This window comes from Mytilus edulis, chromosome 4 (genome assembly GCF_963676685.1).
Source record: "Mytilus edulis chromosome 4, xbMytEdul2.2, whole genome shotgun sequence".
Classification (NCBI taxonomy): domain Eukaryota; kingdom Metazoa; phylum Mollusca; class Bivalvia; order Mytilida; family Mytilidae; genus Mytilus; species Mytilus edulis.
The window spans coordinates 38,111,231-38,183,319 of record NC_092347.1 but is presented as its reverse complement, the minus strand read 5'-3'; the positions used below and the strand labels follow the sequence as shown (position 1 = coordinate 38,183,319).

Here is a 72,089-nt window from a genome sequence, read left to right as displayed (position 1 = left end):
ATCATACTGCAATTCCCCCTCCCCCCTTTTTTTTATTAAAACTTGCAAACTTATGAAATTGCAAAACAAAACAAAAATGTCAGAGACAACAGATCAAAATTGCCATGCATGACATTCACTTTTAAAATTTCCACTTGTAACCTTCCTCAATTTTTCGAAGTTCATTCTGTAATACACTAGAATTGACCAAAAATGTTGATAACTCACCACTTCAGGGGCAGTTACTCGAAAAAAATGTAAAGATATTTTCAAAAATATCAAGAAGATAGTAACAGCATGTTTTGTCAGCCATTTTCAAAATTGTTCCATTTTTTTATTGATATATATTTCGATGTATTCATTTGAAATTGAAGTTTGAATCCAATGCCTTTTTTAGTCACATAGGCCATGTTTGTTGATCACCCTGGACAAAATAGCAAATTTTTAAGAAAACAACATTATAGCTAAAGTAACAAACTTTAGTTGGCTATCATCGAACAATTTTGAGACGAAGTTCCTAAATAAAAAATTGCGGACGACAAATGGACGGACACAAATGCATAAAGATAACTAGCTAAACATGTGTCCATATTTACATTATATTAGTATCTTGCCATATATAGCATGTAATATTTGCCACTGATATTTACTGATCCGCAATTTCTAAGCATTTTATCACCGGATAAATACAGTTGGGGGCCTCGATGGGCAAGTGGTCTTAATAGTTATTACTATAATCACTAGCCAGTAAATACTGAGGTTGTGAGTTCGAAGCCCGTGTGGGTGCACTCGAATCCAATCTGTTTTTACTAGGATTTTCAGTTTTTCTATCGAAGGTCGATGGTTTTCTTTGGGCACTCCGGTTTCCTCCACCAATAAAAACTGGCCGAGGTGGCGTTTAAAACACACACAAAAATCAAATCATTACTGTTGTCACTTGCGTAAGACCCGTGTTCACCTCCGTCTTCTTCTTGATGTTAAGTTCTGTGTGAATATTATATGAACTTTATATAAAAGGAAGATGTGGTATGATTACCAATTAGACAACTCTCCACAAGAGACCAAATGACACAGAAATTAACAACTTTAGATCACGGTACAGTGTATGTCTGTCTGCGCACACGTTAACCTGTTGGTCTTGGATTTGTATTGCATGGCCTTTTGTTCTCACTGATCTCCTTTTAATTGCGTCGGGGATATAAATTAAGCCATCAGATTGAAATAATTACGCACGTCGTACCTAAACATCAAAAATGAGAGCATAATGCCCATAGTTGTCATCGGGGATCTGCAAAAGTCAGTTTTTTGTAGAAAGTTTGACACTTATGAGTTATGCTTCATAGAAACGTAAAATGAACCTTCATCAATTAGTTTTATGCGCACAGATGTGTTTTTGACGACAAAATATAAAACTGCTGATTGATACCGAATAAAATCGTTTAGTAACTGTTACTGATCAAGAATTTATGCTTATTCGACAACGTTGCGTGCTAAAATGTTTCACTGCCTTATTTGTTCAGACATTTATACTTACTCATCATTGTTTGATATTTGAGATATGGACGCTTTCATTCAAGTCATTACAATATGACTCTTGTATTTGAGTTAAAAATAAATCATTGCGTTCTTTTTCAATAGAATCATGTTATATAACCACCTTAAGCTATTTTCACATTATTTAAAGAAAAAATAAAGATTATGTCATCAGTAGATTCAATACAGGGAAGAACAGGTTTGTTTTCCTCTATTGTTTTTTTTTAAAGATGTATATGATGTATATTATTATATACGTGTACGCAATTGTTTTGATGCAATAATTTTCTTTCACATTCATAAAGACAAAAAAGATCACAAACTACCATTTAAAATATAATTTATGAAAACGTTCTTCCGTGTTGTCAAAAAAAAGGTAAACAGCACTTAAAATAATTTCATGCATTCAAATCGCTTTTCTAAATTTGCCTTCAAAAGCAAAATTCAAAACGGAAAGTCCCTTATCAAATGGCAAAATCAAAAGCTTGAACACATCAAATGAATTTATGACAACGGTTATATTCCTGTAACAGACACTTGTTGTTCTAACTAAATGAATATGTTATCATACAATCTAAGAAATGAAATCATTGCAAATCCACTTTCTCAATTTTTCCCATGTAAAATCATGATCATTACAGTCTTCTGGCCATTGTATGAATAACACATAATTCCAAATATGAGTAAATAAAGGCAACAGTAGTATACCGCTGTTCAAAACTCATAAATCCTTCAGCCCTTCAGTTATACCTTTTAAAGTAGTGTCTTTAGATATGACTATAATGTTTTCAAGGTTCTGCATACTTATTTCATGTTTCACTCCATCAATTTCAAACAGACAGTCTTGCGAGACTTTAAATATTGGAGCAAGTAAAAATATAACATATCTACTGTTTTCTATGCTCTCTGCCTCTGCATCATAAAATGAGTGTCCGCCGTAAAAGTCGCGATCTTTTACGCATATTTTAAGCTTCCATTCGTCTTCTTGCCTTTGAATGAAGTAGTTTTTAATACAAGGTATGCTATCCCCTCCATATGAAACAAAAACATCAAAAGTGTAATTTTTACCGTATTTCTTTTCAACAATTTTTCGGAATATGCGGTAAAACAATATAGCTATGTTCCATCGTCTACTATATATTACAAGTAGCAGTTCTTCATTTTACGCCAGTCAGTGTCATTAAATTAGCCGGATTTTTATTGCTACGAGCGACCCTAATGAAGGGGAATCAAGACATATCTGTTATGCACAAGGTTTTTGCTTATTCTTTCATTTAAAAAAAAAAATAATGGGACAATTTAAGGATAAAATTAATTTCATTTTCGCTTATCAATGACAATCCTTTCGAAATTTTGTTAATGTTATGGTTAAATTCTTTCAAATGTTTATTTTGGTATTTTGAAGAGGTTTGTCATTTTATTGATATAACCGAGACATTTCCAAACATAAATCCATCCCTGTCTCTTGATAACAATAATCAAGACAGACTTTTATTCAAATGTCATAAGGACAATATACCACTTTCGTGTTTGTCCTTTACCGGAAAAAAACTCGTCAATTATGCGCGCCTTTGTGGCGTCATTAACCAGATAGAGGAGATTGCCTGTATCCCTAAAATAATAACGTTCATCAAGCGTCTAAATGATCGTCATTGTGCAGGATAAACTAGAAATAATGTTTTTTCTGTAGGTACTTAATCACAATTCCATAATGACAGCATTGCTGATTGTCAATTATCAGAATTCAATTTGCCGAATAATTCGTTAGCATCATAGTTTTCCAACCACTCGCTCATCAGGGAACTCGAAAGTTGTCTATTATTAAGATTTCAACTGAAATTTTTAAAGTCAGCACATTGAGAGAAATATTGGCAAATGTCATGTGACCACTGCCTAGCGATATCACTGTGATAGTTAGGGTTTCAACTCCCCCAGCCAAAATTTACCTCATATAGAGTCTGATATAATTTAAATGTTAAGAAGGCCCTTCACGTCTTTCGGCACCATTGGTCTTTTTTTTGTTGTTGCCTAAAGCGTTCCCGGTAAAGGTGAATCCAGAAAATCGTTTCGAACGCATATAATCTTTATAAATGTCTTTTTGTAGATAAACCTGTCGTTCGCACTGCATTAATTTGGTGTCATATATTCTAATACAGAAAATCACCAGAAATCCACTTTCTCAATTTTTGCCATGTTAAGTCATGATCATTACAGTCTTCTGGCCACTGAATGAATAATACATAGTTCCAAATATGAGTAAGTCCTTCAGGAATATCTTTTAAAGTAATGTCTTTGGATATAACTATAATATTTTCAATGTTCTGCATACTTATTTCATGTTTCACTCTATCAATTTCAAACAGACATTCTCGCGAGACTTTAAATATTGGAGTAAGTAAAAATATAACATGTCTACTGTTTTCTATGCTCTCTGCCTCTGCATCATAAAATGAGTGTCCGCCGTAAAAGTCGCGATCTTTTATGCATATTTTAAGCTTCCATTCGTCTTCTAGCTTTGGAATGAAGTAGTTTTTAATCCAAGGTATGCTATCCCCTCCATATGAAACAAAAACATCAAAAGTGTAATTTTTACCGTATTTCTTTTCAACAATTTTTCGGAATATGCGGTAAAACAATATAGCTATGTTCCATCTTCTACTATATATTACAAGTAGCAGAGTCATAATACAACCTGTTCCTATCAAAATGGAAGAAACCATCAGCCATATTGAATTTCTACAGCCGGAAAACAAATCATGCATCTGTTCATATGCTTCGAGTACGGTTATCACAGTACCGTTTAAAAGTGTACATTTGTATGCTCTGGTATCAAGTTTTACTTTGGTTTCTTGTATCCACTTGATGAAATCCAAACTATCACAATTACATTCAAATGCATTGCCATCAAGACGAAAATATAAACCATGCTGTTGATTCATTAAATCTGCCCAAACACGAGTTTTATGATCCACTGTTGATAGTAAGTTATTGTGCAGGTCTAGTGATTTCATATTATTAGATGTAATCTGACTTGGAATGGACTGAAACAAATTGTTAGACAGTGATAATTCGGCAAGATGTCCATTATTAAAAAATACATTCTCTGGTAAATTAAAGATACTATTTTTTGATATATCCAAACGTTCGAGATATCTAAGTTTTCGTAAAAGTGCTATGAATCGTTTAAGATTGTCATCTGGAGGATAACGCATCATAAACTCATCCAACCCAGCATTTCTCCACAATAACGTTTTTACATTTATGAAATTAACTAGCTCTATTTGGTGCAATGTCCAGTGGAAATGACCATCTAAGACTAAAGTTTCAACTTTGTTTGTTGCGTTTACTTCAAACAGGACAGCATTATTTGAATAACCGAACGATATATCAAGATACGTCAAATTGCTTCCTTGGCGTATATAAAATATTCTACCAATATCTTCACAGATTATATTACTCATAGATAATTTTTCTAAAGAACGTGGTAAATATACTAAATTGTTAGAAACATGGTAGTCTTGTCCTTGGTGATAAAAATCTTTTTCTTTCAGCTTAAACCGAACTGGAATATAAGAATAGTCAAATGTTTTCAATGCAACAGATTTGTTAAAAAATGATTTTAACTCGTCCATATGTCTTCCATAAGCAAACGCAAACCTGTTTCCTTTGAAATATAAATGTTTTAAACACTCTGTTCGATCAAATAACAATAGCGAGTTTTTATCAAAATCAACTATCCCGTTGTCTGATAAATCTAAAACTTCTACACAAATTGTTTTCAAATGTTTCATCATGTCACTAGTGATAGTTAACGCAAACGGATATTCTTTACTATTGAAGATAGGACAGTTAAGACCTCGAAAATTCAATATTTCAATTGTTTTGCCATTATATGGCGACAGCATGTTAAGAGCCCCTATCAGATGCATGCAGGATTCTTCAAAATGTATTTTGGTAATATTAGGAAAAGGGACAAGAGCATTGTTTTCAACTTCCGAAAAATTTAAATGACATCTAGTCAGTTTCAATTCGTCTAGATTCGATGAAAAGTTTTCGAATGTATATCCGCGAAGATATTTTAAAAAACAAAATTCAAACGTTAACGATTTCAGATTTTTCAGCCCTTGAAATCCTATTCCGAAAATCGGATTTGGAGCCATATCTAATGCTAAGAATTCTAGCTTTTTTAAAACTGCAAAAGCTTGATCAGGATAATGGTATAAATCCACTGTTGGTTGATTCGGAATATTCCGTCGTATGTCCAGATCAATCAAATTTTGCAACGGCAAAAGCATTTGTGGTGTATAGACATATCTTAGGTTCAAAATATTTTCGCTCATATTCAAAACCTTCAATCGGCTTAATCCATAAAATGCATGATCCTCAATAATGAGAAGTTTGTTTTTAGCCAACGATAAATTGTGCAATAAACTGTAATTTTCAAAAGAGTAATTACTGATATGACGAAGTTTGTTTCCACTAAGATCCAGAACGGTGATATCACGTGGGAGTGCATGTGGAACTTCGCTAAAACCTCTTTTACTGCAGTCAGCTATTTTCACTTGTTCTGATAAATGATCATAAACTGTAATGTTACAGTCTTGAGTATATACTAAATTAAGTAACATGAAAAGGCCCGGCACTATCTGACAAATACAGTTATACATCCTAATAAATGTGTTTAAACCCAGACATATTTAACTTATATCTTTATAATTCCATATAAAAAGACGCACACATGAAAAAAGACCACGAACAGATCACAGAATCATTTGTGTTGTGGCTTAAATTGATTCAATTGTCAGAATTGTATCTGTCCACAGTCACGGTAAATAATTATCGTACACTATTTCAATTTAAATATCTTGGCAAACCTACTCTTTGATATGTGGATTGACAAAACCTATTGAAGGGATCTACCATACGCTTTAACTAATAGCATTTAATACTTTTCTTCCGGTTAACTCTTTTTATGTTAAAAAAAAATTATGTAACCACGCAGGTATAGAAATATAAGTATCATTAGTAAAGCGCTTGACCGAGTTCAAGTTCTTGAATATGATTTTCAGATATATTGGTATTCCCTGTCAATGGATTATCTACATTTTTGTGAGTGCATGTATCTATTATATCATAATGAACTTTTGTCATTTTGTTTGTTAAGTTTCTTTTAATTTGTTACCTTTTCTGACATCGTACTCAGACTTCTTTTAAACTGGGTTTACTATGCACCTAATATATCCTAATGAACTTTAAATTTATTAGGATACTTACGAATCATCATGAGATGACGATGAAATCTTGTATACCAAAAGAAGAAGAAATAAAAGAAGAACCAGAGACCAAGCTTCAAATCAGATTGACATTGATTGGGATCTACCATACGCTTTAACTAATAGCATTTAATACTTTTCTTCCGGGTAACTCTCTTTATGTTAAAAAAAATTATGTAACCACGCAGGTATAGAAATATAAGTATCATTCGTAAAGCGCTTGACCGAGTTCAAGTTCTTGAATATGATTTTCAGATATATTGGTATTCCCTATCAATAGATTATCTACATTTTTGTGAGTGCATGTATCTATTATATCATAATGAACTTTTGTCATTTTGTTTGTTAAGTTTCTTTTAATTTGTTACCTTTTCTGACATCGTACTCAGACTTCTTTTAAACTGGGTTTACTATGCACCTAATATATCCTAATGAACTTTAAATGTATTAGGATACTTACGAATCATCATGAGATGACGATGAAATATTGTATACCAAAAGAAGAAGAAGAAAAAAAAGAAGAACCAGAGACCAAGCTTCAAATCAGATTGACATTGATTGTTGTCCTCAAACCATAACCAATTCAAACGTGATTATTCCAATATTTCATTGTTGCATTCCCATCGCAAAGTGGATCATATCCTTTGTCCTGTCGTTTGGCGTTTAAATATTGCCATTGATAAGTAACGCTCGTGTATATTCATTTTATCAATTTAGGAAAATGGCAGTTGTTATCTTATAATTCGTTTCTATGTATGTTGCATTGACGTTTGTTTTTGTTGCACTTCAATATTTATTTTACCGTTGGTTTTTTTATATAGCTGATGTGTTTCCCTCGGTATTAGTTTGTAACCCGGATTTGTTTTCTCTCAAACCGATCGTGCAAGGGCTGTATAGCCAGTCAATGTCGTTAAAAACTTCCATTTGTTGTTTTCTCTCAATCGATTGATGATTTTTGAACAGCGGTATACTACTGTTGCCTTTTTTTACCGAAGTCGCTAACATAAATGTGTCTTGACATAAACAAAACCACTCTAATATCAAAGAGATTTTAAATAACTGAGAAGTCTCTATGGCCGAGTGGTCTTAGTAGTAAAACTGTTGTAAAACTAGCCTGTAAACACTAAGGCTAGTTTGAATCACACTCATGACAAGTGTGTCCGACTCAAACCTTAATTAAGTAGAATTGTCAGGCTCGTATCGAAAGTCAGTGATTATGGCTGAGCACTCCGTCTTCCTCAATCTATAAAAATTGATCGGCAAGAAATACCGTATTTTTTCGCGTGTGTTTATATTTCGCTCTGTTCTGGTCTGTTAAAGAAAAGCGAAAATATCGGGGATATAATATATTAAGTAATCAGATTGAAATAATCATGCATGTTTAACCTATACAGTAGTATTGAGAATGGAAGGCGTATAGCTGTCATCTGCATGGGATCTGCAAATGACAGATTATCGTAAAGACTTCAACACTTTTTCAGTAATGCTCCAGATGTTGTTTTTAAATACTAAGATATAAACATAAGATGATTTGGTATGATTCCCAATAAGATAAAAAAAAATCCACCAAAATTATATATTTGCAATTCAAAATGTAGGTTTAAAATATCTAAAAAAGGAGCAACTATTTATTAAATTTTTTCTGCATACGAATCTTCGTTTGAATGATAAAAACGTAAGTAAAATTAATATGTAAAATATCAGTGAGAGGCATCTTTAGTTTTTGAGTTATGCCGCTTTGTACAAACATTAATTTTGAATGAGGATTTTTTTTTTAAATCATAATACTTGCTTTAACTATATTTGCAACAAAGTGACTTAAATTCACGTTACAAACAAATTATATAAATATTATTTAGAATTGACAGTTTATGCAACTTATGAAATTTGCAAACAAAAAATGTCTTTCAGCCAATAAAAGATCTTAAGATTCTTCTGGAAATTTTCAAACAGATAGGAATTGCTATGAAATTTACTTTTAAAATGTCCACTTGTACCTAGCTTTCAGGGGCAGTAACTCGAAAAATATGTCAAAACATTTTTCAAAAATATCAGGGAGATAGCAAGAGCATGTTTTGTCGGCCATTTTCAAGTTGTTGTATTTCCTTTTATTGCTGTATTTTTCGATTTATTCGTTTAAAATTGCAGTTTTAATCCTATGCTCTATGTTAGCCACACAGGCCATGTTTGTTGATCAACCTGGACAAAATAGCAAATTTCAAAGAAAAAAATATTGTAGATGAAGCAAAGAAACTTTGGTTTCAATTCATCGAGCTATTTTTGGGACGAATGTAAAAAAAACAGACGACAAACGGTTGGACTCACAGTGACGATTAGCTAAAAATGTGTCCATATTTACCATGTTAAACTGACTGTTAATACGTGTGTAGTACCTGGGTTCACACCTGTATCTTCTTTTTGTTTGGTGATCCAGTTACTCGATGTTTATGTCTGTGAGAATATTCTATGAATTTATGTTTTTTTCCAAATACTTTTGTATACGGTTGCTACGCGTTTGTCTTCGATTTTTGTTTTGCCTTTTGCTGTCTCCTTTACCTTTTAAACAAAAAATAAGGGCAAACAAGTCGTAAGTTGTTTAGTTTCAAATTTAATCCTGGCGTCTAAAACTTCAATATTTCAGGGTCAGTAACTCGAAAAAAAGGTCAAAACATTTTTCAAAAATATCAGGAAGATAGTAAGAGCATGTTTTGTCGGCCATTATTAAGTTGTTGCTTTTCCTTTTTTGCTGAATTTTTCGATTTATTCGTATAAAATTGCAGTTTAAATATTATGCTCTTTGTTAGCCACACAGGCCATGTTTGTTGATCAACCTGGACAAAACAGCAAATTTCAAAGAAAAAATTATTGTATGAAGTATGAAAGAAACTTTGGTTTCAATTCATCGAGCAATTTTTGGGAAGAATGTAAAAAAAAAAAACAGACGACAAACGGACAGACTCAAAGTGGCGACTAGCTAAAAATGTGTCCATATTTACATTATATTATTATCTCATCATATTAATGCATGTAATATTATCCACTGATAATTGAATAATATTCACTGATCGGCTATTGGTTGGTGTTTTATCACCTGATAGTTGACTGATATCACTTGTGTAGTACCAGGGTTCACCTGTGTCTTCTATTTTTTGGGGATCCAATTACTCGATGTTAAGTTCTGTGAGAATATTCTATGAGTTTATGTCTTTTCTTCAAATACTTTTGTATATGGTTGCTACCCGTTTGTCTTCGTTTTATTATTTTTTTTGCCTTTTGCTATCTCCCTTACCTTTTTTACAAAAAATAAGGGCAAAAAAGTCGTTAGTTGTTAAGTTTCAAATTTAATCATGACGTCTTAGATAATAATACGTATTAATAACGAAAACCTATCTAATATCACTGTAAAACGAACTTTACTTTCTATGCCAACTAATAGTATTTTGGGGCTCTTTACTACTTTTTTTACGCATCTTTAAGTATAAGCAAACACGTATATCAACGTCCGCACTTTTGACCAAAGTATATATTTTTTTTTTATTTAAAAAACAAGATTTTCAGGTTTAAGCGCTATCGATGATGTTGGAACCATAAAATTTGGGTTTGCGGCAACTCAAAAAATCACGTGGAAAAAGAAGTATGACCGAAGGAGAACTGCTCGCAGTGAATAGATAGAATAATGTGGATTCATTTATTTTCCTTGCACCAATTGTTGTGGTTTGGGAAATAATTCTAGTATTGTGAATATTGGATGTCGTGGTTTTGCCAAAGTCTTCAGAACATTTATGCTTCTATTAACATTAAAATTCGTGTTTTACCTTTATCAACAAAATCCATGAAAACCGGTAAGTAACAAATAATAAAAACAAAATATATAGTGGAGTATGTACATCAAAACAATATCTTAATATGCCTAGCTCTACTTCAAAGTTGTTATCTCCGTTATATCCAATGGGGAAACAAAAGCATTTTTGTAACTTATATTAAAATTATGAAAATTTTATTGAATTCTATGGACTAGATTTCATACAAGAACACAATTGATCACAATTCATTTAAAGAAATCTGTTTGGTAAAGAGGTTTTATATCCGGTTCGTCTGCTGATTCCACGTGCATATTTGCAATGTCGTCCCTTGATTCAGGTGGTTTATCAATTATGTCTAAATCTAATAAGTGTTCAAAATCATCCTCACGTAGACTATGCAACCAATTAAATACTTTCAAATTTCTATGTGCTCGGTTTAATGATTGGCCTCGATTCCACCATTCTAAGTCTCTGACTTTGATTTCGTGATATCTGGGTCGACCCATTCTTACCTTTATGTCTGTTCGAATAACATTACTAAGGTATGGGGATATCCTCATTTTCTGGATGATTTTTGGTTTAAATCCGTAATCATCATCAACAAGATGCGGGAAATCCTCGCATCGTCCAACGGTTTTTTGCAATGCATTATTTTCACCGTAACCGGTAACACGTTCCAAAGCAGACGTAGTTGTTTTAATTCTTTTTTGAACACGTGTAGTTAGGCCACGCCTTAAATCCATCTCCAGGATTTCCTTATCCCCTTTCCACATAGTTTCAGGTTTTTCGTATGTAGTTGCAGGTGATATTGAGCGTATTGACGGCGTTGCACATGACACATTTGAACTGATTTCTGAACGCGCGGATGCTAACCGTGAATGAGTAGATCTTCTTCTAGGTCTTCCACTTCTACTTTCTTGTCTTTGACGCGCCATGGCTAACTGACGTTCTCTTGCTAGTTGTTGTCTAGCCTCCTCCAAATTTAGACCCTTACTGAGAGGTTTATGTCCGGCAGATAATGTACGTAACTTTTTCTGTTGTCGTTGTAACGGAATATTTATGTTTAAAGTAGTTGTACTTCCACTTTTTTTAAGTTCTTTGTTGTATCTAATTCCACGTTGTTTTCCACAATTAAATATCATTTTTCGCTCATTGGGGTCCATCAACTCAAAGGCTTCTGATTCAAACTGACCCTTATTTGTACCAAACGTGTCAATCTGAAGTACATTTTGAGCTCTCATAAATTTTTCAAATGCGCCTAAACTTCTCTTATTTGCAAGTTCTACCCATTTACTTGGCACTGGTTCTGGCGATTGTCGTTCTTTTATTTCATTTTTATGTCTCCCCCTTTTCTTTGATTTTAAACTTTGAAAAGTAACAACATCAGATTTTTCTTCAAGAGACGAAAGTTCAAATAGAGATGAATAGTGTGTTGAAATAGAATCGTCACTAGGAGTACGTTTTAGACGTCCAGTTTCATTTTTATGTTTTTGATCTTTACAGGGACGCTTCCCTTTCATTTCACTCACCGATCGTCGAAGTTTAAAAGAATCGTTTTGACGTCGTTTAAATTTTGGGTCTTTTTCCATGTAGGTTCCCTTTCTTTCACTTTTAGACCGTTTAATAACACTTGGAACACGCTTGGTTCTATCTAAAATAATTTTCTCTCTATCTTTTCCTAATTTTCCAGAGAATATTGGTTGCAAAGCAGGTTTGTTCATTGGCTCGATACTTTTTATCACATAGTCCGACATCCATGACTGTAAAGCGCGCGAAAGTCTGCCTTCGTCTGTTTCCTCGATACCCATCTCAGAGAATGCCGATGGGAGTCTGGTTTCGTCGAAATCATCAGAACAGTACCAGGAAATGCGGGAACTAGTCTGCCATGTCTCATTACCGTATCCTTCTTCGCTGCACACGTCCATTGGGTATTCATATGAATTCAATGGACCCATAATTCCATATAAACATAGAATGAGTTAAGTATTTGTTTATTGTTTTCTAATGACAGTTTCTTTGTAAGCATAAATGAAATAGATCCAAATATATCTATTTATACGGAAATACTATTGATTGTATGATGTTACCAAACATCTATTTTATATGGTAATTGGAGAATAATTTTCTCACATCAACTCTATTGAATTACCAGGCGGTTTTAACTTTCAACCTTTTTTCAATATTGATCACAAATTAAAAATCATTTGGTTTCATAAATCTTTATACGAAGTGTATTTAAATAGCCCCACAAATTTAATCTTTCTATTCTAAGTAGGTTCAACACCGAAACACGGTAACGACAAGTGGCGCGTGTAAAAGTTTACCAAAGTTCACTGTCATTCAAATCAGGTGGCTCAAACAATTTTGATTATATCTGTATTGACTAACTTCTCTGTATACATATTAACAAATTCCATTTCTAAGCTGATAATCAATGTTTGTATTGTAATTCCCTATTGAGATTTTATTTAAATACGACGATTGTTTGTTGTTAACGTATGTCTAACGATTACTTGTTATAACAATCACATCCAATGCGTCGATAACGGTCTTTACTTTGTAGATTTCCTCAATTAGTTCAAAGTCTTTCTTTCTTCCTGTGAAGTAAGAAAATAAACATGTTATCTTTCAAAAATAAATAAATAGTAAATTCATAAAATAATAAAATTTAAAGGAAATAATCGGTTATAAATTAAACCAATCTTGCTGTATGGAAGGCCCTATGGTTACCTACTTTATAGAAAGAAGGCGATGTGGTATGATTGCCAATAAGACACTGGGGAACAATTGTAAAAAATAGTTGGAAATTACTTGAAACACAATAAAACAACTTACATAAACACAAAAGATACCAGCTTGAAAGTAGTCTTTATACAGCTGCAGGAAAACTAGTTCAAAGCCAAGTACAACAGTCCAAGTCCTGTTGGAATCGGGACGTTTGCAAATGACGTGTATTGTTGGCGTGTCACGTCTAGTTACAAATGGTTAATGCATGTTAAGGAAGAGAAACACATAACAGTAAATTTGTTCTAGCAACAGGCCACCTCTGGACTCCTCAAAAAATTGTTGCAAGTATCTTTCACCTGCAGATAACGTGGTACCCCTTTTATATGGCGCATCAAGTTTAACGTCCCCATTACGACCGACGTTGCTGCGTATTTATACATCCCTAATAGACGCCAACTTTATTTAGGGATTTAGCGCCAAACGGGAGAATTCCAGAAATTACCATATGTTGTATTTCTATACCCGGCCAACCCTTTGGATAAAAGATCTTTGACAATAACAACAACCAAATGTGGGAAGATTGATGCAATGATATATTTTACTTTTCTTATAAATTTCCTTTTTTTCTCTCATTTTGTATTGCGTTTTCGTTATTTTTTATTTGTTTCATATATCTTGCTTATTTTCTTTTAATTGTTTATTAAAATGAAGGTGTGAATGCATATCAGTGGAACCGCATGTTGACGTCACGTATGTTGAATTTATACATTGTTTTTTGTAGTGCTTGGTCAAGTTGATGGTCAATCCCCTTGGCATTTTTTATGTAATACTTAACTTAATATCGGATCAACGCGATGTATTGTTTGTCCTTGGACAATAACAACCTGCTTAATTGAAAAACTTTATTTCAATAATCAGATTTAAGTTATAATCTTTTAATATGATGCATATCATTAAACCCATTTGAACCCCCCTGGTTGACGGGATAACCAAAATTCAGAGGCAAGGAGGGTTCAAACCGAATTATTGCCAACAATCTACTTAGAAATCTTTAACGCAACCTAAATATTATTTTAATCCTTTAGGACGGTGATTGACATTTCCCTACAAAAATATTGTCGACGTGCATAACAATTATATCAGATTATTAAATTTCTAATTTTTATTTTACCTTTAATGATTTTCATACTGATAACCATGTCATGTTTAATCTTCCAAATTGAAAGAAGTAGTTTAAACAAATTTTCAGTTTCAGTTATTTGATTTTAAACCTTTTTGTCTACAAGTACTTCAATGCCAGTTTTCCAAACGCTTATAGGAATATGGTAAATTATCGACCTGAACTTGCATGAAGTATTTGCCACTGGACGTTAATGAACCAACACTCAATCAATTAATGAGAAACTCCATACACACATACAGAACATAGTTAAGTATGCAAGAACACTTTCAAGATAGAATATCCTAAAAATATGAAATATGTACTATTATAGATTGAAATAATTTGGCTCATATATACATGACCCTGATATTTGTTAAACCAATTCTCAAATATGAAGGGGGTTTCTGATATCCTATAACAGTTTCATTTGGAAGCAGGGTGCATAGTTACTGGGTTCCAAGTGTATGGCTTATAAATATCTTCTTTTTGTTCATAACGGGACTGCTCATGATAACCTTTGTTTGAATTAATAGTCACACTAGTTGGTCAGATACATGGATGCACGACATATACAGGAGACCAGAGCTCTGTCAGCAGACCTTACATTTTAGCAAAATATGGATTTCTGTTTATTATGTACAATCATTTACTAGAAGAACACAAAGATTCAGAACATGAATTATCATTTACTCCATATATTTCATATTATAATGTACGCTTTTCTTTGTATATAATAATAATTGTTATTTTTAAGTACTTACAGGTCTACCAAGGCCGTAACTACCCTTGAGGCAAGTGAGGCAATTGCCTCACTAAAATTTCGACACTGATTATTTTTTTTATACATATATATAAATATAATAGTCATTTGTTTTTCTGTCACAACCTCAATTGCTATAACTTGTCATCATTCCTTTTAAACTATTCTTTCTGGATATAACTCAGCATCTCAACGGGTGATGTTTCTCGATTACACTTTAACCTAGTAACGATAATCATCATGGATCTTTAGTTAAAAACAGGCTCTTGCAGAAAAAGGAAAAGCGACACTGAAGGTAAAGAAGGAATAATTCTAGTAAACTAGTTTTTTTTTGGTGAACAGAGTCTGAGTATTGCATATAACTTCATTAGAACACTCCAAAAACGATAAGAAGACTGACAAATCAAGTACTGGTCTTCGGAAGGGGGCAGTCCTGTCTGCGTATTCGTTTCTCCGTTTCACCAACTTTTGACAAATCAAGTACTGGGCATCGCAAGGGGGCAGTCCTATCTGCGTATTCATTTCACGAACTATAATCTTTCTCTTTACAGATAAATAAAATATAAATAATATGAAACACGAATGCATGGATTAGTTTTTACCCATGTTTCTTTAACCTAAAAAATTGAAAAAAATATCCCATATTCCAATTTGATATTATTGAGGAATGGTAGAACCTTTAACACAGGATTTTGTCTTTACATATTCGGGACTACGGAATTTCGTTTCTTTATATTCGGGGTTTCGGAATCGGACACATCCAACCCCTAACCCCTAAATTTATAGATTCTGGAACTAAAATACCACCAACTATTTCCAGAAATAATTTGAAATTACGGAACTACATGTAAACGTCAAAAACTCCATTCCCCTGTACCCATATCATATATACTTACTCTATAAATAGAATCATATACATGTATGTTATCTCATTCTATCCCTAGTTTGTCTACTCTTTGTCAGCATAAAAGCGAGTTTAATATTTTGTAACTGCGACTGTATGATTGTGCTTACAGAGAAGCTTAATTCCCTTTTGCAAACAAAAGCTGCTACCGAATTGTTGATGGAGAAGGAATTGGAAGAAGACATTGATCATTGTATTGATGATAATTTGCTACCTTTAGAAACATAGACTGCCCTGAAACAATTGTAAACTTGGAAAAGAGCATACATGAGTGGCGAGAGATTGTGCAGTCTTGCCATGCTCCATGTTCATCGCGATAAGGATATCAGCAGACCAAATCATGATTCTGAAACGATTTGACTGAACCGGCCATAGAAAAATGTGGCAAACTCTACTGAATCGATGTTTGTTTTATGTTCTGGCAGCAGACTCAAATCAGTGATATTTGGATGATTATCTTACATATAAATTTAAATAAAGTTGTTAAAAATTTGGTGTTAGTAAAAGTCTTAAAATATGAAAAACTTATATAAAAAGTGTACAAATTCAAAACATTATCAAACTCTCTAAAAATGCCTAGAATGCAGGATTTTGCACCATTCATTTCATACCCTCCAAAAAAAATTTTCGCCTCGCTTTGCTCGGCTCAATTATTTTGCCTCACTAAAATAAGATGCCTAGTTACGGCCTTGTCTACCATGTTTTCGTCACTATTTGTTTTTGTCTTTATATTTTTATTGGAAGAGGGCGTCTCTAATGTTTCTATAATTTGTGTGTAATCTCTTTTGTTTTGTTTTTTCGAAAATATAATATGTTTAAACTAAGCCATGTTTTACACTAGGAATGAGAAATAGTTGTTAGAATTATCAAGGTGTCTATTGTAACACAGGCTAAGCGTTCGATAATAAGACACCATGCTCAAACCAGGACTACCCCTCAATCATTAAAGAATGATGACCTTCATCCAAGACCTTGATATCAAATGTTTCATTCAATATTCGAGGGAAATATTTTACTAATAAGTATAAAAATGTCAAGTACATGGGGGCTAGATGAGATTTAAACAAATCAGAATAATGGGACAAATCTACAGAAAAATTGACTAAAATAAGTCATAATAAGACAGACGAACAGACAGACGGAAGGACAGACGAACATACTGACAGAAGGGCGAATCGAGAGACGGAAGGTCAACGGTATACACCATAATACGTCCCGTAAACGGGATTAGAGAAAAGTAGAGAAAAATGACATTAACAATTAAAGAATACAGAAATAAAGAACCCCCATCGGGACCCTCATACATGAAAAATATGTTTCTATGTTCTTTTCAACTTTTGTCAAGAGAGGTTTACAAATCAATCGAAGAATCTTTTTTAAGTAGAAAAAAATAGAATATACATAGAAAGTCTACTTCACTAACATGAATCAAATAAAACATTGAAATGAAATATTGAAATCATAAAATCAATTTCACATTAACAATTGAATTTAAAGTACTGTAAATGAAAATTTCAAAAATGTTTACATTTAACTGTGAGAACAAGCAATGCTATTATGCCTAAATGAAAAGAAAACATATAATTCTTATTTTCTAAAATGCTTCACTTACGTAACTGCATTGGAAGTATTAATTTTCCTACAATTGAAGCTTATTTTTTTCTGAGTACGTATAACCTCCACGTTTTGTTCAACGTTTTTTTAGAGTGCAGAAGCCATTTTATACATATACAAAACTGCCGATATTTTTTAGTTTGTTACAAAATATTCCTTATATTTTAGTTGGCTTTTAAACATTAGGTAATTATAGAATCCTGTGTTTTATAGTATAAGTTAACCTTCGTTGTACAATATGATATTTTGATTAATTCGAAAATAAGTGATGTTTTTCTGGCGTGGGCTCAGATCAATGCACTGAGCTAACGTATAAAATCAAGATTCAAACAATTCATATTGAATTCAAGACCTTAATATAGATTTCGTGATATAAAATATTGGAAAATTGATATTTAATGAAATGATGCTCACGCACCGAGATAATCTAAAATGACGTTTTCTGAAATTAACAACCGAAGAATTAGTTGAACAAACACCATCTCGGTTTACATAAAATGTTCTCAAATATTTTTTTTTATTAAATATACGTTGCTTTGAACTTTAGCTAAGATATACGTATATAACACAACTATGTCAAATAAACCTATGATATAAATGTTCTGAATATAAAATAAAGCTTTTAAGGTTGACAGTTAGAAACAATATGTTATAAACATACTATCTGCTTCCGCGTCTCAAAGTTTAAAGGGTCATTTTAGTCGTTGATAGCAAAGGCCTGTTGGAACGTTCTTCATTGAGTATAGAATAAAGCAGAAATTGGTCCTTCTCCACCCTCCCCCATGTGAAATTTAGATATAAGTATTATTATCAAAGCTAATTTGGAGAATTTGCAAAATATTTTCTTGTCTTATTGGCACAAATTGAGAGTCAACATGTACTCCTATGTTTTTAACACACAAGATTTTATTCCTTATCAAATACTTACCAATCTGGGAAGTTATTTTATATTCAGCTATTATTCTATTATATCTTTGACTCAAAACCTTCTGGGTTTAAGAGTGCGAGCAATTTGAAACGTTCAAAAGTTATCGAGTACATTTCGATAAAGTTTAAAACATTTGAAACATGAATTAAATAGATTAAAATAGTAAGATATGAGGGTAAACATATTAACAAAACATTGACACATGATACAAGGTATATTCAATTTTAGAAAATACATATTCAATTTTCTTACCTTCATTCTACAGAGAACAAATTGTTTTGCTTCACATTGTATCGATCGCTGGTACCGTTACCATTGAAAACAAATCTATTCAGAACGAATTGGAATTTAAACTCTTTCATATAATTGTATATATCGAACTATTAGAAGTTTTAACACATTCTTTTGTGATTTTCAAAACAAGGTGATAAGATTTAAAATCGCAGTTCAGAGGATTATCATTAAGGTTTAACCTAAAACCAATGACATGGAACAGTTTGTCAACAAATTCAAACTTGCTCATTTATATGACACTTGAGATTTTAACTGAATTAAAGTGTTTTTTAAATACATGATATATCTTTGTAATTTGAGGAACTTATAACACGTATATAAACTATACCATGTCTTACATCCATCACTGGATATAGAGTACCTTTACAGGCTTTAATTTTATTTTTGTCGCATTCAAGCTATTTTTAAACCTAATTAACACGTTTTGGTCGATGGTTTTTATAGATGCTATAGTATACACATTATTCATGTGATCTTTATAAATATATATACGTCCAGAATATTTTTGGATAACTACAGGACATACTTTCTCTGTTGTATAACCTCATCGTTTAACCTATGGTTATATAGGGCTTAAACTATAATTATATTTCCCTTTTTTTTCGTTTTTTAAATAGTCCGACAATGTTATATATATGTAAATTTGCGTTAACAATTTGTCTTCCCTTAATGGGATTTGAACCTCCTGCCTCTATGAAATCGTTATCATATGACATCGTCTTAACTGTGTCCACTCGGCCAAAAGGTTATAAAAATAGACATTTTGTTAGTTGAGCAATGCCTTTTCAGTGTCAAATATTTCATGCATATTCAGGAAGTGTGCATATTTAACATTATCATACCGATCCCATTGAGTTGTCTGCACTTTTTTTTATTGCATTAAGGATTTTATTCATTGGTATTTTCATTTCATCAGATATTTTGATTGTATTTTTTTCCAGTACTTTGTTTAAGCTAGTTCCATTTTTTATTATGTACCTTGTATGTTTTTGTCGAGAGTGCGACATTTGTTGCAGAAAGCGAGACAAGGGATAGTGATCCGGTGTAAATGGGCGTATAGGCGTACTTTGCAAGGTCCTCATGCCTTTCACTTGACATCGAACTCAATTCGTGGATCAGCGAAATGCTCAAAAGAAGTAAACTCTGTCGATAATGCTTCAATTGAGGAAAAATGTGGAGGACAAGCGAAACATATTATTGAATATGACCATTTCACAAGAGCCCAAGGAAACTTTTAATATCAGTAAGTTCATCGTATTTTCAACTACAAAAACATGAAATTCTATGAACGTCATCTTCCTCCTATTAAAAATTCGTCCTTTCTTCATTTATAAAAAAGAATTGACAAATATCAATGGGAGATAATTCAAATTCATTTTACCACACCTTAGCAAAATTGTCTTATCCAAATAAAAAAAAATTACACTACATCTTTTATCCTCCTTTGAAACTTGGAGTCAGGACACGTCAAGCATATACCAATGTAGATCCAGAAATATATTTAATGAAATCTGCTGGAATGATCATTAAATTTTGTCGCAGTGAAAATGACCAAACAAATAAACAGATCAAACCCCAGATATTTTTCAACATATAAATTTCAAAATATAACTTGAAAATTCAACATGAATTACAAATTAATACGCTAAAACGTGCTAAGCGATCATTTATTATGCTAGATATCATTATAGCAATCATTTATAATATCTGAAAAGTTTGATAACGGGACAAGGAAACGAATGTAAATTTGAATTGCATGTACAGTGCAAACATTTGAAAATAATTAAGTGCAGTGCAATATTAATGGCTTTCGTTTAAAAAAGTTTTGAATGATCAATTTATTCTTTGGAGCAAACGTTTATGTTTTATATTTTTTATCAGAAACGTCTAAGCACGTCATGTATGCAAAGTAAATATGCATTACAGATAGTTTGAGATTTGGAAAAAAGTTTTCATCCGGCTTAAACTCATGTGCCGGTCTGAAACCAGGTTAACCTCGCCAGTGATTTAGACAGAAATATTGTATACTTAGATATAAGAAGCTGTGGTATGAGCGCCAATGAGACAACTCTCAACACAAGTCACAATTTATAAAAGTAAACCATTATAAGTCAAAGTATAATCTTCAACACGAATAACCATCTATTATAGACTCAATGTTACCATTATAGGCTGCCATTTGATAAGTTGTGGCTATCCCATTCACGTCAATTCATTAGTTTGAAAAGTTTATATCAAACCCTCCAAAACAAGGGATTAAAATTCGGAATCGAATAATCTGCTGCATATTTGACGTCCTGGTTCCTCAAAAGTGTAAAACGAGGAAGAAGACACTAATGGTCCAATTAGTTTTGGATTATCTACAAAAAAAACCCAGTTTAATCAATTCCGACAAGCACCATGTCCAAAATGGAAAACAATTAAAAAACAACAATTCATATAAAAGACGCCACAAAAACTTAAGAATGAGCAACATACTGGTGGTGAACCCGGTTGCTTTAGACGAGGAAGCAGTTTCTGTTCCACTGCTGCAACTGTCGTGTTTATCGTCGCTAAAAAATCATGTTCTAAGCATGCAGCACCTGCAATATGCTTCCAAAGACAAATCCATCAGGAATTTTAAAAATTTAAAGCCCAGAATATCAAAAAAAATAAAAAATGGACAACAGTTTATATTTCATTGAGGAACCTTCGATAATGTCGAGTTGTCCATCGGAAGTCGATGTAATAAAACATTGTAACATTTGATAGATTGTTGTTGGCCATCATATACACTTTTGATGTGATATTTTTAGCCGTTCCTCCAAAAAATCTTTTCTGGAAAAAGAATATTGGTTAATTGGTTGTTTATAGCTTAAAAGTTCCAGTGGCAAATATTGAATGCGAGTTCAGGATGAGAACAAAAAAACAATTGATTTATAACTTCGTAGATTTGACGAGGTAATTCGTGCGGGGTAAAAAAAAGCAGGGAAATCAGGATAGTTTGGATAGAAACAGTATTTTTTTCGCTCGAGTTAAGCCAGCTGCAAACCTACAAAGACAATAAAAGGGTTTTCCAACGTACCGAACAGCACTCTCCTGACATATTGCATCAAATTTATCATCCTCATTTTTAACAGACGTGACAATGTATTCATGCATCCCGCACATATAATCGAACACTACACGTAAGCAAGAATGTTGCTACCGGACAGGAATGACCTTAGATGTATTATTTTGACAAAACCACACAGAACTTCCACCCTCAAAGATTTTTAACATCTTACTTTATTTGAACTTTTCAGCTTTTTATTTGGATATTACTGATGAGTCTTTTGTAGACTCTTATTATACAATGGGAAACAACTCTAGAATTTTTTTCTTACATGTAGAAATTGTCAATACAAAATTATAAACATATATGAGTCTCAGTGTAGACTAGTCTGCACTATTGACAAGGGGGACAACGAAAATTCAATTCTAATGAAACAGTGACGAACTGAATGCTAAACTTATATTGATAAACATTATCTACCTAACTGGAGAAATTTTATTTTGTACGACCCCTTCCAGTCTTTTCTCTTGATATTTCCTGTTGTCACAAATACTAGTTTTAGTTTCCCATTCATTAAATTTTTACATTTTTCAGTATTCATTTATTGCTGTAACATTGTTCACATGAGAAGATTTCAAGATTCTTTATTTCTCAAACACCATAAAATTACAATGGTACAAAGAAGTTCATCAAAAGTTATATAACATAACACAAACACACATGACAAGATGAGATGAAAATATCAAATAAAATAAAATAAACAGTATAGTAGCGAAGAGTGGTGATTAACCAGGAAGACTCACTTGAAAAGTTATAACCCTGATAAATTTGCACAGCTTTTTCAACTTATTTTTAATTTTTAACTGAAATAGTTTTTCAAATTTTAATATGTTACATCTGTGCAAGAAAAAAGTATCCAAATATTGGGATCGAAAATTTGCCAAAGAACTACACTGCAAAGTGTAATGAAATTCATCACCAATCTCGTTACAATGACATAAGTTACAATATCTAAGGTTTCGCTCAATCTTATTCCATCTACCAGTTTCGATTGGTAACTTATGGTTACCCGTTCGAAATCTACAATATGTTATTCTATCTTTATCACTTAAAATATTCAGATATTCCTCAAATTCAAAATTTTGTTTATACAATTTGTAGGCCAAACCTTTTGACGAACAGTCAATATCAGCTCTCCATTTCTGTTGAAACTGATCAAATAACTTTTGTTTAAAACTAATACCCAACCACTTTGGATTAAAATTTCCTTGTGACAACCATATATTGCTGTATCCACAATTCAGGGCCGTAACTACCTATGAGGCAGGGGAGGCAACTGCCTCCCCTGAATTTTCTGCACCATTTTTTTTTTTAAAGTAATAAAATGAAATATTGACAATATGTACAAGAAGAACTTGAATTTATATCATAAACAACACAAGTTTACAGTTTGAACAGTGTTATCATGATACATAATATATCTGTCATTGTCTGGATTTTTGATTGATAGTGAACCGTTTCAGTATTTGTTTTATTTTTATTTTTTCGTGTGGCCGTCCGTCTGTTATTCAGTATTCGTACGAGAACACATATGAAACTTTGCTTTCGACAATTTTGAATAAAACCTAACTATTCACATTTATTTAGGGGCTCAATTAAGCAGAGGAAATTCACTTTGTATTGTGATTCTTTTATGATATCGGAAATTCGTTACCGGCTGAATCAGCTGTTGGATCATTTTTTTAACATCTCCTGATCATACTAGAACATTATGGTCAATGCCTTAGTTACTTAGTTAAACACTCCCATTCGTTGTAGCAGGGACTTTCTATACTAAGTATATACTAGTATAGAAAGTCCCTGGTTGTAGTTTATACATGTCTGTCCAGCTTTCAACAATATTGAAATTCAAGGTCCTCAATAAAAAAAAATATCTTGCGTTCTATGATCTTGCTTTATATGTTTTTTTAACTTACCAGTTCGATTTCTTACAAAAATATTAATAATTGTTTGCATAAAAATTGCTTCCAGGATCCAGCAATACTGATGTTTCTTAAAGAAAGGAAATCGAAGAAAAACGGGTTATTTTTACGGCCACCGATTTTATTAAGAGCAAGAATGTGTCCAAAGTACACGGATGCCCCACTCGCACTATCATTTTCCATGTTCAATGGACCGTGAAAATGGGTAAAAAATATAATTAGGCATTAAAATTAAAAAGATCATATCATAGGGAACATTTGTACTAAGTTTCAAGTTGATTGGACTTCAACTTCATCAAAAACTACCTTGACCAAAAACTTTAACCTGAAACTCGCACTTTCATTTTCTATGTTCAGTACCGTGAAATAGGGGTCAAAAGTTTAATTTGTCTTTAAAATTAGAAAGATCATATCATAAGGAACATATGTACTAAGTTTCAAGTTGATTGGACTTCAGCTTCATCAAAAACTACCTTGACCAAAAACTTTAACCTGAAGCGGGACAGACGGACGAACGAACGGACGAACAGACGGACGGACGAACGGGCGCACAGACCAGAAAACATAATGCCCCTCTACTATCGTAGGTGGGGCATAAAAATATCCGCGGTCACATTGTATTTAATGTTAATAATTATAGGTCAAAGTACGGCATTCAAGACGTAGCCCTTGCTCAACCCGAACTGCAATCTTAGATTGTTTTTGCATAAAATTGCTTCCAGGTTCAAGCAATACTGATGTTTCTTAAAGTAAGGAAATCGAAGGAAAGCAGGTAGTTTTTAACCATTTTACTGAGAGAGAAAAAAAATCGGCGGATCTAGGGGGACTCAATCGGCGGCCCCCAAACCCCTGCCTCCCCTGAATTCGAACCCTAGTTACGGCCCTGCACATTTATCTAATATATCTTTAACGTATTTCAACCAATCTGACCTAAATTGGTTGTCAGAATTTCTCAAGAACATGTATTTGTATAGTATTTTAGCAATCCTGTTATCATCCCCATTTACCATTTTTGACCAAAGCTGTATATATAAAGACATGGGATAAATACCAAGTTCACCATAAATCATAAAATTCGGTGTCGACTTCTTAAGGTTTAATAATAGTTTACAAAATTTTAAGTGCACTTTTTCTATAATATCAGTATTACTGAAACCCCAAATCTCACACCCATACAGGAGAATTGGCTTCACAATTTTATCAAAAAGATCATATTGTGATTTCACTGACAAGTTGTGCAACCTCCCCTTTTTCAATACTTCATACATTGCTTTATATGCTTTTCTAACTAAAGTTTTCTTAGCACTCATAAAGCTACCTGTTCTTGAAAAATTCAACCCAAGATATGTCAATTCATTGACTATCTCCAATGCATTTCCGTCATATATAAAGTTGATATTTTTGGGTAATCTACCACCAGAAAAAATTATAATCTTAGTTTTACTTGTGTTAACTTTTAGTTTCCAGGTACTGCAATATTCAAAGAATATATCTAATTGCAACTGTAGATCGGATGCATTATCCGAAAATAACACTGTATCATCTGCGTACAATAACACAAACAGTTTTAAGTAGATATCAAACTCTTTCTCTATTTCATCAGTAATACAATTTAAACCACATACATTTTTTTCTTCAATAAACTGTTGAAGATCGTTCAAATACAATGAAAATAAAAAAAGGAGACATATTTTCACCCTGTCTTACACCGATATTGCATGAAAAGTATTCCGACATTTCACCATTATACACAATACGAGATTTAATACCAGTGTACATATTAAAAATTACATTATACATTTTACCGTTAATATCATTCACAAGTAATTTATGCCAAAGACCCTTTCTCCAAACAGTGTCAAAGGCTTTAGCAAAATCTACGAATACACAGAATAGTTTCTTTTTCTTATTTTTCATGATACTTATAAGCATGTAGATAACAAATAAATTATCTGTAGTAGAATAACCTTCTCTGAAACAAGCTTGATTCTGACATAGTAAACAAAAATCATCAGAAAATTTATTCAAACGTGAATTCAAAATAGAAGTAAATAATTTCCCAAAGCAGCTTATAACTGTTATAGGTCTAAAATTGCTAGGATCGTGTTTGTTACCTTTATTCTTGAATAAAAGTATTATATTACCGGAAAGCCAATTATCAGGAATAGTTCCACTGTCAAATATAATATTAAAAAGTTTCACAAACACCTGTGACATAACACTAAAAGAGTGTTTTAAATATACATTTACAATCATATCATCACCAGAGGATTTATTATTTTTTATCTTTCTCAAAGATTTTTCAATTTCCTCTTCTGTAATTGGTGAGTTTAATATAACATTTAAATTTTTGACATTGTTCTGATTTTCTAAAACAATCTCATCATCTTCAGAATTTCCTAAATTTAAATTCTTAAAATAATCAAACAAAATATTAATAGGTACACATGGGTTGTTTCCCCTTTTACCACCGTTCAAAATTTTCCAGTATTCTTTCGGGTTAACCGATTTTAAGTTTTCTATCTTGTGTCTAATTTTCTTTCTATGTTTTTCTTCTTTTATGAGAAGAGAGAGCTCAGTTGCACATTTTTAGCTATGCCTTATACTATAGATATGCTTCACGAAATACTTTAGTTGGTTGTTGTCTTCCTGACATTGCATTGCTGAAATAGTGTTTGCTAATTCGTAAAAGTCAAAGTGTTACAGTGGTGTTCTGTCTTGGACTCTATGGTGTTTTACAAGTTACTTATTATAATGAATAGCAACTTTGGATAAACCTTCTAAACAGTGAATTATTTTATGATGAAAAATTACAATCATTTGATTTATAATGTTTTCTTATTAACGCTCTGTGACAAATATTTCATGCATTATATTCAGGAGAAAAAAAACCCAATAAACGATTGGTAGAATCTTCAAATTATGTCGATTAGGAAAATGTGCTGTGAATATGGCATTCTTGTAATTGTGTATGGTGTGTTGCACAGGGGCAGACGTGTTGCCTTGTTTGAATAGCCAATCTACGGACCCCTTAAAGGTTTTGCGAGGGTTATTCAATGCTAAGAAAGCTTGACACACTCCCTATGGCTACTTGAGTCAATGAATGATGCGTCCCCATTCTGACTGTACTTGGCTGCGTACTTGCACATCCCATAAAAACCACCAGATCTCACCCTTACCACTGTTAATAATTGTGATAATCAGAAGTAATAATTCTATTAACTATTACAGTACCGCTAACAATTTACGAAATTCGTTATGTCTATTCATAGACTAATTCAAACACAAACCATTGAGCAAACCAATTACTTGTATTTGTATGCACCGAAAATCCGTTTCAGTTAAAATGATATAAATTTGAAATGTAAACCTTTTAAAACATGGAATCAATACATTGTCGTGAAACACTTGATAAACTAACAAGGAAACGACTTTTATTGTGATTTAAATTAATGCGCTGTGTAAATAAGAGATATATGTCATGCAAAATAAATTTAATTCGGTTTAGGTGGATAAGAACACACAAGCATCGAAAAATATAACAGTACATATTTTGTTGTTTTCTTCTTTAAACTATCGAATATAAGAATATGTTTCGTCTTGAAACATTACCGACTATACAAAATTCAAAGAGGACTAAGCACATGCCATTATCTCTAAAAAAAATAATGTTAATGTATATGGGTACATGTAATTTTATTCAGAACCAAGTGCCTGTCAACTAAAGGCAGAAATCCTATGTGTTGATGACAATACACTTTGAACATTGTTAGCTATATCTACCGACGAACGCAGACGGTAAGGTAAGCTGAGAGAATAACCCAACGTGTACTTATCAAATTATATATACATCTTCTAATATATATTGTGTGTAGATTTTGATATGTAATATAAAGAATAAATTTGTACACAAATTATACTTAATACAATTAGATTTGCCATACTCTCTCTGATTGGGTATTGTATAAATGACTAGAGTTTTTGGACAAGCAATGCTCATAAAAATAAGAAGATGTGGTATTATTATCAATGAGACAACTCTCCATTTGTGTTCAAATGAAGTTGATGCAAGCAATTATGGGTAACTGTGTGGCCTACAACAAAGAGAAAACCCATACAGTAAAGTCGGTTATAAATGTGGCGGGTTAAACATGATTTTGCCGGAGTCCTCTATACCCTTACCTTCCATTGTACAGTGGTGTAACAGCACAACATAACGAAAAACTGTAAAAATCAGTTTAAAAAGGGCTAATGCTTCAGATCTATACAAAACAAAACAAAAAACTTCCAACAAAACACAAATACCGGACGTGTCAGGGTATCTATCTATCCCTAGTCCATGACAACAAAAAGACACTAATTACTAGGCCTTGTTACGTTCGCCTGTTTTATTTTGAAGCATAATACTAACGAATGTGGAAGTCAAAGTTTAGAACGAAACTAAAAATTAAAGGGTAGCAATCATGACGACATACAGCAATCATTAAAATATACAAACTATACTCCAATTAGTAATGTGTCGAGGTGACACCGTTCTCCTTAAACTGCTTATCCCTCAAAGAAGAAAAATATTGGTTTGCTTAATCGGGGTGTTATTTTTTTTATTAGTATTTATTATTCAAGTTTAAGTCAATATCTTACATTTTATTTTTCAAAGTATACAAAAGACTTCTGATAAATAAAGCCGTTAAATGGGTGTGCAATTAAATGCCGTTACACAACAATTGAAAAAAAAAGATTTATTTAAATCCCATAGTGAAGTTTGGTAAAACACAATAGGAGCTAATGAATGAAATAATTGTGTACCATAGTACATATTGTGTATTGATGTACTTGTTTTAAAAATACAATTTATATATGCCATGAACATAATAAATTATCAAAAAGGATCATTCTGAGCGCATGCCAATATGTATTTAATCTAAAATAGATAACGTAGTGGAATGTCTCGGACTAGTTGTGGAGTTCATAGTATAAATTGCTACAAAATATTAACGGATTGTTCAGAAAATTATTAGAAGGTGAGTTTAAAATTTAGCTCAATTTTTATTTGATAGAAAATATTGCTTTGATTTATAAGCCGGGGAAATGGAGGTTGATGCATTAGAGCTAAGATACAATTTGATATGTTAAATATGTGTTGCAATGCTAAGATTACATAAGTACAATCTAATGCTGATTAACTGTCATTGGTTCAGTATATTCTTACTCGACATTTGCAAGATGTTGAAGCACGATTTCTTACATATGTACAGAATTTAAACAATTTTAGTACCTATTTCCGTAGAGTTTACCCTCGATAGTTTTTGTCTGCTTTTGGGGCCCTATCTTGATGCATGTCTGAATCTGCTCAATCATATAAAAAAATTATGCTAACATCATATTTTAGGCTTCAAGTGTCAAAACTCCAAAAAAGACATTATAACTTAGAAACTACATGAACACTACTTTAATGCAAACATGAAGTTACTTGAAGAGATTTGTTTTGATTAATTGATAGTTGTTTACTTTACGTCCAGTGGCGAATATGTCGTGCTTGTTTAAGACGATTATGGATTAGCAAACTGCATGGAATTGCGTAACTTTTATTATTCATTTTCATAATTTAATAAAGTTTATTTCAAAAGAAAACTTGCGTATCATTTAATATTGTGACAAAATATCCTTTTTGATTAGGCATTTTTTAATATTGAGATACTGTAACATATATCAATGACCAGATATCAAAATTAATCAAGTTAAAAAAATGTATTTCTTATTAGAGAAGAGATTGATGACAATTTGTAAGGAAATTAAAAATCACTGCATCTATCTGGCAAACACCGTTCTTTTACTAACCTGGTATCTTTGATAACTATTAGCATGTCGAAATGAACTATTATAATATATGGTTTATTTGTGTATTTCTCTATCCTGAATGTTTAGCATTTTTTGTACTGTAGTCCCGTCATGTAATATTGTCATTTTAGTTCAAGTTATATTTAACATTGTTATACAAGCGCGAGGTTTGCCTGGCCATAAAAAAGTTCAACCCACTATTTTTTTTAATGTTCTGTACCAAGTCAGGAAAAGGGCAGTTATTACATTATCTTAAAGTTCATTTCTGTGTGTGTTGCATTGTCGTTTTTTTTTTTTTTTTTGCACTTCAGTGTTTCTGTTGTTCCGTTGTTTTCCTCTTATAATTGATGTTTTCCCGCGGTTTTAGTTTGTAACCCGGATTTGTTTTCTCTCAATCGATTTATGACTTTCAAACAGCAGTATACTACTGTTGCCTTTACTTATTCGAGCAAAAATATTATAATTTGGATATTCCAAATCATGGGGCAAGCAAGTGCCATTATTTCTATCACAAGTACCACCGAAAAATAAGCATTTTTATAAGTTGTATATGTAAAAGGGCGTCATATGGTACATGTATTTGATTTTCTTCGTTAAAGACCTCTTAATCATGGACTTTAAATTCAAATACTTCATAAAATATACAATTTATTTGAGATTACATGTTTATTCTTTCTAATTTATTTGGTGTTTTGATTGTTTGACACCTAATTATAAAGTCTCTACATGTTATTGAATCGAAATTAAATTGAACAAGAAGAATTCTTGTTAGACTGTGCCAAGACATGTTTAATTTCTATTTATCATTTGGTATTCCGACTGAATATAAAAAGAAGCTAATGGAGACAAACCAAGAACAATAAAAATATATAATTTGATCATTGTTGTCCCAAATTAAACATGTCTGTTTGATAAGGTTTTCGTCTCATTAGAGTCACACCATATTTTTGAACGTAACTATTTACATGTAAGGCATGCTTATCTTCTAGATAACTTAAAAATATATTAAGGTTTATGTACCCTTCTGTAGCCATTTTTGTACGAATTTTTCAAACCTCAATTGTATCAAAACTAAAGATATAATAAATAATAGAGATAGGCCATTTAGTACATGTTCCAAGGGGAAACTTGATCCAAAGCATTATTTTTTACTGTTTCATTGCATTTGATAGAAAAAGAGGACTTTGTGGCAAATAAATCAAGATTTTTATCGAAAATCCACAGCCTTTAATACAGAGATTTTTGTTATAAAATTTGAAACATAAATTACTCACTTGATTTTCTATGATGTGATAGTGTTTATTTTTTACAAAAAGTTCTAAGTAACCTGTAAATTCCAAAACACCTCGTGCTGAGTCACTAAAGTCGAGCGCACCCTAAAAGGTGTACTTGATTTTGGCCATATTTATACTTGTCTTAACCAATAACTACATTTATAAACTTGTTTTAAGGAAATCTATGCTAGCACTGCATGCAATAATGCTATATCTATCAGTCATCAAATTGCCAAATATGAGAGTACAAGGATAAAAGCTGTGGATTTTCTATAAAAATCTTGATTTATTTGCCACAAAGTCCTCTTTTTCTATTAAATGCAATGGAACAGTAAAAAATAATGCTTTGCATCATGTTTCCCCTTGGAATATGTACAAAATGGCATATCTCTATTATTCATAATATCTGTAGTTTTGATACAATTAAAGTTTGAAAAGTTCGTACAAAAATGGCTACAGAAGGGTACATAAACCTTAAAATTTTCATCAGATAAGGCTGACTTGACTAAAATGAATTTTGCCTTTTCATGAGACCCTTTGTAGTAAGATAGCTTCTCATTTATATTCAGGCACTTATACAGGCTTCTTCCGGGTATGAACTTTCTTGATGAAGGTCACCAAAATAAAGCGACAATAATTAATTAATCATTTATTTATTTTCATTTTGCATGCAAATTTCCGTCGTTGCTTTTCGTGTGGGTGCACTCGACTCCGATCTTAATTGACTACGACTGTCAGTTTTCCTTTCGAAGGTCGGTGATTTTCTCTGGGCACTCCTGCTTCCTTCACAAATAAAAACTGGCCGCCACGAAATAGCCCGGCTAAATGCGGTGCTTAAAAGTGGCGTTAAAACACCAAAAATCAAAATACAATCTCATCTAAAGACGGTCTTCCATTTTTGAGGATATAAGGCTTTATTCAAAGGAAGGATATAAATTAATGTTAATGAGACAAAATTCATAAAATACCAATATCTAAAAGGGACAACACTTACATGTACGCTGCGTTTTTCTTTCTTGCATTTTATCAGTCATGGATAGGAACAAAAGTCATGCTAACAGTTTACGCATTGCTTCAATGTCACATAGATATTATAGCTGTGATATAACAAAATTTTTATAGACTTAATTTTTCTTATACATTATCAAGTTATGACCCCTTTACTTGTACTAGTTGTTTTGTGAAGACAGTTTTGGTCCATTTTTTTCTTAAATTTAGGACAGATTTTAGCATAATTAGCTCTGGTCGCCATCCCTAATCCAGAGTGTTTTGGTTTTTTTTATGTTTCTCTGAATTCTAAACATTGGTACCTCCATGTTAGATCGTAGTTTGCAGCTAATATTTTTTTTTAAAGCTTTTACTATTAAAAAATAAGAACAAAGTCATTGTATTTCTACAAATTCCCCAACATGTGCTGACTTTGGAGCCTATAATTTACAATCATAAAGATATGTGTATACCAAACATTAGGGATTTTAAATGAAATGGACCCATTGAAGAACCAAGTTGTGGTCTCTGTGATATTTATAATATCAAAGTTGAAATTCATTAACCATATCTCCAAAAAGTGAACTTTGTAATTAAATCAGTCTTTGCCGATTTTTCAAAGCATAACAAATACAAACAAAAAGAATAAAAGATAATCGTAGCGTTGCATCATCAAGTTTGTTCTATCGTGATGATGATACCTCGAAGATTTGTAACCCTCATCTTCTTTTTTTCATTATTTGCATTAAACAGATTTGACAAGGAGAAATAATGGCATATTTTCCCAGTAACTCAATAACCTAATTAAAATCATGACAAGAATGAGAAAATGGATCAAAACGTATGAAATATTAGATGTCCAAATTTGCAGATTTTTAATAAAGAAGATATAATATTGTTCAATATGCCTTGTATATTATATCAAATATCGCAATCCGAGTAAACACAAGGTACATATAGTTCTTCAATTGGAATCAAATCACAAAAGACCTGATCCTCTTTTGATAAGCATGAATAGAAGTTGTGATACTATCTAACTTTAAAATGACACAGCACATGACCATTCTTAAACTTTAAATACTCTTTATTGTTCTGATTTTACATATCTTTTCTATGTCTTGTGTTTTTTTGCTAAATAGAATACATGTCTTCGTCTTATATGTATTAAAATTGACGGTTACATGGATTAATATCATGCAATTGATCAAACGACTTAATGTCGTTCGAGTCTAAAGCTAGAAGGTCGTAGTTAGTTGTTTTAAGAATTCTAAACCAACTGGACATCATTTATTTTCTCCGGCTCATATTGGATTTATTTGATTGAACTGCATGGAGTCATTCTAGAAATCTGTGGTAAGCTTGTTCATTTCTTTTCTTTTTAATAATCAAGCACATAATATTGGTTCCCGTACATTTGATATGTTTTAATTATGCATGAGAAAGTAGGGGAGGGGCTCAATACACAAAACTTTCGTGCGCAGCAAAACCAAATTTACCTAAACAGGGGAGCATGTGATTACTTTTGATGTCATTATTTGTTGCTTGGAATAGTTGCAATCTTATGGTTAATGCATTACATAATCTGAAAATTAATTTTACAGTCAAAATGCATCAATAAGTTCAATCTAATTCAAATACTACCACTGGTTCCTGGGTCAACATTTGTTATATAAATGAATGAATGCAAATACTAAGACACTGGTTCCTTGATCAAAATTGGTTATATACATTTGTAAATGTTTAAAACTCGCTTCAGTTTGGAAGTATCATTTGTAAATCAATATTTCAATTTTGTTTTTAACCGGATTTTTGTGACAAAAATGTCGGTTATTGAATTGGGGATGTACGGCGGGCGGGCGGGCGGGCGGCAATCAAATGTTGTCCGTGCATTAACACATGAACCGTTCAACCAAAGCTTTTAAAATTTTAATATGTTGTTACTGACAACTAAATGAAGGTCAAGTTCAATAATGGCGATTTTGACTTTTACCGTTCAGGAGTTATGGTTCTTGAAAGATTGAAAAATGGAGTTTCCAGTCGTGTCCTTGAATTTACTCATGAACTGTTCTACCAAAGCTTCCCAAATTTTAATATGTTGTTACTGATGACAAAATGGAGGTCAAGTTCAATAATGACGATCGTTCAGGAGTTATGGTTCTTGAAAGATTGAAAAATGGAGTTTCCAGTCGTGTTCGTGCATTTACGCATGGACTGTTCTACCAAAGCTTCACTAATTTTAATATGTTGTTACTGATGACAAAATAGAGGTCAAGTTCAATAATGACGATTTTGACTTTTACCGTTCAGGAGTTATGGTTCTTGAAAGATTGAAAAATGGTGTTTCCAGTCGTGTCCGTGCATTTTCTCATGAACTATTTAACCAAAGCTTTTAAAATTTTATATGTTGTTACTGATGACAAAATAGAGGTCAAGTTCAATAATGACGATTTTCACTTTCACCATTCATCAGTAATGGTTCTTGTGATATTTCCAGGACACAAATAAATGTTAATAAATCCGGTTTGCTGTCGTTGTGACAGCCTCTTGTTTACATGACTAATTCGAATGTATTACTTGCACTTGTGTCAATCTTATACTTATTTCTGACTGTGTATTTTTTGGCGTCAGACGTTGGGCAGTATCGGTCAATCAAATCATAATTCTATAGGTATTACGAAAGATGTGTTCTATATGTAATCAAAATGGGGTAGTAAGTTTTATTTTAAATACTATAAAAGATATTGCATTCATAAATTTACAAAAGTTGTCCCTTATCAAATACACTGCTTTAGAAATAAAACATGTTCGGAAAGAAAAAATATCTTGTGGTGCTTAAGATGCATCAAAACCAACACAACAGAACCTTCAATTAGAGAACAGTTAACATCGTCTAATAGTGTCAACTATGTTTTAGGTAGTTACAATCTTAGTTTTAATACAAATACCATTTAAATCATGCCAGTACCGAAGAAGTACTAGTTAATTAACTTCTGTTCTGATGATATCGAGGATATATAACCTTGCTTTACATGTAAGTTTGATTGCACTTATAAATGTAGTACTATCAATCTGTATCATTCTATATCTAGCTCTTTAAATTTACCACACCAAACTGTTCTAGAAGCATCTTGACTCCCTTCGCCCGTCCGTCAGACTTTGGAACGAAAAATTTGATTCGTCAAACTTTTCTTGCCTTCTATATATGGAAGGGAATGATTGTATAAATGGTCTAGCTTTATAATGTTTAGTTGTATCGTGTAGACAAATGTAACCTCTGCCGAGCGTCCACTTCAAGCTTGCCGATAGTTTGGAATTTTACATCACTTATTGTACATGGAACATTTTTGTCAAAGTTCGTTTGGCTTCAATGAAAGGAACGACCACATTTCTTTGATGTGTTGGGCTTTTGAGTTCAGAATTTTTGTGATTTTTTTACATGCTCCAGTATACATGATTTGCATGCAATAAAGCAGGTCCGGACCCGGTATTGGTCTTGTTCTCATTTGTAGTTACATTTGATATGTGAATCTCTCTAACAATCAAATGTATATATCTAGCAGCAGTTACGCCTTTGTGAATATGCCTGAGAATTTCTTGGTAATTAGTAACTATAGTCATGATCATACACCTAGAAAACGCTCAACATTAATCACGAAAAGAAAACATTACAAGGAATATTTGATGAATTAATAAATATGTACATGCATATTTAACAAGCAAATCAATAACTTCTTAGGATATGCCAACATTTTTTTCTTTGGCTTTATCTATTTACTTGATAGATCTCTGGGTTGTTTCGTTTCGAACCCGTTATAGATAACAAAACTAGATCTAGAATAAATTTTAAAAACCGAATTTAAATAAATAAGAAACATAAACATATTTAACTTGGAATGATAAACATTTGTGATGATGACATTTTTAATTGAATTAATATTTTAAAGATATAGGTCGAGGTCACCAGGAAAATAAAATCGTGTATATTTGGCCTTAGTCATTTTTTTCTTCCAAATGTGAAGTTTTGGTTATTTCTATATTTGACTTATATTGATTCAATGTTATAGTTCTACAACCTTCATGTAACAAGTACGACAAGGTATAGTTGATTAAATATTTGGATAAGATTTTCATGTCTTAACTGTAATTTATTAGTTACTGTATTTCAGTTTTCATACCTTTGGAAAGCTACAGTATATACAGATATTTAAAATTATAATTGATAAACATGTATATGCTATCTACTGAAAATGGATTACATTGCACATTTTTATAATTTATTGTCAAATCTGTATAGCACTAGTAGAAAGTCGTGTGTTGTAGGTACTTAAATTCTATGAATTAAACGATATTTTTATCATTTTTTGGCAGCATTTTTGGTTGATCTAAAACTTACTCTTCAGTGATTAATTACATGTATGCACAGCTGTTTTGTTGCTTTTCATTCGATGCTACAAATCTTCTAGTTTTTGATATAAATATTATGTGCTATAAGATTCAGTAAAGGGAAAGGGTGCTTTACAGCAATCCTTTTGTTGAAAATTTGGTTGTTCTATTTGTAACAGTCGAAAAAATCTCATAGCCAAATGTGTATATGTAAACTGCAGAATTAATCATGATACATTGTGATGAAAATGTACTGGACGTTTATCACCAATAAAAAAGACACACTTAAAAATGTCATCGCCAAATTGATGGATATTAGGAAATATCTTATTTTTCTATGAATACATCGTTCTGTAAGCGATTAAAATATTGCAACCGGATATTAAAGGGACACTTGCTGTCAACTCATGTTCACAGAATTGACTCAAATTTTTATATATGATTTATAACATATTAAAACGTATATCAAATTGATAAAAAGTCTAAAATAAACAATTTACAATGCATAGGATCGATAATAAGTATCAACATTTGGTGTCTCGAACCGTCGTGACCCCTGAATACTGCCGGCGGTCATATCGCTGGATATAAACATAAATATAGAAATAAATAGATAAGTAGCGAGCTCGTGCAATAGGATTTTTCTAGGTCTGTTTGATTTCATATTAAATATTATATTGTTTCATTTCAATGTTGACCTTTTTTTCATTTTAATAACTGATTACGAATAATTCATGCGTAGCCCATCTCTAACTAAGGGGTTTAATATAAGTTTATATGAATACGGATTCAATAAGGGCAAATTATTCACGTCACTTCCAAGTGAATAATTCACCAGCGATATTTCGTATCTAATCTTTACATAATTGAACCTACTTGCTTTTAAAACCGAATTTTTATTTCACTATTTCACCTTCAGTAATGATTGATAAAAATAATATATTTTATTTATTTTGTATCTCCTAGCCATTCCCCCTTTAAGCAAAAAATAATAAAATCAATATATTTGAGAAAATTCAGGTATGATTTTTTCACCATGTACATGTATTCACGAAAGTCCTGTGCCGCAATTTTATTCACTAGTGATAATTAATAAACTTCAATATATCTTTGAACTTATAAAAGAAAATGATAGTCATTATCGCGGCATAGAACTGAAAATAAATGTTTATGCACTAAACAATTTTGCTTTTATGAGATATCAATTAAGGACTAAGCGAATTGAAAGTTTGCCCTTTAAAATGATTCATTTCCATTGAGTATTGCCACCTACCGTTTAAATATTAAGAGTACTAAATTAAATACACTGTGTAAATACATTTGGGTAATTAAATGCACTTATTGTACACGTTTCGGCAAACTGTCAACAAAAAACTTAGGATGAACAAATACATTAATAGAATAATGAAAAAGAGAAAATATATTTTTATGTAAAATTCAATTTCTTTCAATGTATATGGTAAAAATATTCATAAATTGATGAGGTACTTTAAAAAAAAAAACGAGTGATTTCAAACATTCTGCATGTACATGTAGTTAATGACCTTTTTGAAATTTGTCGTCACATGACGAAGAAATGTCTAGTTATAATTAATCAATTTTCCAGTTTCTTATGTACCTATCATGAATAGATACATGCCATTTCATGATTTCAAAAGTTTGTGAATTTCTTAGTTTTATGCATACCTGGTACAACTAGAGACATGCGCTCTGAACATACACACTTTCAATTTTTGACGTGTGAAACGCCCAATGTATATAATTAGTTATCAAAGGTACCAGGATTATAGTTTAGTACGCCATACGCGCGTTTCGTCTACATAAGACTCATCAGTGACGCTCATATCAAAATATTTATAAAGCCAAACAAGAACAAAGATGAAGAGCATTGAGCATCCAAAATTCCTAAAAGTTGTGCCAAATACGGCTAAGGTAATCTATGCCTGGGATAAGAAAATCCTTAGTTTTTCGAAAAATTCAAAGTTTTGTAAACAGGAAATTTATAAAAATGACCACATTATTGATATTCATGTCTACTGGGCTGGTGATACCTATTAATGATATCAGAAATTACTAAAAAGCAGACGAAACCAGTCACCTACCCACAACTGACTCCTCGGATGTGATGAACAGACGTTCAAACAACGACAGTAAAAACAGTTAAATACAATCATAAAAAATTTTACAACCAGTTTTACTTTCTCAAAAATCTCCTGTTTTTATTTTTTTTATAAAGACCATATGTCCATAAATATCATTGATTGATTTACCGTTTGATTTATGCCACATTATCATATGAGACAATACAGACCATATAACATATAGAACCCGCATAACACAGCTGCAAACACGACGACCACTAACTTGGACAAAAAATAAAAGCCAACCTACCGAATTGGACTTGTCAACGGGTTTAAATTGTTGCTAGCATAAGCAACATTTTCACCTTTCCAGAGCACATGAGAACTCGGGGGGGGGGGGGGGGGGTGAGAACGCCCCCACTTTCTGACGCTGTTAATGTTCCTCATTCTTAGTTTTCTATGTTGTGGTTTGTATACTGATGTTTGTCTTTTTGGTCTTTTTTTTTTTTTTTTTGCCATTGCGTTTTCAGTTTATTTTTTAACTTATAATAAAATTGAGAATGGAAATGGGGAATGTGCCAAAGAGACAACAACCCGACCATAATAATAATACTTTATTCCGAAAGCAATACAGCTTATAGGATACATATACACAATTTTACACCAATATAAGAATTTCACAAGAGATATATAGTAAATATAAATATAAGGTGTGCATGAAAGAACATATAATACATAATACATAATACAAAATACAAAATACGAGCGGAGAATGATATGATACTTAAATAAAGTGAGAACAAAAATATTATTTACTGCAATTAAATTCTAAGTTTTTCAGCAGATTTTAGAAATATACCTAAGTTATTCAATTCTTTAATATTTCTGACAGATAACAACTGGATAAGTTTGAATGTAGAAGGATTTCTCCAATAATACTTTTTTATATACTTTTCTCGAATCTGACTATATTTTTTACATTCAAGTATAAAATGGTATTCATCTTCAATAGAGCTAGTATTACAATTTGTACATAGTCTATTATTTTTATCAACATTATAATATCTACCTGTTTCTATACTTAATATATGAGCTGATATACGATATTTACAAATGTATGGTTTGTATATATAATTTACAGGTCTATCTAAATAAAATTGCAATGTGTGTGTACAATACATGTATCTATACAAATGACATTTATTTGAATTCTCAAAAAACATAGTTGCTTCACTAATGAATGCACCAAGCATTCTTTCTTTTAATTGCGATAGAAAAATATCTTTACAATCTACACTTTGGTTCAACCAAACATAATTAAATCCATATCTTAACAAAATATCTCTAATTTTACAACACCAGTTGTGTTTATCGTTCTTTTTAATAAAACTTATGTCATACATCTCATCATAGCTATTCTTTAATATACAATTTTCTGTACTCAAAATCTTAATCCAATATTTGACCATTCTATACTGCCTTTCAATGTACATTGGCAATCTACCTAATTCACAATAAACCATATTAGTTACAGCACTCATTTTGACTTTAAGAATACGTTTTAAAAAATACAAATGAACTTTTTCAATATTTGGTGCCATATGAAATCCCCATATTTCCGAGCAATAATTCAGTATACTTGCTACATAAGTATCAAATAATGACAACAAAGTTTCAGGATTATAATAATCATCATGTATTTTATTGAATATACTAAACACAGCCTTTTTACCCTGTTCTGATAGTTTCTTTTGAGTATTTGCAAAGTTACCAGTATAATAAAATAAAATTCCCAAATACATGAACTCGTTACATACATCAATAGCCTTTCCATTAATATACCATTGCTCTTCTGGTCTAATTTTCCCTCTGTTTCTAAAAATTACAATTTTGGTTTTTGAAAAATTTATGTACAAATCATACTTATTTGAATAAACATTTACAGCATCGATCATCTTTTGTAGATCAGTAATACTTTCACTAAATAAAACCATATCGTCAGCGTACATTAACAAATACAAATTTAACATTTTAAGTTCATATGATTTACAATTTTGTGTAATAAGTTCTATCTCCATATCATTGACATATAATGAGTACAACAGAGGAGATAAGGATTCCCCTTGCATTAGACCAACTGTACATTCAAAAAATTCAGAAAATTTTCCATTAAGTTTTACACAGGTTTTTAATTTGCTATACATAGATTTAATGACATTTAAAAGTCTACCAGTTACTCCACATCTGACTAATCTTTGCCACAATTTGTAATGTGTGACACTATCAAAAGCTCTAGTGTAATCTACAAAGCAACAGTATAAACGTTTAACACTGGACACTTTTAATTTGCAAAACACTCATTTGCAAATCCGCCGCCGCCTCAAACAAGAGCTACAATATCATGTATATAACCAAAATGTGCAGAATTACATGGGATTCAATAATTTCATTGGTTTTCTACAGTTACTTTCATATTTATTTTGCAATTTGAATTATAAAAACATGGGATTTTCAATATCCCATGGGACAGGGCAAAATCCCATGGGATTTACCATTATCCCATGGGATTTTGGTTAAATCCCATGGGATTTTTTTTTATCCCATGGGATTATTGTAGTCCCATGGGATATTTGTTGTCCCATGGGACAAAAAAAATCCCATGGGATTTTTATTATCCCATGGGATTTTTAATATCCCATGGGACAAATTAAAATCCTATGGGATTCTAATTGTAAATATATAGATATGAATAAACAGTAATGTGTATGTTACAATGTATTCTATTTGGTAGTAAATTATTATAAGATGAATCTTTTTAATTGAATATCTTTTTTTCTTGGGAAATGTTAATTTAGCATATTGTTCTTTAACTGTTCAAAACTAAACTTTTAAACAACAAAGCAGATAATGTAAGTATCAATATATGTTTATTCATGAATTATAGAATACTTTCTTGAAACACAATTATTTGCCATTTGAAATCAATAAAAACTCTATTGTTAGGCTTAACATACTAGTAGCTATTTAAGTAAATCTATTTTTTTCACAATATCCCTCAACACAAAACATTAATAGTTTCTTATCATCCAGCATTGTTTGATGGTATAGTCCACTTTTTGGACATTCAGCACAGAACTTTGACATTATTGTGGTTTCAATATTTTTTTGAATTTAAAAGAACTTCAAATCATTGACTGAGTGATGAAAATAATAACTGATCCAACTTTTTTCTTTGAATTTATTCTGGTCTTGTTTCTATGTTTTCTCCATTTATTTTAGGTGGTGAATTTCAATCCTTCTGAAAAAGAACCAATAAAATCTAAAGTAATGGATTATACAAAATTGTTTTCATACATGTAGCAATAATATGATTTTCAATAAAAATAGCTATGCGGTATGGATTTTACTGATTGTTAAAGGTTGTCCAGTGTCATCAGTTGCTAACGGCCTACATCCTTTGGTCTCTGATGGAGGGTTGTCAAATTAGCAATATACCACATCTTCCTATTCTAATACCATATAACAATCAATTAATTTATTCTTCTTTATAAAATTTGGGTATTTTCCCAAGTTATATACATAATATATATATATACTGTAAATTCAGAATTAATGCAAGTTTTTTTTTATTGCGAAAAATGCAAAAGAGTTGTAAACTCAATAATTTAAACTCGTATTATGAAATATTTTATATGGATTAAACAGGATTTTTCAAAATCGTAAAATTTAAAATCGCATAAAATGACAGAATCGCAATAATAAATGCACGCAATAATTTATGAATTTTACAGTATAAAGATCAATGTTAAAAGTTAAAACTTTAGACAACTATAATAACTTTCCATTATTCACAAGAATTTGCAATATATTATACAAAATGCAGACAACAGAAACAATATTTCTTTAAGCTTTTGAAGTTCAGACAGATTTCAATTTGTGTTTTATTTCAATGAAAAAATACCTTGAACATATTGGAAATTATAACATTGATACAAACAAAATATGTATGTTTTATCCTTTTTTTTTTGTGTTGTTGGCTTGCTGTCTCATTTTAATATACATTTAAACATACATCAATAATCTTCTTCTTTATTAAAAGTAAAAATGGGATATTTTTGATTTTGATATCCCAAAACATTATAGTTCTATCACATAACTTATTACCAAGTTCAAAAACACCAATGTGTTTGATATTAATTTTAAGACATGTATAAATGTTCCAGACCATATCAGTATTCGGATCTTACTTTTATGGTCCAGAACTTACAGTCCCACCATATGTGTACAGTCAGACCATTTAAGTATACTTGTACTGTCTGGTACCAGCTCAACCAAACCTGTGTTTTTATTTTAACTGCAATTAAACTTTTTGTATTAATCTATTAAAGATTTCAGTTATGTTGATCTGTACTGTACATTTGTTTGTAATAAACTTGACCAACTTCTTAAAATTGGGCAGACTGTATGCGTACAGTCCAAATACTTGTTTGTTCTGGAACATAAACATGATTAACAAGCATTTGGCAGGATGTCATGCTAAAATCCCATTAATATTAGTACTAAATTTTGAGTATATACATGTAAATCCACAAGTTACTTACTGAAATTCATGGTGAACACTCACCAAAAACTTACAATTTAGAGGAAAGACTGGAAAGATGAATGCACTAACACTATCAAAACAGAGCATAAAACTTACCGAAAAACAAGATGTTTTACATTTATCCAGGAGCAGGATAATTGAAAAGTTGTTTTTTTCTTTCTCTGCTGTCCATCATATAACCTTTGAATTCATTCATGCAAAATATGAAAATCTGCAAAGGTAAGACCTAGAACCTCAACTTATCCACATTTTGAATTTTGAACTGCATACTTGTCCTTTTCATCTTGCTGACAACCTAAACATAAAAAAATGATAAAAACATAATTCTAGATTGATTTTGTGTTTTATTTTTGTTGGTACATGTACAAACAATTTTCCCAACTTTAAAACGAAAACATCATCACCAAAGAGGAGGTCATACTAACCTCCGAAATATTTAAACAAACCGAAATTATTACTTGATTAAGATCTTGTCGTAAATTAATGGCATAGATACTCTTATTTTTGAAAACTTGATGTCTATTGCATACTTATATTCCTTTGTACGAAAATCAAATCAAATATATTTTTACGAGAGTATGCATATTAAGATGGATTCCATGGACTTTAATGTAAGCATGATTAATTTTACAGTCACTGACAGTTTTTCAGCTCTATGTGTACATTTTCAGAGAATCTTGCAATACTGTATATTCTGATATTCAGAACTTATTGTGAGGTTTTTATTAATACAACTGAAAGCTGTATCTCGTTTTCATTTCTGATACATATTTATGAGCTGAAGACCAGTGCCGAATTTTTCTCACTGCATTGAAGACCCATAGGTGACCTTCGGCCGTTGTCTGCTCTTTGATTGGGTTGTTGTCTCTTTGTCAAATTCCCAGTTTCCACTTCCCATTTTATATCATGTGTGCTGATTTTTCTCAAATAACAATATTCAATCATGCAATTTTGTCTATTATTGAAAATACGATAAGCAAAAATAAATGCACAAAAAATTTAACATTGTTATATATATGTAAAAGACTTTTTTTTAAATTCAAAACAGTTGCCTACACTGTTAATTTCCTTGTTTGATTTCATATTTTTAAAGCCTTTATAGCTAGCTAGATGGTATGCCGGGGCGGATCCAGCCATTTTAAAAAGGGGGGTTCCCAACCCAAGACAAAGGGGATGATCCTATATTCATTTGATTTGTTTTATTGTCTCATACAAGAATATATATGGTTTGACGGTGGGGATCAGGGATCCTGAAATTTTTTCACCTAACCACTGGATGACAGGGGATCTCAACCATTTAAAAGTTTCTCAAACATGTGGGGGTGGGGGTGAACCCCATGGACTCTCCCTATATTTCCTTTGATTTGTTTTATTGTTCTATACAAGAATATATAAATATGGTTTAGGGGTGGGGATCTTGACCGTTTACAAGTTTTCAAACTAGAGGGGGTGGGACTTTTATTTTATTTCATTATTAATTTTATTGTCCCCGACAAGAATATATATGGTTTAGGGGTGGGGGTCTGGATCGTTCACAAGATAATAGCACATTCTCAAATTGAACAGAGTGGGGTAACCCCCAAAGACCTCCTTTTAATTTCATTTGATTTGTTTTATCGTCCCATTCAAGAATATATATGGTTTAGGGATGGGGATCTGGACCGTTTACAAGATAATAGCATATTCTCAAATTGAAAGGGGTGGGGATTACCTCCCATGGACTCACCCTCCCTTCTTTCTTCCCCCCGAAATACCTTTTAATAAGCCCCAATGCACAGATAGTTCACAGTATTTTCCCTTGATTTACACTAAAGAATATACACTATACAGGTGTAATTTTTTTTTAAAAAGATAATACAACTGAAGACCACCCTGACCACAGTGGTGGATCCAGAATTTTTCATAAGTGGGGCCCACCGACTGCCTAAGAGGGGTCTGCTCCTGCCATGACTCAGTGATTCCATATATAATCAACCAATTCTTTTCCCAAACAGGGGGCCCTGAACTCCTGATTCCCCCTTTTTTTTCCTCATTTCAATCACCCTGATATAAATTTAGTTTTATCACTTACAATAGGAATGGTTTGAATTCCCCAATAATTCTTATACCATTAATATCAACATATTTCATTTTTGATAAATGAAAGGCAAAAGTTTTCTATGGGTAGAAATGGATAGTGGGAAGCTTTCAGATTCACACCATGCCGGTGGCTGTGTTCAAAGTGCTGGGTTTTTATGACCCTCGTTGTTTGCGGACTAACTATTTAGGCCAGTGGTGGATAATAGTGTGCGTGCATTAATCTTCTATACCTTCTTTATCAATATATTCAAATACTGACGGCAAGTGTTGTAATGATGTATCAATTTCTTTTTGAAATCACCGTGCTATTTACATGTGGGATCGAGAATGCAGGGGAAGGAAACTTGTCAATTATGTTTATTTCTAAGCCAAAATAAAATGAGCCGCCGTAAAATTAACCTTGGGTAATAACAGTGCATGTAAGGCTCGTCTCGGAGGGGTGTCTTTTTTTCTGTCTTCTTTTTATGCCCCACCTACGATAGTAGAGGGGCATTATGTTTTCTGGTCTGTTCGTTCGTCCTGTTTCAGGTTAAAGTTTTTGGTCGAGGTAGTTTTTGATGAAGTTGAAGTCCAATCAACCTGAAACTTAGTATATATGTTCCTTATGGTATGATCTTTCTAATTTTAATGTCAAATTAGAGTTCTTACCCCAATTTCACGGTCCACTGAACATAGAAAATGATAGTGCGAGTGGGGCATCCGTGTACTGGGGACACATTCTTGTTTTAGTTATATTTTTAATAACTTACACTTTTTTCCATTATTCTCTTTCTTTCACTATTCTTTATTCCTTTTTTTTCTTTGTCCTTTGTTCTCTATTCTGTTAATTAACATCCATACCCTCTTATGTGTATGTGGACTTACTGTAGTTTATTTTTTAGTTCTGGCAGAGATATTAGATACAATATATATGTCTCTGGTTCTGGTATTATGCGATAAGTCAATTTCTTTTTCATGCAGTGTCATGAAATATAATGGTTTTATGCATATCAGCCAAGATTGTGCGCAACATTTTAATAAACAATTCAACACTATATATACACGTTATGTGAATTTTATTAAAATCGATGAAGAACATGAATTTGGCAGCTAGTGCCCCTTAAACAGGTAAAGTTCAATTAACAAATTCTGATCTACTGGCATTCAACACCAAATTACTTACTTGCTGTATATTGATAAATGTGATTGTATATTGTCAATACCTCAACATCGAGAATACGTCATGTGAGGTGTTGGTCGCTACGTTTGATACGGGGTCAAAGGTTGCGGCTTCGAGACAGAGAAAAACATCCAGGTAAAAAGTGTAGAATTTTGTTTTTGAAAATTTGAGTATTTTCCTAAAAAGTACTTAATTCCGTTCATCTAATTGTAAATTTTCCAAAAAAAAGTACTTATTTCCGTTCATCTATTATGGGTATAAACTAAACTGAACAAGAAAAGTATTAGTAAACAGACAGAAAGTCCGACGTTGAATTAATTATTTTACAATTAATTGTTTAAATATATGTGAGAATGTTTTAGGCGAATTTTCTTTAATTACAGATAAATGTATTTTAGGTTCAGGAAATGATTTATTCTTCGGGTACGTCTAAACAACCGCTCAGGACCTCCTGAGTGCACTCAGGACATACAAAGTGCACTCAGGACCCATTACCGTAATCATATCTGCACACATGATGGATGTTAATATTCGTTATACGCTTCTTATTTTAGAGTTAAATTTTGGTAGAAGTTGAAATCGCAGGGGCGGATCCAGCCATTTTAAAAAGGGGGGGTCCTAACCCAGGGCAAAAAAAGGGGGGGGGGGTTCAACTACATGTCCCCATTCAAATGCATTGATCGGCCAAAAAAAGGGGGGTTCCAAACCCCCCCCCCCCCCCCCCCCGGAACCCCCCTCCCCCCTCTGGATCCGCGCCTGAATCGAACTTAGATAGATATGTTAATTCTTATAAAATAATGAGGGCACGTGTCACTGTTTACACAACTACTGAGCCATGAATTATCCAATCAACAAAATTGATTGGATTATCTTTATTGTTTTTTAGGAATTGTATTGTTTAGTTCAGTTTTACCTTTAACATGAATTTGCATATAGAAAAAATAAAACATATATCTCATTCGATGTGCTTTTTCAGTTTATTTTTCATGATGACGGGTAAATTAATTTGTTGTGTTTTGCAGTTCACGAATAAAGAAAATTATTTTATAGTTGCGTTTTTTTTCTGTAACAAGTTCGATTTTTGTTTTTCAGTGTGATTCTTTTCTCTATCTCTCTCTCTAAATCAAGTTTTTAAACAAACACAATGTTGACTGAATATCAAATTTTATTACATTTGTATATCTTTATTCTCAACAAACCATTATACAAGAGAAGACAATTATGTACAATATTCAGTTTAACCTTAACGGAAATCTGTGCACGAAGACTTAGTCGTGGTTTGAACGGATTTCGTGTCAATAAACTGTCTTCGAAATAGTCTTTCTTTGTTAATGTTTGTGTCATTTTGGTCTTTTGTGGATAGTTGTCTCATTATCAATCATACCACATCTTCTTTTTTAAAATTTCTCGCTACTACAATCTAACTTACATATTTTTTAGAAATAATTATACCCAAAATATCATAATTTTCAAAAAACGGAGACGAAAACGGAGACAAGTTCATTTTCAGAATTTATTTTCGCATTGAAATTCGTTTCAGGCTTGTGAAACTGGACAAAACGACTTTAATTAGAGAAAAAAAACTTAATAAAAACGGATTTCTTAAAATATTCGTATAACTCAAAAATAAAATTCCTGGACAAGTTCGATAAAAAAGAGAAATAACATCTAACTACATGTATATGAGTTTGATTGTTTGAAAAGTACGGCTTTTACCGTTTAGAACGGATTCCATATACAAAACTTTAATTAATATAAATTCTTTTAAAGTATGAACATTTATAATTATTTCCCTTTTCAAACTCGTGCAAAGAATTAATTACTGGTCCAGGACATGATAATAAAATTAAGAATAAAACTTAAAAATTTATGGAACGAAATTTTAATAAAAGACGGAAATCTTAAAACATCGTGATATTCATTCTAGACGTCACAATATTACTTCCCGCATGGTCACACTGTACTAACAACACAATGTATAAAACAACAATAAAGATAATCCAATTAATTTTGTTGATTGGATAATTCATGGCTCAGTAGTTGTGTAATCAGTGACACGTGCCCTTATTATTTTCTAAGAATTACAAATTCTACCAAATTTAACTCTAAAATAAGAAGCGTATAAAGAATATATGCATCCATCCTGTGTGCGATGACTATAAAGGGTCCTGAGTGCACTTCGTATGTCATGAGTGCAATCAGGAGGTCCTTCAAGCGGTGTTTAGACGTACCGTTATTCTTCTGGAAGCTTCAATTTTTTCTTATCAATAACTTTTACACAAGGAGACATTTTTTTTTTGACAGCATGAACCCCAGTTAATGAGCAAACACAAATTAAGAACGAAAATCGTTTACAATTAAATTTTATAGAAGGAAAAAGGGGGGGGGGAATTTTATTTACGCTCACATACTTTTAAACAGATTTGCATATGTAAGCTCTCTTAATGTTAAATTATTTCAGGAGTTTTGAAAAAAAGAATATTATATACAGTTTAATTTCGACTAAAATAGTGATTCTTTTTATAGATTTGGTACCTCAGTTTCGACTCAACATTTCATTTTGAATTGTTAGATGGCAAACTCTTTAGGCGAATATTGTATCTGTTCTTTATTTAATTATGGTGATATTGGCGATAATATTCATTATAACAAGGCCTTGTACAAATCCTTGATTATAGAATGTTTGGTAATATAAAAAGACGAAAGTAGACAAACCCTAATTATGCAGGGTTTCACAAGTTGATCTCCAAGCGGCCCACATTTAACATATAATAGTACTAAGATCTATATTTTTCAACGTTTTCAAAATGAAATAACTTGAATTGAAAATTTCCCAACTGTGAAAATTTGTTATTTCTAAACGTCTTTAATTATTATTTCGGAAAAAAAAATTATTTAGCATATTCATATATTTTCATAATTTTTTCCGAGGAAACCTTTTTTTTTGCAAAGTTTACTTCTATATGTTTTTAACCATCACCAGCGACTTATTCTCTGCCATCACCAATTAGTCCTAATTATTAAAGATCAATTGCCCAAATTCAAATGATGATTGGTATATCGTATTGAATATGACCATCGGTCATCCGTGACGTATCCCAAATAACGACGCATGCCGATAGATAGATCATAGTTTATTAATTAGCGTCTCGCAATTTAAATTTCATCAAGGGGACTTAATTAAACCAGTTACTATACAAATCTTGAAAAAACGATGTACATGTACTTTTTAATATTTTTAAAACAAATTACGAAAACGTTTAGTGTAAAAATCACCGAATATAAATGTTTCTTTCTTGCAGGTTTTGGCATTTGTAAATAACATTAACGTTTTGGAATTCTAATGCAAAAGACAGTCGATTCAAACTGAAATAACTTCTTTAAAGATGGTTTGATTTTTTCAGAGACACATGTATTATATATGTCTCAATACATGTATTATATGTCTCTGATTTTATCAAAACAAAAATTACAAAATTATAAAATATGTTAGTTATCGAATGTATACCCTGAACTCTTACTATTATATATACATGTCCTAAGTTACTTAATGTCCTGTGTGCAACCAGGAGATCCTGAACGGTTTTTAAACGTACCATTATTTTATATGCATATATTCAAAGCTGTTCTTAATTATATGCATACTAGGTATCAGTGGCGGATCCAGGGGGAGGGTTTCGGGGGTTGGAACCACCCCTTTTTTTGAACGATCAATGTATTTGAATGGGGACATATGGTTGGAACCACCCCCTCCCCCTTTTGTCCTGGGTTGAGACCCCCTTCTTTTCAAATGGCTGGCTCCGCCGCAGAGGTATATTTATATATATATGTGTGTACCAGCCCCCCTCCTAAATCTTGGGAAACAAATGGTAGATTATATAGGGAATCACGGAAGCATGACTGGACGTGACCCCTCTAAGGCAGTCAATGAGTCCCCACTTATGAAAATTTCTGGATCAACCATTGCTTAGTTCTAGTTATCTTAGGTCCTAGTGTGAAATAATGCCAATAGGTCTTTTAAAACACATCTTTATTCATACATATATATAATCGTTTTCTCACGGATTTGTTCATGCAATATTGGAATTATGTTTACTCAATGCGCAATTACTGAAGTTTATATTTGCTACTTTTCTTCTTAATTTCATATAATTATTTTTTGATTTTTTTTCTTCGAAAAATTAGTGGTGTTGAAATAGGGAATGGACACAGATACCTTATCACATTTAACCAAAGAAATGTTGTATAATGTCATCAATCTGTATTACACGTAGACAGGATGTTCTCTAGAAAACTATACGTTATACACACCCGAGAATACACGCACTGTCGTAATGGAAAATTACTGTATGTTATAGTTACCTGTAATCAGCTTTGCAACACCATGTCATGACAGTTCAAAAAGATTTTCTTCAAATCAAATTGGAATATTCATTTTTTCTGTAAAATTTAAAACTTTAAAAAGTAGACTTTGACAAAATTATGAAATAGAAAGAATTGAACAATTTAAAATCGTATTTTAACAAAGATTTAGATATAATTTTACAACGATCCTTAAAAAATAACCAAACAAACGTTGAATCAAACGATATGAACCTACGCAGTTTTATATTAAAATACTGACACACATCAGTTTGCCATCTCAGTATGCAAGGCAAGGGTGCTTGGTGAGGTGCTGGAACTTGATGTACATGTATCATTAAGTTAATACAGTTCTGTTAGTATTGACTGCCTTTTTACAGAGACTTTCTATTCTTACTGTTATCAGTTAGTATCTATAGACGGTTCCTGGCTTAGAATGATTCTCTGCTCAGCAAATGGTGCGTAATTAGCATTTGAATCAAATTTCTTGTAGAAGTAAAAAACACAAATTAATGTATTTGACAACTTTATTCAGGAGCACAGTCTATATTATCCGGCGTAAATAACTTAGAGATTTATGTGGAAGTTTACTCTGCTGCTCGATCTATGCTAATCGATGTTCCAGTATATTTCATATTTATATTTATTCGTGAGGCCTCTTCATCGTTTATATTCACTAAAAGCACAGTCGCCTAAATATTTTATATGGCGAAAAAATTGCGAAAATTGGGGGAAATAATATATTTTTAGTAGCATTATTATTTTAGAATCTTAAGAGGTTGCTTGCAAATTTAAGGTGGCTCGTGGGTACAAAAATTTTAGCAAAAAATTAAACCTCTATTTTTTCATTACAAATTTTATTTATTACACTATTAGTTGTTACTTTATGATATGGTACAAAAAATAACCCAAAAAAATGATTTGGTTTGGCCCCAGATGACTTTAAAAATTGAAAAAGCTCCAAATTATCTCCCTTTGGTGCAAAAATGCCATTTTTTGGCCTTAAATTTGAAATATCTTTTTTAACTCATCGGTGACCTATATTTTTTATTATTGTTTTCAAATAAGCTGTACATAAACTAAATAATTGTAAAATTTAAGCGATTTCTTATATTAGGTTATTTTTTTATTTCGATATTTCCTCTTTTTCTCCTATTAGTTCAACAGAAAAAAAGGACATTAACAAAAATGTATGCTTCTTCCAGAGGCAGATTTTAGCTTAAATGAACGGTGACCCCACTTTTTTATTTCATTTTTCTTTTAAGTATATGATAAAGTTCATTCATGAAAAAATATAGCGAAATCCTATATTAGAAAAAAAAAATTATTTATACCCAGGAGCCCCCTTAACTCTAAAATGAGAAGTGTATGACGATCCATAACGAATATATACATCCATCATGTGTGCAGATACGACGGCGACTATATAGGGTCTGCCATGAGTGCACTTTGTATGCCCTGCATGTGTGCACCCAGGAGGTCCTCCTGAGCGGTGTTTAGACGTACCGGGAAAATCTTATCTGATTCAGGATCAATTCATCGGTTACACTCCCCTGTCACCAGTGATTCTTTTTTGCTGACATTCTGAAAAAGTATTGTGTAGTCCCTGTGTAAGTGTTGACTCTCAACTTTAGTCGGTTAAAGAGCTCACCAGAGCTCATGTTTTCTCTGTTATAATGTATATATATGCCGACTCTAAATAAAATTTACTTACTTACTTACTTACTTACTTGCACATGTGATTTTTTAACACTCCCTGGACTTCTGCAAAAACAGAAAGTCACAGGACATTCCGACAAAAAGTCACAGGACAAAAAGTCAAACAAATGTCAAACTCAGGCATAAAGTAACAAAGTTAATAGGACAAAAAGTCACAAACAATTTGTTGACAATTGATTGAATATAAATGAAAAAAAGATTTTGAAATATCTTCTTTTTATTACATATATTCATTTTTAATTTTAGGAAATTGTTCATAATATAAAAAGAAGATGTGGTATGATTGCCAATGAGACAACTGTCCACAAGAGACCAAAATGACACAGACATTAACAACTAGAGGTCTTTACGGCCTTCAACCATAAGCCAATATAAAGAAGGTATGGTATGATTGCCAATGAGACAACTGTCCACAAGAGACCAAAATGACACAGACATTAACAACCATAGGTCACCAAACAGCCTTCAACAATGAGCAAAGCCCGAGGTAAAGCCCATACCGCATAGTCAGCTGTAAAAGGCAATCATACTATATCTTTTTTTTTATATTTACATGTTAAAAAATGCGTGCAAATGTAATCAAAAGCTGCACACAAACGTAATGATTTTTGTGCGCAAATGTATTGGTAATGTGCGCAAACCTAATGCACTGATTTATTTGTTTTTAATAAATTTTAATTTATAGTTGCTACATCATGTTCATGCATAAAACTTCAAGAAAAATACAAAAAGAGTGTTTTCTTGTTCAAAGAAAAATAATCTCAAAACTAAATTGTGACTTTTTGTCCTGTGACAGTGTGTGACTTTTTGACTGTGACTTTCTGTCCTGCATTCAGATTGAATAGGGGAGTTTGGTTGATCCCGCCTCCCTCTATCTGAGACTACTATCTCAGTGATGAGCTTTATGTTTCATGTACAAATGTATTGTGCTTGTCATATATATGTATGTCGGATAAAAGCTCTACAGACCTTTAATATGTTGTATTGTTATATGTATAACCAACAATAAATAAATAGCCCCTAACAAGTAAGAATTAGGTTACTTCTTTTTGTTTTGACATCTTGCATGGGTTTTTATAGCCCCGTATTAAAATTATGCCCCCACTTTAAAAAAAGGGGGGGGTATACTGTTTTACCCCTGTCTGTCCATCCATCCTTGCATCAGTCAGTCCGTCCGATGAATATTTTTCGTCTCATTTTCCTTAGGAACTACAATAGAAGGATTTCTGAAATTTGGTTTCGGGGTTAAATAAGTCAGCTATACCGTGTGATGCATTTTCAGATTCATCACTCGACAACTTCCTGTTTTCCCAACACTTGTATGATTTTACACATGATAGCCAAGTTGAAAGTTGAAAACTAACAACCTAATTTATGTACAAAAAAATTGAAAAACAGATATGTTACACATAAACAAACGACAATCACTGAATTATCGGATCCTGACTTGGAACAGGCACAACCATAACAAATTGGCAGGGTATAAGGAACTTTGAAAATATTTAGTTTTTGTGGTTTGGTCAATTTTCCGGATACTGTAAGCAATAAGGCCCCTTTATTTAGTGAATGAAATAATTGTAAGATGCACTTAGCTGTCTGTCATATTTTATATGAACTTGACCTCATTTTCATGCATGGTTCATTGGTCAATGAAACACTGCATTGTTTTGTCAGTTTATCATATGTTTAAAGTTACAGGTAGATTATATTTGGTAGATATGAAACAATTGTAAGGTGTGCATGTCTGAATGGCAGATTCATATATAAACCATGACCGCATTTTATTGTTCTTTGGTCAATGATAAGTTTTCTTGGTTTTGTCATTTTATCAGGCCACATTTAAAAGAATGTCTGTTTCCCCTCCCCGGGTCTACCCTTTGTAAACAGACCAGGAAGGCAGGTTTTTTTAGCTCACCTGACCTGAAAGGTCAAGTGAGCTTTTCTCATCACTTGGCGTTCGTCGTCTGTCGTCCTGCGTCCGTCGTCTGTAAACTTTTACAAAAATCTTCTCCTCTGAAACTACTTGGCCAAATTCTACCAAACTTGGCCACAATCATCCTTGGGGTATCTAGTTTAAAAATGTGTGGCGTGACCTGTCAAACCAACCAAGATGGCCGCCATGGCTAAAAATAGAACATAGGGGTAAAATGCAGTTTTTGGCTTATAACTCAAAAGCCAAAGCATTTAGAGCAAATCTGACATGGGGTAAAATTGTTGATCAGGTCAAGATCTATCTGCCCTGAAATTTTCAGACGAATCGGACAACCTGTTGATGGGTTGCTGCCTGTGAAATGGTTATTTTAAGGAAATTTTGCAGTTTTTGGTTATTATCTTGAATACTATTATAGATAGAGATAAACTGTAGACAGCAATAATGTTCAGCAAAGTAAGATCTACAAATAAGTCAGCATGATCAAAATTGTTAGAGGACCCCTTAAGGAGTTATTGCCCTTTATAGTCAATATTGAACAACTTTTCGTCATTTTTGTAACTTGTATAAAAATCATTTCTAAAACTACTTGGCCAAATTTAACCAAACTTGGCCACAATCATAATACTAGGGTATCTATTTAAAAAAAAAGTGTCTAATGACCCCGCCTACCAACGAAGATGGCCGACATCAGTAAACACATTAACAGGTGAGCGACACAGGCTCTTGAGAGCCTCTAGTTTTTTTTAACTGGATGTGATTGTCATAGCATGGTCACATGAATGGTTTGACTTGTCCAGTCCAGGCCACTTATCAGTTGTTTGTGCTCAATTTGAGTGTATTTATTTAGATTATCAATCCTTCTGCTTTCAAGTGCTTTCAAGCACTTTCCAAAAATGGAAACAAATTATTTTCAGGAACAAAAATAATTTCGATTTTTTTGTGGAAAATGATTTTTTGACCCGGGCGCTTATTTTTGACCCGTGTGGGGGGAGGGGAAATAAACATTATTTTAATTTTGGCCTTAGATTTTTTAAGCATAGGTCTACTTGTTGTATGGAATGACTACAAGGTATCATATAAAAAAAGATGTCTGCCTGCCAAGGTTAATTTTACTGTGACCTCATATTCATAGAATAATGATAATATTCATGATATTGAACAGCAAGAATGATGAGTAAGTTGATGTTATATACAAATAAGACAAAATTTTCAGTTGCCTACTAATTATGTAATACATGTAGTAGTTATTTTTGTCATTAAATGATGTTTACCCTTTTATGTGTAGGGCAAGAACATGAAAGATAAAGGGGAAACTATAAACAGAAGAAATTATCAACAAAATAAGATTTACAGAGGTCACCAAAGCCTAAATGGTAAGTCCACTGTTATAAAAAATTTTGTCCTTGAATAATAATTAAATATTTATTAAAATAAGATGTGGTATGATGAAAGAGAAAACTATCCATCAGAGTTCAATTTAGTGGATGTAAGCATTGTAATTACTTATTAGAGGCCATTGATGACCTGTAAGTAATGAGAAAACCCATACCCTATACATGTTATAGTAATCTATAAAAGTCAACACTAACCAAATTTGAAACAGAGCATCAATTCAAACGTCAAATATACCAGACTAATTTATAAAAACAAAAAATTATGAAAAATAAAAATGACGGGTATGAACCAACATCAACCACTGAACTATGTACAAGCTCCTGATATTAGACAGGTATAATATGGCTGGGTTGATATAAAAATAAGAAACACTTAGCAGTCTGATTTCCAATGAGACATTTCTCCAATAGAGATCAAATGACATTTAAGGAGGCTCTAGGGTATAACAATTTCAGAAAAAAATTTTAATATTTTTTTTTCATAACTCAATTTATTTATATCTTTATCATATGGTACACCAAAGCATTCAAAACAATCAATTCGGTTTGGCCCCAGATGACTTTTAAGATGCATATATCATTGAAAAAGCTCCAAATTATCTCCCTTTGGTGCAAAAAAGCCATTTTTTGGCATTAAAAATGTAATATCTTATTTAACTCATCGGTGGCCTATATTTTTTTATTATAAGTTTAAATAAGCTGTACTTTAACTAAACTATTATAAAATTTAAGCGATTTCTGTAATTTAGTACTTGAATATTTAAATGAAAGTTTATCATATTAATCATAAACATGATAAAATAGCCATTTTATTGATCTCTTCACTGATAATTTTTGAGTTTGTGTATTTGTAGGTCAGAAATCTGGATTTTCATGGTCATCATTCACAGATCAATACTGAACGGAAAACTTAAAGCTGATATTTTTCTCCATAGTGCGACTTTTTTATTAATTTGAAATGGAACATGTTTTTTCCTACATTTATTTGAAAGAGGAAATTTCAACATGATGACTATAAACAAAAAGGAGTCATATCATCACGATCATTGATGCACAAGAACTTGATCATATAAATACAACAATGTAATTATCAATTGAAAGATGGAACGAATGAACAAGATATTAGAATGTTGTTGTCCAAATAAACTTGCTTTGTCTTCTCATTTGAATCTCTCCATTCAATAAAGATGTACAGAGGAAGATCTTTAAAGAACAGATTGAAAAAATGTTTTGTCTAAGAATTGCAGGAATATTCTAGTGAATGAAATTATTTATTGACTTCACTCTTATATAGTGGACTGAATAATTGTACATAGCAAGCTGTGAATAAAGAAAGCAAAAACTTTAACAAAAAGTGTTTATATTATAAATTTGCAATTATAAGCATACTATTATGTACACCACAAAGTTATATATAATTCAAATTGTTTGCCTATACAAGTATTGCAATGAACCTATAACAAAGAAAATCTTACCTCATGAAAAGAGTGAACTATTCAGTCAGAATATGAAATATTTTTTCAGTTCTATTTTTCATAATAGAATAAACAAGACAAAGATTTCAAAACAATATTTTTTCATTTATTTAGAAATTTCATCATTTTGTTTCAGTGAAAGGACTTTATTCTTTGACTGTAAAATATTATTATTATACATTCCAAAATAAGAATAATATTTATTGTCATATAAACAAATAAAAAACATGTTTGTGACAAAATTTAAAAAAAATTATATATATGTATATATAAAAAATATAAAAAAAACTCGTATACATTTAAAACATTTTACTACCAAACAGCATTCATTGTAACATACACATAACTTTATATTTATATATATATATATATAATTTTAATCCCATAGGATTTTATTTTGTCCCATGGGATATTAAAAATCCCATGGGATAATTATAGTCCCATGGGATTTTTTTTGTCCCATGGGACAACAAATATCCCATGGGACTACAATAATCCCATGGGACCAAAAAAAATCCCATGGGATTTAACCAAAATCCCATGGGATAATGGTAAATCCCATGGGATTTTGCCCTGTCCCATGGGATATTGAAAATCCCATGTTTTTATAATTCAAATTGCAAAATAAATATGAAAGTAACAGTATAAAACCAATGAAATTATTGAATCCCATGTAATTCCGCACATTTTGGTTATATACATGATATTGTAGCTCTTGTTTGAGGCGGCGGCGGATTTGCAAATGAGTGTTTTGCAAATTAAAAGTGTCCAGTGTTGTTTACCTTTACTCAAAGAATTAGTGATAAGGGAATAAAGGGCAAAGACGGCATCGACTGTTCCAAATCCAGGACGGAAACCAAATTGTGCGTCTGTCAACACATTGTTCTTTTCACTCCATTGTAGCAACCTTGTATTCAGCAGCGAGGTGAAGAATTTCCCAACATGCGATACTAAAGATATTCCACGGTAATTTTTAGGGTCATTCACGTCTCCTTTTTTAAAAACAGGTACAATAATACTGTTAACCCATATTTCAGGGAAATTTCCGGAATTAAGAATATTATTAAAAAGTTTGCACAATATTGGAATAAGTACAGTTTTTCCAGCAATAAGATATTCGTTCATGATGTTGTCGAACCCCGTAGCTTTATCATATTTCAATTTCTTCAAGCATTTTTCTAATTCGATATCTGTAAATGGAATGTCTAGTTCCTCGTGTACGTTTGGTAAAGTTTCTGTATTCGTTGCCTTGTCAGTCTCTGAGGTATTTGACATTAAGTTTTTAAAATGTTTCTGAAATTGTTCCAAAGTTATTTTATGTCCGTTTTCGGTCTTTGGTCTTTTGAATTTCTGGTAGAATTTCTTTGGGTTTTTTCTTCGCAAATTTTTCAACATATTACCTTGTTGGTTTTTGTACCATAGAGCAGACAACAGCAGAAGGTCACCAACAGGTCTTCAATGCAACGAGAAATTCCCGCACCCGGAAGCGTCCTTCAGCTGGCCCCTAAACAAATATATACTGGTTCAGTGATAATGAACGCCATACTAAACTCCAAATTGTAAGTTTGGATGTACCTTTAGCATCTTGCGTCTCTCGATTAAATCTGCAAAGCAGGGTCACCATGTGTTCTCTTCTACCCTTTTGTTGTTTTACTAAATGACGTACAGTCACGCTTACTATTAGTTTGTAATTGAAATTAAACTGAACACATACATGTATATGTTTTGTGCGTATTAAAACAAAAGGTATCACAATTTGTGGGTTTTCGCACTTATTACACATTCTTATCTTTTATTTACGAGTATGGCCTCGACATTCTCATGTATGCCAACTATCTATATACATGTACGATTTTACGTATCAAATTCATTTAACCTATTATATATATAGATAATTACCACTTGAAATTAATTCTTTACAGTAGGGTTGAATGGTTGTCATTATAAACCGAACGCCTTTCATAAAGTTCTATAAATGTTTATTTATAAACTGGCAATTAAACTTTTAAATGTTATATCATATATTGTGAAATTGTCAGCAGTTGAAAAGTTCTTTTCTAACTAACATCTGGAATATGGCGGACTTAATGTTAAAGCTGTACCAGTTCCGTGACGGTGACAGGTTTGTTTCTAAAATTTAACCATTATTTTAGAATTAGAAAAGTATTTTTCTTTAAGATTTACACCTACTAGGATTCTTCTGATATTGTAGTAAAATGGAATCTTAACTGAATTATATGTAGAATCAATTCTTTTCATTACTTGCTTTCAGTGTAGTTACGGAAAAAGGCATCGACTTCGATTAATTTGGGATCCCACTGTCTTAAATACATTTCATCGTTTAGACTTTTTTTGACTGACAAATAAAAAGAAGCAATCAAATTTATTCGATTTGTGCTATAAGTTTTATAGAATTTATAGTCCCATCCCTCTCACCAAGTTGTTATGCATTTGATAAAATGTGAAAAAAGTTTTTACCGTAGAATTGCTTATTCTATTTTATGGAATACGGCGTACTTGGTTCTTAGTAGTAAAAGAGTATATACTTCAACTGTCATGTGGTAGTCATGATCACTAGTGCTTATAAAATATTATTACTTAAAAAAGGGAGTTTGTTCCTAAACAACGATCTGCTGCGACATTACATTCATCTGAGGCATTTTGATCTCCTTCAAGTATTTAGAATTCGTATTCTCATCAATCAAAATCTGAACATTTTTAACACAGTTATTTTATTTGTTTATTAGATGTAGGTTGGTGAAATTACCAGAGAAGTTAGTGATTCGCCACATACTGGTCCAATCTCATATAAAAACGAATAAATGCCTACAGGAACATTGATCACATTATAAAAGGGTTGTTTCCCAACAACAAATATAGAAATAAGAATAAAAATACGAATTACCCTATGGTCACAAAAAAAGAGGCGAAGATACCAAAGGGACATCCAAACTCATAAGTCGAAATTGAACTGACAACGCCATGGCAAAGCAGAAAAAAAAAATACCAACAACAGTATACAAAACACAACATAGAAAACTTAGGACTGAGTAACACAAAGCCTAAAAAACCCGTTGGTGATCTAATGTGCTATGGGTATTAGGCCGATCCTGCTCCACACGTAGCACCCGTAGTGTTGCTCATGTACTTACAAACCTGATTAGTCTTAATCGGTAGGTCATATTCGGAGAAAAAGATGACAAGATTGTTTTTAAGAAGATTGGAACATATCCGTCGTCATCTTTTATTATATTACAATTGATTATATACTAGTTAGTAGTGTATTCTCTAGTTTCCTTTTATGAAACCGTATATTTTGTTAAAATATTCCAACAAAAAGTGTATCTCATCGTTGTTTCTGAAACATTTATTGCGTGTACTAATTTCATACAAGTATACTTTTGCCAAAACTGTCAGATCTTTGAATGTCGAAATATATTGGCATAAGTAGGTACCTTAATAGTTTGCAAAGTCACGATGTATCCTTGTACCACAACTTTTCCGATACTTATTCTATCGTTTTTTTTAATAACTGAATGATTATGTTTTCTTTATTTTAGGATTTTAGTTGTGCCAAAGATGTTGCGGGTGTGCAACTCGGCACATGAGCCTCTACATACACCACGCACGCCTAAATCACCAAATGCGGAAGTAATACGTAAACAAATAGTAGGCATGATCCAAGAAGAACCAGGCAAGGAAAATGATAAGCCTTTGAAAAATCAAAATCCATTGATATACCAAATAAAACGGAAAGGTAATACAGGAACTATGTTAAAACCTAGTGATAAAAATGAACGACAATTAGAGAGAGTTAAACGATCTCATCTCAAGTTCATAAGAGAAGCAAACAGCAGTAGGAGTAAGGAATTTCCATCAATTGAAAATTATGTCTTGCATGGGGAATCAAAAGATCCTAGTCACGTATACAATGTAGATATTGAGGATCCAGATAAACGTCACTGGAGTCTGCCGGGAGACCTAAAACAAGAAACAAAAATTAAAAACGTGAGATTTCATATACAAGAGGAACACAAAAAGAGCAAAATGCAAGAGGACTATGAACCTAGGGAAAGAGAACATGCTCAATTAAGTTGTGAAGTGCGCGGTAGTGCTATTCAATCCAATGAAAAACCCGGTAGAATGAGCAAACCAAGTCTGCGGCATCGGCGAACTGAGGCAGCAAAACGGCAGGCAACAATTCATACATCACTTCAATTGTTTAAAAGACGATTGAAATTAAATCATGACCCAACATATTTAACACCATCTGTAAACACAAACCATGATAATGATTATATCATAAGACGAGTCCCCATGAAAAATAGTCTGAACGCAAATGTGGCGGTACCACGTGCTGCCTCGGCACCAAAACCAGTCATTGAACCGAGATTAACCGTTAATACTACTCAAAGACCTAAAAGTTCATTTACACCTTGTTTAAACGCACAAAAGACATTTTTGAAAGCTAGACCACAAAGTAGTCCGGATCGCTATCCGAATGAAGGTCATCTTTTGCGACCTCGATTGCACGAAAATTTGCATAATAATGAGATGATCTTCTTTCAGGAGGAAGAAACACAGGAACCGGAAACGATAGCAAATGTTGTAAACACTTATTTTGTAGAACAAGGCAAACCTAAACCTAAGGAAATTTATCAGTCTTCTCTTAGTTCGCATAATCTAGATGTACACAATTCACTAACATCATGTCCTGACGCAAGAATGAAACATGTGAACAGTAACCATCATTTTGACAATCGTTTCATGAGATGGCTTGAGGAATCGTCAGCAAATTCAGAAGAGGCTCGCCGAGCAGCAATGAGATCACACCCAGAACCAATAATTCAGGAAACACCAAAGTCCCCATTACTTCCCCCGGATCATAATGATACCGAACTATAATTGAAAAAAACTGTATAAACCCCCTTTTTTTTTTATTTTATCACTCGATTAGGTAAACAAATACAAATGGAATAGACCATTCATCTCTTATTACGATAAAATCGTTTCACTACATGTACTCATAATTCAGAGTAGTTTACATTATAGTACATGCAGTATTAGAATTATTTAGTTTCCATTTTTAGAAAAAAGAGAAATATGTTAGCGTTAGCGAACCAGAAGATAATTTGAAAAAATATTCGTTAAAAGCACCAATTTAAGCTTGATAACATAGTTGTTCTCTGGACGAGATTTTATTCAAATATATGAAAGATACACCTAGTTTTAAAATTTCCACAAAAGGAGTTATAGTTTTTAATATTTAGGTAGTTAGGTTGCAAAAACAATGTTACAAAACTATTACAATGCCAAACATTTAAGACCAAATTGGTACATGCAAATTTATGTTTTATAAAAAATAGTTGTTTCCATTAGATGAAAATAGAAAAAGGAAAATAAGGGTTGCTTTATTCTGAAGACAAAATTAATATCTTATTAATTTTCTAATCAATCTCTCTTCTGTTTCTTAGTTAATGTTGAATAATGTATAAAATGTAACTAATAATGATGTTTTATTGCATTTTGACTAACGTGTATGTTGTGTAAGTGTAACTATATGTTTAAAATACATTCTTTGTTTTTGTCTTAAATGATTCTGAAAACTAAACAGATTTTCTATCAGCCACAATTCCTGCTCGTGGCTTTTATCGTTGGCATGAATTTCGAACGGACGTGGCTGTGTATTTACACATCTCGAACAGCCAGTGTCAACCTCTTTTTAGATCTTTTTCACATTGACTAACTACACATTTGTGAGGTCGTGGTAATCTTGTTTCTATGTCCAATTCAATAATATTTAAGGTGGCAATTGATTAGACATCTTCAATATTATTTGCATTAATAGAAACTTCATTTGTTATATTTTTGTTTGAGTCTTTTTCCTTGTATCAATGTTATTTTCCTTAGTACAGATCTAATGAGTACAACCTCTTGTTTAATAACACTAACGGTACCTGATACGTAATTTACTGTACTAAGTGCGTATTTAGTCAATCAATGTCTCAAAATATTTGATATTTGAAATTTCAGAAACTAATACAACCATTGTGCAGTTAGTATGTTCTCTATGTGCCTCTCCGCAGTCAAATGCATGTTATCTTGTCTTTATTTGATTATTGCTTGTCCTTTATATATATATATATATTTATCGCAAATCAAACGGTTGGTTCTTTTATGAAATTGTTTCCTTTGTTTCCATCTTTGGTCTTTTAATACTAGCTGATTCTGTATATGTTTGGCTCGTTTTTAAACGCCGCACGGTGGCATTTTAAATTAGTTGTTCATATCCTTGTTCTGTTGTACTAAGGAGATAAACAACAGATCATTGACGATTTTCAATGATAAAACTACAGAGCATTGACGATTTTAAAAGATAAAACTATAGATAGATATAAGAAGATATGAGTGCCAATGAGAAAACTCTCCAACTTAGTCACAATTTACAAAAGTAATCCATTATAGGTCAAAGTATGTCTTCGATATAAATCATTGACGATTTTCAACGATAGAACTACAGAGCATGACGATTTGCAATTATAAAACCAAAAAAGCACTGCCGATATCAAGTGATAGAACTTCAGAAAATTGACAATTAACTATCAAACATATCAAAATACAATAGAATACAAAACTATAGTGAAAATCGTTCAGCAACTTAAACTCTCTATACAGTAACACTATATGATAAAAAGTATAGGTGTTTAAATAGACAAAGGTCTTGCCTGTTAAGCCAGACATCTCCTCAAAAATATATTATTTTTTCCATATCATTCGTGCATTTCAGAACAATTCTGAAAAAATGCAAATTTTCTCGTTTGCTGCTTGAGTAAACCGTTAATCGAAATCCATCCCAAACATATGTATATGACTTGAAATGTCTCAATAAGACAGCAATCCTAATTAACAAAAACAATCAACATGCATCTACTGACAAAATAACAGTTCCAACATGACACAAGAAATGTGTTTTACAAATACTTAAGCGTTAAATCGCTTGGGTCAAGAAATGTCTTAAATAAGTTTAACAAAGAAGGTATATAAAAGTACTGAAATCAACACTAGATTCCATTAATTACAGAAAACGACCACCTATTTGTAATATGTGTATACAAACGCCTTGGAGTTACATTAGTTCTTGAAGATCTCGATCCTTTATCGTTTTAGTTTCGGTAGTTTCGATCAGTAGAATTACATAAAGGTATATATTGGAACATCTTAGTATACCCTTTTACGTGATCGAATTCGACTGTTTAAATAAAACAAAAACAAGACTAATTCACTTCTAGGTTATGGGGTTTGTGTTGTTTGTGTTATTTTTTGCTGTTTCTGTTCTATATTATTTTCAGCCAACTCTGGCGATGAAAAATCGAATAGTACAGAAACAGCAAAATAACAAACTAAAACCAAGAAAATCCATAGATAAACCCGAGTGCACTTAAAAGTAAAAGTTCTTGTACAACTGTTGGCACTCGTCGTGTTAGTCTTTGTAAGGTACATGGTCATGTCACGATCGAGGATAACAATGGGGAATTTTTACACATACAATTGTATACGTATGCATAAATTTTCGCGGAATTTAATTTCGCAACTTTTCCTTTTATCCTTCAAAATAAGCGAAAATAACCCAGTTCGGGAGAGTTGGGATACCGCTAACATGTTAAACCCCGCCTCATTATGTATGCATGTGCCTGTCTTTAGTCAGGAGCCTGCATACAATTCAGTGGTTGTCGTTTGTTGCTTTGTATCATATTTGTTTTCTTTCATTTGTCTGAACATAAATTAGCCGGGCCGTTAGTTTTTTCGTTTGATTAATTACATCTTTCATTTCGATGCCTTTTATAACTGACTGTGTGGTATGGGCTTCGCTCGTTGTTGAAGACCACACAGTGACATATTGTTGTTCATTTCTGTGTCATTTTGTCACTTTTGAAGAGTTGTATCGAAGACAATCATACCACATCTTTTTTTTATATACAAAATGGGTCGTTAACAATAGTGCAATTGAAATTATATCTTATATCGTCTAGATTAGTTTTTTAAAACTACCCTAATTGTCAATTTCTAGTTATAAGCCAAGATATGAATCAGTTTTAACTTTGTGGTATCTTTTATTTTATGTTCAAAGTCAAAGATGTGACGAACTAGGTCATTTAAAAAAAATGAAATATTCGGTGAAAGACATCATTTATATAGCGGAACGTAATTTGACAGTTAAAAAAATAAAGTTACTAAATAGGTTAATTTATTTTCAAGAAGCTATTGTATGAAAAAGAATGTATGATAAGAACAAAGCAGCACGTCGGCTTACAACTAAGTCGCAAAAATATTTAGATCCTAATCTTTAGACACGTTGAATGACTACTGAAACTTGAAGAGGAACCAAAGACTGACTATTTGAGTTTGGCATTTTGGTAAAGTCGAAGGTAAATACTTAAGTGTTGATACTGAGTATAAGCATGAATGACCTCACCATGATCTCAACGAAACAAATTATCAGTTTCTTTTGACTTTCTCTACATAAGGAATAATGCATGCAGTTTTATAAGTTTTTATCAAAACAAGATGTGGTGCGATTGTCAATGAGACATATACACCAGAAACCTATTGACGTGGATGTTAGTACCTGCTTTAGACCACAATACGGCCTTCAACAATGACCAAATCAATACAATTATTAGATTTTCGCATCTAAAGACCACCGTACGGCTTTAAACAATGAGTTAAAAATATATCATTATTAAATTATTGTCAGGTCTTTGACTGGATATTGCATGGTGTTTTAAGTCGCTAATTATATAATTATAGATTTTATATCCACAGCAAAGAAAGACAACTGGAACAAGCTTATGGAAGTGTTATTGATTATCAAGTATTAAGTTACTTGTATAATTTAGAAATCAAATTCAAAACTAACTGTTATTTATTTTAAAGAGCTTAAACGGTTGAGTGCATGGAGTGTATGGACTTGAAAATCTGTACAGAAAATATGTGTGATTTGCTTTTAAAGATTTCAACATGGAATAAATAAATAATAATGGAACTAAGTTACATTACTTTCCTCTGTGGTTACTAACAATAGATGATATGTTAATATAAATATAATGAGGTGTCCACGACTGAAAACAATTGCGATACTGGTATTTTGTGCATATTTGATTTCAATAATGATTGCATTTTATTTACTGCATAATATGCATACTACACAAGATAGCAATTTTAATATACGACCAGACCAAGTGATTCGCCACATGAAAAGCCATAGGAGACCAGAACAACTTCGAATCGGTCATCCATTATTTGACAATTGTATGCAAAATCAAGATTACGAAACACTTCTACTGCGACCATACCATACAATAAACAGTGTATATGTTTACTCGGCTTTCTTCGATAACCGCACTGGAATACCACATGTACGAATGATATCAATGATCAATGGTCGAGATTTGAAACAAAACCTTAACCTTTCATGTAATTTTGCGTATGGTGCTAATAAAGACAAGTATTATTCCGAACCGGTGATTATCTATGAAATGTGTGAAAACCACCATTTTACTCATGGTGGATGGATATTATCATGCAAAATACCAATGAATGAATTGGAGACCATTCCTTGTAGTTTTGTTATTAAAGATAATGATATTTCACATGGAAATCATCTATCCACTATGATTCCATTGTTAAAGACGAGTTCGTTTAGAAGAGAAAAAGAAAAGGAGGACAATGGAAAGTTTGGACTTTGTATTCCGCCACTTTATGGCGATATACAACCAACTCAGTTTCTTAAATTCGTATCTCTAACAAATGCACTCGGCATAGACCATTTGATATTTTATGTGTACAATATTTCTTCAAATTTGAATTCCATATTAGAATATCTAGAGGACCGTAGTACAATTACAATAATCCCGTGGGTACTTCCGGTTGAAAGCAATCACGTTTGGTATTATGGCCAATCAGTTGCCATCAACGATTGCTTATATCGAGGAATGTTTTACTTCAAATACCTAGCCTTTTCGGACTTAGACGAATATATAGTTTCCCACAATTCAGGATATTCTTTGCGAAAATTGATAGAACAGAAAAAGTCTACAGACAGCCGAATTGCAGCATTTAGATTCCGTACTGCATTCTTTATCAGAAATCCTGAAGCAAAAGGCAATACAACATTTGATGTGCTCGAACATAATTATAGAACCGAGGGTACCAGTAAAATTCGTAGTAAATTGATAGTTGAACCTTATAAGATATTTGAAGTAGGAATCCATCATGTCAGTAGGGCGTGGCCAGATAGTAAAAATTATACTTCATATGAGATTGATTCGGAAGATGCCATTGTGCACCATTACAGAACTTGTACCTCAACCCTCGATCTCGCATGTACGTCATTTATAACAGACTCTACCATTAGAGATTGGCATAACTTCAATTTTATTACAAGGTACAACTCTCGTATGAAGGAACTAAAATCTGTTTTTAATATTACAGGTGACACTTAACTGTACTCTGCAGTATAGTTGTATACTTCTATAAGTTCTATGTTTAAAACCGATATATTGCACTTTTTTCAATATTTGTCGGTCAAGTACATAGTTTGGCTCGCGTTGTTTTGTTTATTCAATTTTGAAACCTGTTTATTACACTTTTTTTCAATATCTGTCATACAGTTTGTCTTTCGTTTTGTTTATTTATTTTTGTTTACTATGGATTTTATAACAGCTTACGGTAAAATACTTGTGTATTGACATGGAAAGTACGAGAAGAAATTGGAAATATTACAAAGAGAACAATGAAAAATTGAAAAAAGTAATAAATAGTAAGTCATCCATTGAATTGTGATTTTATACGAATTTCGAGTGGTTCAGGTTTATGTCTCAAAAAGTTCGCGTTATCAGTAACCAAAGTAATAATGAGTATTTCCTTGACAACAGCACGTGTTCCTTTAGTTTCTATCGATAATTTTCATATCACTCGACTCCGTTTTCATATCACACGACTCCGTTTTCATATCACTTAACTCCGCTGAGAAAGGAAATTATCAGTCAGCAAGATCAAAGGAAAACTCGTAAAATAGCGATACATGTTTTAATATTTCATTATCTCGTGTTTAGGAGACTTAATTAGGAAAACACATACAGATATAAACATCTTTTATAGCATGCTATACAGAAAAGGTTTTGCTCATTGTTGAATGATGTCATACGGTGACTTGTAGTTTTTTTATGGATATGTGTCTCCTTACAATAAAAAAAAAATCTCCCCTAAACTTTCAAAGTGCGAATTAAATTGTAAATGTGACCCGAAAACTTCGGACAGTGTTCCCTTTTATTTCAGAGATTAATAGAACAAGCCGTAAAGGCATGAAAAACTATCTGAAGTCGAAATTCAGCAACACAATTTGCAAATCTTAAGAGTAAATTTAATAAAACCTCGTGTTCTCTTGAGAAAACGGCCAAATGGTTTCGTTAAAGATGCGTTTCTTATGCAAACTAGCTTTTAATAAAGTAAACCTCGTTGAACAAAATAAAACATAGTCATGTGCGCACAGCTTACAGTACTTGTGTTGATAGTTTTCAGGCTGTTATTCTCTAAAAAGTCATAAACGAAATTTAATTCCAGATACATCAATACAAAACTCTTTGTTTACAGTTTAGTATACACATCCAGATTGCTGATAAAGCTTAAAATAGATTAAGGATGCATTGTAAAATTAAGCGTTTGTATGAGATATACATGAAAGTACATACTATGAAAAAATGTACAAGAATAACAGGTGCTTTCGTTGTTGTTCTTCGTTGGAACATTTTTTGGATACATTTGTATGTCACTGTTAATTTGTGTTTATGTGTGTGTGGTGTGTGTTAGTATTGCAAATACATTTTTCACGACATAACAAGCAAAAGAGTCATTTGTTCGTGCTCCGTTTTATACATAAAAATTGATAAATATGAAGAAAAAAAAACCCCAGACCTAACTAAGCATGAAACTCGACTCGATTGATATGATGAATGTCCTTACGTTCAACTTTGACAATATCATCATGAAATTCATCATAAATTATGAGTTTTTCAACATTAAAAGTGACATTGTTTAGAATTTTATTGTATTGTCATTATTTAGAACGATATAAATTGCAAACATTCGATAAGAAAATATTGTTTGTTGCTTTTGATATTTTGCATTGTAAGCTACGACAGATGAACCAAGTTATATTTACACTGGATAACTTCTCAGCTGAAAGAAAGCAAATTTTCAAAATCAAATTTGATTAAACTCAACCGACAGCCAATCATGGCTTTAATGTCACTGATAAAGAGGACTGATAATAACTATATATATTTTCATAAAGTTTGAAACGCGGTGACGTTTAAATAATAATAATATCATCGCCACAGTATGTCACAAAAAGGCTTTTGAAATTGTCTGAACTGTAAACCCCCTTTTGGTGAAAAGAAGTTTGTAATATATTTTTTTGTGACAGCTGATATGCAGTTGAGTCTACCAAAACTGGTATTGATCTATATATGAACGACGTGCGTATATCGCCCTGAATATAGCACTGAGCTCAAACTTATGTTTAAAAAAAAAGACAATAGATTACTCTAATTAAATCGAAATTTGGAGTGATAACAATGGCAAATACCAGACAGTTTGATATGAGAGGAGAACTATCTGAACATCGGGTGTAAAGATGTTACAAGATGATACTGGTCTCATCTTCAATGTTAAACGGAAAACCAATATACAGAAGACCAGTAGACATCATGGCCATTCGTGAGTATTGAAATTAGTTAAATAGAATAGAAAGCAACTTTCTTTTATCTGTTTCTACCGGATTTTAGACACGTTCATTTGTGCACACACCAATAGACAATATACTCCATCATTCGCAGGAAAACACTTTTTATCAAGTTAAGACAACAAAAATGGTAATTTTGTCTTCTACTTTTCTGTTCGAGGCAGAATTTAAAATCCCATTTCAAACCATGTTTACACTGTAAAAACAAGTGTTTCAAAATAAAACACTTTTGAAACACATACCAGACAGTTTTTAAACACTTTTAAGTGTTAATTAAGGGGGTACAGAACACCTAAGATAAGATAACTCTTACTCATAGTCCGATTCATTGCTACGTTTTAAAATCATCTGCAATATGCTAGCTTTTAAAAGATCATGATCAGAATGTTTAAATTATTGCTAAGAGCAGCTGTACACCTTTTGTTATTCATTTAATCTTTTAATCCATTTAAAGTTACTATTTTCAATAAATGAATCTTCTAAGAGACATAAAAGGGAAATTTCAGAGTGAAAAAAATTATCAAAAGAAAACCAGGACGTTAGAAAAGTATAGGGAAACAGTCAAAAGTCTAAGGATGATACCATTTGATTTTATGGGGGGAGGGGTAGAATTAAAAATGTTGTCCTGCATTTTTTTAATCATTGGAAAGGGGGAGGGGAGGGAATTGCACCAGGATTTTTTTTTTAAGCTCGGGATTTCGGGATAAGGGAATTCTTTTTTCGAACTTCGGAATAGCGGGATTTAAATTTATTTAAACTCGGGATTTCGTGTTTTTAGCCCGGGATTTCGGGATCAGGACCACTTCTACCTACCCTCCCTCATCTGACATTATTGTCCTGAATTTTAATTTTTCATTCTTTAGCATGTTTAGGGACCTGCAATTTTCTTTAGTTTATCCTGAAATTGTTTACATGGATTATAATCTGCTTGTTATGCCAAATTATTAGTACTGTTGCTGTTTTTGTTTGCTCAAATGCGTGTCTTGCCTTTTTTCAAATTTCATCCAAGCCTCTGACAATAAAATGTTAACTAAATAGATAAATAAACCATGGACAAGTATACAATGCTTCTGTTTGTAGATCTTCGTACAAAAATTGATTAAAATCAAAACTGAATGGACTCCACAATACATTTTTTTAAAACCATACATGTAGTTTTTAATAAAATATGGGCTCAGTAATTACATGTAATATACGTAGTAATGTTAAATACATTGTAGGTTATGAATAATTTATAATTTTAAAATTTCTGGCATATATTTTTGAAGTGCAATTGAATATTTTATTACATGATTTATATTCATGTAAAAAGTAAGAAGATACGGAGGGGGGATAATCAACCACCAGTGCATCATTATTAACATGTCATGGAACAAACACAAGAAGAAGAAAAAAAACATCCTATTCAGTCCACAAGACAATACACACATGTATGCACTTTCATATTCATCTGAATAAAAAAAATGTTACATCTTTCAAGTATCTTTTTTCAACCTTTATCCTGACAGGTGTAGAAAATAAAGGGGTGTCTTCTATTTCGTCCGCTTTATATCATACATGTGTAGTTTCAGTTTCAACCACGATTCTAAATATAGACTTTTCTTTCCCTAAAATTGCGTAGCGTGAGAAGTTTATTTGGCTAACGAGGAAGGCGTTGCTATAAATGATTTGTGACATGAATGACACGCCCATGACAGTCCGTGCAGAAAAAAAAAATCACGTTTGGAGAGAAAATTTAACAAACCGCATGATTCTGAAGGAAGCGATGATGGGAGACGCATTCTCTCTACCCATAGAGTCTCTACCAGATTTGCTTGAAATTGAACATGAACATAGCGATGATTTCACAATTTTGGTTCTCTCTCAGGTGTGTATTATTTTGTTTAAATTGAAATAGAATGATTTACGCTTATTGTCATGTAATTGTTGAGGCACGGACCCCCCTTTTTTGCCAAAATGTTAAAAAGAAATGTTTTAATTTTTCCATATGTACAATTTACTACAACC

At 32.1% G+C, this 72,089-nt stretch overlaps 4 protein-coding genes and 2 long non-coding RNA genes across 7 annotated transcripts; 3 read left to right on the top strand and 3 right to left on the bottom strand.

The window, feature by feature from the left end:
• Nucleotides 1-2,002: 2,002 nt before the first annotated feature.
• Nucleotides 2,003-6,441, bottom strand: LOC139519649 (toll-like receptor 6). Its single transcript, XM_071311851.1, has one exon. The coding sequence runs from the start codon at nucleotides 6,177-6,179 to the stop codon at nucleotides 3,660-3,662; it is 2,520 nt and encodes an 839-aa protein (XP_071167952.1). The 5' UTR covers nucleotides 6,180-6,441; the 3' UTR covers nucleotides 2,003-3,659.
• Nucleotides 6,442-10,765: 4,324 nt separating this feature from the next.
• LOC139519647 (uncharacterized) lies at nucleotides 10,766-19,149 on the bottom strand. Its single transcript, XM_071311850.1, has 2 exons — nucleotides 18,936-19,149; nucleotides 10,766-13,185 (listed from the first exon to the last, which is right to left on the bottom strand). The coding sequence occupies exon 2, from the start codon at nucleotides 12,541-12,543 to the stop codon at nucleotides 10,834-10,836; it is 1,710 nt and encodes a 569-aa protein (XP_071167951.1). The 5' UTR covers nucleotides 12,544-13,185; nucleotides 18,936-19,149; the 3' UTR covers nucleotides 10,766-10,833.
• Nucleotides 19,150-33,276: 14,127 nt separating this feature from the next.
• On the top strand, nucleotides 33,277-63,143 carry LOC139521845 (uncharacterized). 2 transcript variants are annotated; one of them, XM_071315501.1, is made up of 2 exons: nucleotides 33,277-33,445; nucleotides 60,841-63,143. In XM_071315501.1, the coding sequence occupies exon 2, from the start codon at nucleotides 60,860-60,862 to the stop codon at nucleotides 62,183-62,185; it is 1,326 nt and encodes a 441-aa protein (XP_071171602.1). In that variant the 5' UTR covers nucleotides 33,277-33,445; nucleotides 60,841-60,859; the 3' UTR covers nucleotides 62,186-63,143. The 2 variants fall into 2 exon arrangements, with proteins under 2 accessions (XP_071171602.1, XP_071171601.1); XM_071315500.1 differs by lacking the exon at nucleotides 33,277-33,445 and adding an exon at nucleotides 59,242-59,402.
• LOC139521846 (uncharacterized) lies at nucleotides 41,465-45,726 on the bottom strand. Its single transcript, XR_011664078.1, has 3 exons — nucleotides 45,469-45,726; nucleotides 43,256-43,454; nucleotides 41,465-41,854 (listed from the first exon to the last, which is right to left on the bottom strand). It is a non-coding gene; the product is annotated as an uncharacterized lncRNA (long non-coding RNA).
• LOC139519646 (uncharacterized) lies at nucleotides 52,116-57,375 on the top strand. Its single transcript, XR_011663639.1, has 3 exons — nucleotides 52,116-52,369; nucleotides 55,697-55,784; nucleotides 56,660-57,375. It is a non-coding gene; the product is annotated as an uncharacterized lncRNA (long non-coding RNA).
• Nucleotides 63,144-66,225: 3,082 nt separating the features above from the next.
• Nucleotides 66,226-68,083, top strand: LOC139519645 (beta-1,4-galactosyltransferase galt-1-like). Its single transcript, XM_071311849.1, has one exon. It carries the CDS (start codon nucleotides 66,385-66,387, stop codon nucleotides 67,780-67,782), a length of 1,398 nt encoding a protein of 465 aa, XP_071167950.1. The 5' UTR covers nucleotides 66,226-66,384; the 3' UTR covers nucleotides 67,783-68,083.
• Nucleotides 68,084-72,089: the final 4,006 nt, after the last annotated feature.

Excerpts from the sequence above, each read along its gene's own strand:
- LOC139519649 (XM_071311851.1), bottom strand. The coding sequence starts at position 6,179 with ATGTATAACTGTATTTGTCAGATAGTGCCGGGCCTTTTCATGTTACTT.
- LOC139519647 (XM_071311850.1), bottom strand. The coding sequence starts at position 12,543 with ATGGGTCCATTGAATTCATATGAATACCCAATGGACGTGTGCAGCGAA.
- LOC139521845 (XM_071315500.1), top strand. The coding sequence starts at position 59,356 with ATGGCGGACTTAATGTTAAAGCTGTACCAGTTCCGTGACGGTGACAG. Across the intron at positions 59,403-60,840 it reads CAGTTCCGTGACGGTGACAG|GATTTTAGTTGTGCCAAAGA; the intron begins GTTTGTTTCTAA and ends TCTTTATTTTAG.
- LOC139519645 (XM_071311849.1), top strand. The coding sequence starts at position 66,385 with ATGAGGTGTCCACGACTGAAAACAATTGCGATACTGGTATTTTGTGCA.